General features: G+C 41.4%; 2 protein-coding genes across 9 annotated transcripts in view; one reads left to right on the top strand and one right to left on the bottom strand.

Annotated features, from left to right (window-relative positions):
• Nucleotides 1-4,766: 4,766 nt before the first annotated feature.
• Nucleotides 4,767-26,691, bottom strand: TIAL1 (TIA1 cytotoxic granule associated RNA binding protein like 1). Of its 7 annotated transcripts, none has more exons than XM_079137802.1 (13): nucleotides 26,203-26,691; nucleotides 23,549-23,610; nucleotides 19,408-19,504; nucleotides 14,084-14,233; nucleotides 13,798-13,852; nucleotides 13,553-13,640; nucleotides 11,579-11,654; nucleotides 9,934-10,042; nucleotides 9,429-9,524; nucleotides 9,245-9,329; nucleotides 8,877-9,000; nucleotides 8,410-8,549; nucleotides 4,767-7,580 (listed from the first exon to the last, which is right to left on the bottom strand). In XM_079137802.1, exons 3-13 carry the CDS (start codon nucleotides 19,417-19,419, stop codon nucleotides 7,454-7,456), a joined length of 1,062 nt encoding a protein of 353 aa, XP_078993928.1. In that variant the 5' UTR covers nucleotides 19,420-19,504; nucleotides 23,549-23,610; nucleotides 26,203-26,691; the 3' UTR covers nucleotides 4,767-7,453. The 7 variants fall into 7 exon arrangements, with proteins under 7 accessions (XP_078993928.1, XP_078993929.1, XP_078993926.1 ...); XM_079137803.1 differs by having other exon boundaries at nucleotides 14,084-14,182; XM_079137800.1 differs by lacking the exon at nucleotides 23,549-23,610.
• A 34,222-nt stretch (nucleotides 26,692-60,913) lies between these two features.
• BAG3 (BAG cochaperone 3) overlaps nucleotides 60,914-65,133 on the top strand; it is a 21,644-nt gene continuing 17,424 nt past the window's right edge. The window contains exon 1 of one of the 2 annotated variants that reach the window (XM_079137156.1): nucleotides 60,914-61,398. In XM_079137156.1, the coding sequence (XP_078993282.1) occupies nucleotides 61,213-61,398 (186 nt within the window). In that variant the 5' untranslated portion in view covers nucleotides 60,914-61,212. The remainder of the gene's footprint in view (nucleotides 61,399-65,133) is intronic. The other variant, XM_079137155.1, reaches the window with a different exon arrangement.

The raw sequence follows: 65,133 nt of genomic DNA, 5'->3' as shown, positions 1-65,133 counted from the left end.
GTCCTGTAACATCCCCCGAAGACATTTATGAACATGCCTAACAGCACTGGACATAACAGCCTCTAAATGGAAAGGCAGATGTTCAACTGAGTGGACAAGTTGTAGCACAAATAGAATGCAGCACTAAAACCATTATACACAACATGGAGATTCATAGTATTAAGTAGGCCAGATACAAAGAATATCTGCTAATTCCACTTACATAAATTAAAAATTAGGCAAACTAATCTGTGATCATGTAAGTCAGCCTAGCGGTTATCCCAGGGGAAAAGCATGAGAGGTTTCTGGGGTCCTGGCAGTCATATTTTCTGATCTGGGCGACATTCACATGAATATGTTCGTTTTGTGAAAATTCTGAGTTGTACACCTGATTGGACTTTTCAGTGTGACGTTTTATTTTTAAGGCACAGGTATGTGAAGGTAAGGTAAGCTACTGCACAATGAGCATGTAGCTCAGTGGTACAGCACTTGCCTAGCACGCACGAGGCCCTGATTTCAATCCCCAGCATGATAAATTAACAGGATACAATTTAAAGCCTATTTGGCACATGATTGGATCAAGGCACACAGTTAAGCCCCAACCAAACTAAGACTGTAGAACATAAAGCTTTCAAAAGATATTTATCCTTCGTGATAGAAAACCAAGTTTAAGACAAATACTGTTAATTACCTGTTTCCCAGAACTGCTACAAGTCTTTCTTGGCTGATCATCATTTTCACCTAATTCTCACAATTAAGAAACTTCCCTCCATGCTATCCAGTTTATCAGTAAAACACTAAACACACACTGAATTTAGATGTCTGTGCTATATATATAAGTGCCACTTCCCATGGCTAGTTCCATTTTTGTCTGTTATATTTAGATATTTCCCATGCAGAAACACAATTGTGCTGTGCTGGCAAGACCCTCTTCCCAAAAAGTAATCCTCCCCAAGCTTGGCTAGCACTGATGCCCAGCACCACCCAGTCTTAAACTCAAGAGTGTTATGCAGAGGCAGTTATGGCTGCTACCTGGTACATCCAGGTATTTCCATTAGAAGCGCAACCTACCTTTGAAAGATGCTTGGCAAACTATACTGGGTAGCAATCAGAGATCATTAACTCCAAAAAACTAGTTTTTCTGTGACCAAAAAACTTAGTTTTTCTAAGAAAAAAAAGGAACCTAGGCCAATTAATTGTATTTCAGACTACCTTCACCCACAACTCTGGAGCCCCAGAATCTGCATTTCAGTAAAGTAACTAACTGATTAAGCATACTCAAATAGAATACCAGGTGGTGTTCTGGTTTCATGTTCACTAAAATTCATGTTTACTCTCAGTTCCTCAGTGACATTCCCGCATTCAACATTTCCTGAACATCTACCACAAGCCAAGTGCTGTTATAGGCCCTAGGATTTGTGTATTTAACAAAGAGAAGGGGCAGGGGATGGAGAACCCAGTGTACCTGCTTCCTTGGCACTTACATTCTAATGGAGGTGCCAGATATAATCAAAGATATAAAAAAAGCAAAGCAATCGGGGCATGAGGTTATTGATTTTTTAAAATAAAATACATCCTTGGATGTGGATTAAATGTGGATTGTAAGGTTCTCCTAATCCTATAATTTTATTGCAAATGCTCAGTTATTTTAAAACAGTAACATTTGCCCAACTTTCTAATACAACACATGTAGAATACACATTACTAAGTAAAAGCACATCCTAATGAAAACTGAAAACTATCAAGGCCAACCACCAGCAAAGATGTTGGTAATATTTTATTCTTAATAACATAAATAAGTCTCCCAATCCTCTGAATAAAATATGTAGTTTTAAACCAGTTAATTTTGCATACCAACACCCAACTAGATAATTCATGAATAGCTTACTATCCCTGCCCAGGATTGTCCAGGTCAATGTCAGTGTACTCCTGAATCAAGGTTTTTCTTCTTCAGCATTCATTCTAATTACCACTCCATTCCTAGTTCAAATCTTCATTAAACACATACAAAGCATAAGCTATGCCATATGCTAAAATATAACTTAGCCAACGGAATCAGTTAAATGTTTTCAACTTTACTCCTTTTCTAAAGGAAGCAAGCTAAGATTTAAATGGGTATTCTCAAATTTTTTTAGCTACATTAAGACCTGCTTTATTTTTGTTAATCAAAAGCAATCATATATACCACATAAGGAACAATTCAGCTCATAACTCTTAACCAGTTAACTGAATGTGAAAATCTGGAAGGTATACAATATCAACCCTCAGACCATGCACATGGCTACATATTTCACACCCACTTTGCTAGTATGGTTATGAACTTTGTTTTAAAGAACATGGGAAAAAAATGTCATAGTTGAGCAAGTTAGGGTATACCAGTTATATATAGCAAAATCTGGTTTAATGTAAAAATGCTTCTTTTTTTTTTTTTTTTGATGTTGGGAATTTAACTCAGGGATGCTTTACCACTGAACAACATCCCCAGTTCTATTTTTTTTTTTTTTTTTTTTTTTTTTGGTGCTGGGGATTTGAACCCAGAGCCTTGTGCTTATGAGGCAAGCACTCTACCAACTGAGCTATATCCCCAGCCCGCCAGTTCTATTTTTGACACAGGGGCTCACCAAGTTGCTGAGGTCAGCTTGAACTTGGGATCCTCCTATCTCAGTCTCCTGTTTTGCTGGAATCACAAGCATGTGCCACCACACCTGGTCAAAATGCTACAATTCTACAGCATCACTCAATAACCAGGATTTTGCAAACTCTATCAGTTCACAAGAATGAAGAGCCAAAAGAGGTGCACTGACAAGTCAAACCCAGTTGCAAGTTCCACTGGACAGCTTAACCAGTAGACTGCTTTTCAGCATAAGCTCTTCAGTTTTATTTTGTGAACTTTCCAAGTTGGCTTCAGGACACTAGAAATGAAGACAGGTATGGGGTACACATCTGTAGTCCCAACTACTCTGGAGGCTGAGGCAGGAGGATCCTTCAAGCCTAGGAGTTCAAGGCCAACCTGGGCAACAGAGCAAGATCCTAATAATAGTGATAATAATAATAATAATAAAAGGAGGGGAGATGTTCAAACAGTATAGCTCAGGGGAAGAAGTATAGCACGTTCAAGGCCCTGAGTTTGATCCCTGGCTCATGTGCACACGCACATACAAATTAAATACAGATCATTTTTCCAAATGAACATCTGTGAATCAAAGTTCAGTGCATTTATTGTTGATTACTACCCTGATATTCCTGTTTAAAAATCAAACCATGAAAATCATGTATTCTCTCTCCCAAATAAAAGCATATATTAAAGGATCAATTACTACTGCTCTCCCATAAGGTAAAAAATACACAGTTCCCTCACCCCATATCCTAAATTGAACATCTTTTATATTTAAGCAATTCTAAAACCAAAAGCCATTCTTGTCCTATAAAAGGAGGTATTTGCACAGAGTACCTTATGAATTACAGTACCTCACCTGTCTATGCTTTCAAAACGAACCCAACTTCAGCAGAAAACAGGAGTCCAGATTTCATATTAATATAGCATTTAGACACCACACTAATTTGCCACTTTTTCTTGTACTGAACCCAAGGGTGCTTTACCATTGAGCTATATCCCCAGCCTTTTTATTTTGAGACAGGGTCTCACTAAGTTGCTTAGGGTCTTACTAAATTACTAAGGTTGGCCTTGAACTTGCAATCCTCCTATCTCAGCCTCCCCAGACCCTGAGTTTACAGGCATGTGCTAGGGCAACCAGCAGAACAATATATTTTTAAAGTCATAATTATTCACATTATTTGTCTATTTAAAAAATGGAATAAACAGCAATCTAAACTATACTAACCTATATGAACATAGTTGCTAGGATATTTTATCACTAAACACACACTTAAAATCTCACTCATTTGAACCACTTAAAGAGTAAATACAGGGGCTGGGGTTGTGGTTCAGTGGTAGAGTGCTTGACTAGCATGTGTGAGGCAGAGTTTGATCCTCAGCACCACATAAAAAATTAATAAAATGAAGTTTTAAAAAAGAAAATAAAGACTTTTAAAAACTAGTAAAAGGCTAAAAGTTTTTGCATCTTTCCGAACACCAAAAATGCAAGTTAATGTTTATAATGTATTAAGAAGAAGCCCACATGCTGGAAGACTTATTAGGCATACCTAATTCAAAAGTGTCTAACACAGCTAGGTAGGTTCAGTGGCACACACCTGTAATCCCAGCAACTCAGGAGGCTGAGGCGGGAGGACCACAAATTTGAGAATAGTCTCAGCAATTAAGACAGACCCTGTCTCAAAATAAAAAAAAATAATAAAAATAAAAATTTCTGGGGATGTAGCTCAGTGAGAAAGCTCCCCTGGTCAAAAAACAAAAAATCCCCAAACACAAAAAGTCACAAGTGTCTAGATCCTTTATATTCTTTTCCCACTTTTTTGTTGTTTTGTTTGCTTGTTTGTGAAGCATGATTTTTACATAGACACTACCAAGGATCAACCTAGTTAAGCTAAAATGTTTCCCTATTTATAGACCCCAAACTAGAGAAATTTTGCTATAATTTTCAACAGAAAACACATTTTAGAAGAATGCAAATTTCTATTCTCCCATATCGAGATTAAAATTTAATTCAACAAGGCTAATGGACTTTTAAATACATAAACAGAACGCAGAAATAAATCCTGAGTATATATGTACTTCTCATACCTTACTGAACTTAAAACAAAATTGCTTATTTCATGTTAGGCTGAAAGGTACAATTATGTAATAAACGACAATAAGAAAAAGCCACTTATCATGTAGTCTAGTCTTTATTGAAAGACTTACTTTAACTGTGGTTTACAGCTTTGGCTTTAGTTGGCCAATCATTTTAGCCTCTCACTGCCAGTAGACATGAAAATCAAATGGGAATGGCATAGGGGAAATACTGGTAGAGATGACTTGAGCAAAGAAGATGGCAGGCAGAAATACATCATTAAAATAAATCTTGAAATAATTAAGAAATAAACATTTCTTTGCATGCCAAAGAATCTCTGCTGGTTATAATGAACATGGGAAAGAAAAGACAACGATTCTTAGGCTCAAACTGGATCAAAATAGCGCTGACTTCAATTTGTTATAAAATCGTAAGCTTGACAATTGTATTTTCTAAATGGTGCATCTTTCAGACAAGTAGTTTTATGTTTTAAAATTGTTTAATATGAGATAACTTCAATTAACTGATCATGAAATCTTGTTCTCATCCAGATTAAGATGGAGGACAATTCAGTCAACATGCTTACCATGGCAATATAACTAGTCTGGATAATTTAGTTAAATCACAGAAAATACAATCAGGAAACACCACAGCGATACTTAGCTGTTTGTTATCTCAATAAGCCACTTAATTTACTGGCAGAGGGGAAAAAAAAAAAAAACCTGGAAGTTTAATAGGCTTTTACCAATTAAAAAGAGTCTTTAGTTGTTCAAGTTTCATAAATATTTATGAACATTTTAACTCAGGAACATAATTGATGTGTTCTCCCTAAAAATATAAAGTAACTTTTCAAAAAAAAAAAAAACAAAAAACATTCCCCCAAGATAGTATGAGCAAAAGAAATAAAGCTGTCTTTACTAATAAAAGAGTACAAGTGCAAAAGATGAGGATGGTGGTTAAAACTAAGGTACTTTAAAAAATTTGGCTCAAAGATGAACTTGAGAACCTGTGAATTTTTATCCTGAATATATACTTGGCTATATTTTTAAATGGGGAAAGGAAGAAAGTAATACCAAAATAATTGTGGTCATCAATATATAAAAATCATCATTATTTTAAAGTTAATTATAAGATCTCAAAGGTTTAAAAAATGGCAATTTGTGGATGCCAGTTGCATCATACTACTTAACCGTAAAAGGCTATTTTCTCATTTTGGTGCCCAGACCAACATTTTGAATACATTGCCAAAACATTTGCACCCCCTAGCTGTCACAATTTAAACACGCAGGATTTTGTCTTTTTACATTCCTGTTTTATAGAAATTTGAGGCAGATTTTATCCACATAGGATGAAAAATACCTTGGAAGCAAACCTCAATCTTCTGCATATTTCCAGTTGATTCATTTACAAACTGCACACATACAACTCAAGCCTCTGTTCAGGCTTGTCATCCCATGCACACTCCCCACAAGGAAAAAAATTAATTAAAAATAAAAGTCACAACTTTGTGTACTATTTAAACTGAATATCCAATTATAAATTGGTACATCAAACTGTCTAAATAAGATGTTTTAGCAATCTCATTAAAAAAATTCTTGGGCAAAATATATCTAATTTTTAAAAACACCCCAAGATTTTTAAAAAACACTTGTGCTATACAACTTATAGGAACCTTGAAATTGTTTTACAGGTTTTAATCAAGGTATTTACATACCCAATAATGTAAAGCAAAGAACAAAAATCTAATTTCCAATGACATTTTAGAATGTACTAATCCATCAAAGACTTGTATTGAATTTAAATTAAGGCCTTTTCTGTGTAGTGATTTGTGTCATTTTAATTTTACATAGATAGCCAACCTTGGAAATGTCAGTCTTTAACATTCTTATCAATTCACTGCATTCAATGCAGTGGAGTGTGTTAAGTGTTACTTCAAATAATTACATTGCTGCTACTTCTATGTTGAAGCATGCTTTTTAAACACTGTATTCAATATTTACAATGTATATCATTTAAACGTCATGTAAAAGCACAAGTATGACTGTCTGACTTTAATACAAACACCATACTTGGAATTTCTCCCCAAAATGAAATGTAATATACTACAGTTTTAATAACACTTTCTGAAGTTTTAAAAATATGTCTTAATGTGGACCAATGAACATTTTGCTCAAGTAACTCAGACAATGCTGTTCCTTATTTAGGTTGCAAAATTTCAGTCTGGCTTCAGTTTCTTTTAGGCATAAAGAAAGTAAATATTCCTCCAAAGCGACTCCAAAATCATGTATTTCTTCTGAATATCACTTTTTTTCTGCTGACTTCAAATGTGGTCCACCTCAGGGTAGGGGAGGGGAGTATCAGGATTCAGGATGAACTTATGTGATTCCCAGTTTTTCAAGATCCTCCCTTTTTTGCTCTTTTAAAAACACAGTGAGTTAAAATACTGAACAGTAAGATAAAAATGGAATAGTATCTAAGAATCAAAATGTATTTACCCATTTCTCTTATTATATCAAAATTTGTAGTCAGAATTGTCTTTATTGACTTTATTTTAGTTTTTGTACACAAAGAAAAATCATGTTCATATCCATCATGAACAAAAACTTAAAAAGGCAGAACTAGAAGACATGTGTCCTTCACCAAAGCAAAGCTGTGCTAAAGGTTCCAAACATTTCAATTTTTAAAATAAATATTTTCATTTTCCGATGTCTACTTTCATGTCTTCAGAGTGTCACAGGAAATCGAAGCCTATCATGAATTACAATTTTGTTTAGAGTCCCAGCTCACTGTGTTTGGTAACTTGCCATACCATATCCAGCTTGGTTAGGAGGAGGTATTACAGGGGGAGGAGCTTGTCCTTGGGGAGGCTGAGCACCAAATCCACCCATCCAAGCAGCAGAAGGTGATTGACTTGGAAGAAAAAAAAAAAATCTTCAGCAAACACAAGACAAAAAAAAAAAAAAAAAAAAAAAAAAAAAAAATCATCTATACATTTATAGAAAAATCAAGCAGTCCAATCACAGAATAAACAACTAGAAATTAAACTTACATCAAATAGATCAAAGAAATAAATGCTACAGTATAGAATACACATCTCACAACCATAGGACAATTAGGACAACCATAATTAAGCATATCTCTGAAGAGTATCAAAAATGATTTTAAAAAAATAAGGATTGGACACATCATCTATCCAGCACAATGCATACATGATCTATGAACTTATAAGAAATTTTAAGCACTCTCAAGTAGGAAAGATCTCAGAAGAAGGAACCAGTAAAAATAAAGGTCTAAGCTGGACTGGGGAAAAAACTTGGAAGTGACCAACCCACTCTGTCAACAACACTAAAAAGTAAGATATTTTATATCACATAATTTTAGGGATTTCTCACACATGCCAAAAGGCAAAAAATCATCAAATTTCCTAACATATCTAGACAAAAATCTTTTATATATACAAAATAAACAAACAAAAATATATTTAGAAAAGTAAGTCAAATTCTACCATCTGCTTACAAAGATAGGTCACACCAATTGTTACCCCAACTTCTCTTTCCATTTAGGTAAAGAGAAGTAATTTTTTAGCATCACAAATCACATTTCATTAGATTTGTTTCTATGTTTATAATCCAAGTACCTCAATGCACATAATTTCAATAGATTCTAAGAAAACACATTTTTAAATTTCTTTGGTCAGAACTATATCGGTGTCTACAATGGAAAAACCCAAATAACTTACTCTACTCCAAATCCTTGTTGATTCCATGGTTGTCCATATACTCCATAAGGCGGTACTTGCCACCCATTTGCCATATACTGTCCATACTGTTGTGGGTTTCCATATACTTGGCTCCACTGGCCCCACTGACTATAATCGACCTAGAAAAAAGCAAATTATTGTTTTAAGAAATAAATAAGAAACACCGTATTTGAAGAAAGAGTGGGAGACAAGGAAGAGAAAAACTAAGTAAGCACCCTTATGTGAATAGGACTCTGTTATTTATCATTGTCTAAGTTTATTGGGGTGGTGACACCTGTGAAAAGAAAGTATTAAGATTCAGTTAATACCGCAAAATCAATTTTGAAATAGCATTAATACAATCAACTGAAAGTAGATATATGCTTTATTTACTGTTTTAGTTTCCAAAGCTTGTATGTAGATATGTAAGATGGAACCTTAAAAAGTACTATGAAAAATCCAATTACCTGTTGGAAGTTTTTAGTCATATCAGGAGATTCTTTACCCCAATAGCATTTAACCACATGTCCTTCAATTGTAGTACCATTCACTGAAACAATGGCATGGGCTGCACTTTCATGGGTTGAAAATCTAAGAGAAAAAAATAACATTTGTCTTTATTTTTTAAGAACTTAACAACGTAAACAATACAGAAACTCATTGTTCATAACTACAAGTTGGTATTTTCCCTAAATTACATCATGTGGATAGTTAAAAGTCCTACATTGTAAAAAAGTACAAATATAAAAACTGATTCCTTGACAGGATGAAGTAACCCAAGTGAAGGAATGAATCAAATGCAAGAGTAATAATGATATTACAGGTAGACTATTACCTGACAAATGAATAGCCCTTCTCTGGAAAAACTCTTATTTCCATAATTTGTCCAAATGGTGAAAATGTCTGTCTCATAAGCTGATCTATAAAACATACAAATATTTAAGGTTCATGTATATCGTAAAATTAATATTAATGATGAAACCCCACAAAGAAAGTGACTAGGAAAGCAAACACTGTACCTGTTAACCCAGAAGCAATTCCTCCACAGTACACAGTACAATTTTTTGGACTTGACTGGTTTACTACATCTTCAAATCTCAACTGCTTAGTGTTGTCTGCATGCAGAAAGAAAAGAAAAATGCTGACTGCTATACAATGTTATAAAATATCTTCTGGTCTGTAAGTGTAGCTCAGAGCATTTGCCTAGCAGGTGCAAAGTCCTGGGTTCGATGCCTACTACCACACACAGTCTTATTAATTACTATATACTGTTAAGATATGCCTCCAGGAAGAAGAAAATATAATGTTTCCCTCAATACTATGATTTGATATAGATTTGATCATAAAAAATCAGGTGGTTCACATCTTCGAAAAAAAGAAAATCAAATCTCAATTGTTTTTGGATAATGAAATTCAAAACAAGTCTGCCACACTAATTTAAATATTAAGAAACTAAATCTTGTATAGAAATAAGTGATTTGTGAATAATCGATAATCTTAACATCTGTGGCAGACATAACTTACTTTCTTGTGTACTTTTAGGTGCAGGTGGTTTGCGTGTGGCCCAATTGGTTCTGATTTGTCGGCCACCCAACCACTGACCTCCCATATGAACAATTGCATTTTCTGCATCCTATGGAAAAAAGAGAGAGAGAAAGAGCAATCACAAATAAAAATGAATGGTATAAAAGGCCAATAATAAATAAAAGTCAGCACTGTTGGATCCAATAAATCTCATCAGTAAATGAACTCACAATTGAAAACAAATGATTAATGATTTGAACCTGAATTAATCAAAATGCTAATTTTAATTTGACTGTAAAATTCTAGAATAGCATTATAAGTTGATGTAAAGGAACATTTATCATAATTGAAATTGAAATATGGGAAAAAAAATCATAATCCTACTGATTACCCAAAATGCAGGTTTTAGTTTCTCAAATACACATATTTTAATAAAAAGGAAAACAGAAATCCCACAACACAAAGTAATCAAATATCTTAATTTTATAGCTGATTTATAATGTAATATTTACTGACGAAAAATTTAAAACAAAAACATTATGGTCTAAATTGCCTATCCTTCAAAATCTACACTGTTTTCTATTGGTCATAGAATTATGACTATGACATGAGATTTAAAACATTTTAACACAGAAGGCTTCTAAATTATTATTTGAAAAGGTGAAAAATGAATACCAATAAAAAATAAGTTTAAGGGCCAGGGATGTAGCTCAGGGGTGAGTTCAATTCCCAGCACCACAAAACAAAAAGGAAAAAGTTTAGATTATCCAAATCAATATGAACATGTGATTAGCTTATGCAAAGATAGAATATAACTTTGATAATTTTATTTTACCACTTCAATAAAATGTAGGTAATTTAAGTTGTTAAAACTGTTTCAAAACTATAGCCTACTTCATTATTGAATGTTACAATAGATACAAAAGCTTAGATATTTTGGTACCTCTTTCTTTAAAAAGTCACACAAAAATCAAGAGAAATTGCTTAAATCATTTATGTGACTGCTGTAGTCATTAACATACCAGTTTTAAAAGTATGGATAATTTCAGAGAAAGAATTAAAACTGAGATCATGATTTAGACTGAATATAAACTGGGCACAGTGGCACACACCTGGAATCCCTGGGACTTGGGAGGCTAAGGAAGGAGAATAACCAAATTTGAAGTCAGCCTCAGCAACTCAGTGAGACCCTCAGTAACAGTGACAGCCTGACCAAAATAAGAATTAAAAAGGACCTGGGTTCAATCCCTAGGAGCCCCCCCACCAAAAAAAAAAAAAAAAAAAAAAAAAAAAAAAAAAAAAAGACGACTCAATGTAACTTACTTTCCCCCTCCAAATTCTCAGATTAGTTCATTTGTCCTTAATCTTAGGCTTTATTTCTAACCCATTTTACCTTTACTAATGCACAAATGCAATCTTAATAACTGTTCTTAGAGTGTAATCACCCTCTCTCTTCTCAGCTATTTACTCTCAGATTTATGAAAAAATAAGTTATACTCTATTATTAACACATGCAAAAAATTTTTATATAAAAGTTGAATTTGTAGTTAATATCCAAGCACTTTCAAATTTCAGTTACTATATATTAATTAATGACTAAATTTGGATAAAGATTAAAGATTTTAACTGAGTTGAAAGAACGTACCAGTTTGTTATAAAAAGATACAAAACCATAGCCTTTGGATTTTCCAGTTGCCATGTCTTTAACTACCCGGGCATCCCTGTGAAAAGAAGCACAGCTAAATGAGGGAAGTAAGAGTCATCCTCAAAATAAAAACTAAAAGGAACCACACACACTGTATTGTGAGCATTTTTTAAAATAAAATTCCAGTTAGCCCTAATTAACTACAGCCATTCCTGAACTCTCCCTAATGCTTCTTTACCTGTTAGAAAAAAGCAGTAGGACAAAAACATGTAATAAACATGCAACCTAATCAAATAGCCTGTGCTTTCTAAACTAAATGCTCAAATTTGAAGCTTAATAGGAACAATAGTTTCCTTTTCTAATATTCTATTTGCTAGTGTCCTCTAAGATTTACTGATTCTATAAATTACTGTAACAATGCTAACTACTTTACCATGCAATCTCTAAATAGTTAAATGTCTTCTGCCTAGTGATACAAAATATATGAAATATTAAAAAATTGAAAAAGAGGAAAAAATAGGAATTAAAAAGGCATACATGGCCTGTTAACAGATTTCTTTATTTTTCTTGGTCAATTCTCTATCATCATTTTGGAGTTTGGGCAGCTGTAAATTTTGAAAAATTGACATTTTCAGAAATTTAAGAAAGGAGAATAAAAAACTAACAACAATGCTAAGCACACCAGTACGAAAACAACAAATTTACACAGAAATTTTAGTGAGTAAGTTAAAATGATTGGAAATATAGAACTCCACTGAATATAGAATGTTAAAATGTAAATACTAAAATATGTATATATAAATAATGTATAATAAGAATAAATAGAAATGAGAAAAAAAATCTACAACTGAGTTCCAGTGTGCACAGTTCCTTGCAGTTAGCCTTCAAGATCCTGTCCATTCTTATGAGCAATTCTGCAAAATAACCAGAATGCTATTACTTTTAATTGTGACTTGGACTTTAGAAAACTGCAGGTCTCAGGTATAAATAAAGATTGAAAAACAGCAACCTGTTATTTTTATACTGATTTTTAAAACAGTACTACTTACCACATTTAGATTAAAAAGCAAAGCAAATATTAAAATAGAAAATTAAGAATTAAATCTTTCCTTCAAATAAATTAAATCTACAGAACAACCAATTATAAGAGAAAAAAGTTGTTCTTAATTGAAACATTTCTGTAAAGTAGTACTAAAACGTTTAATTTACATCTACAGGAAATATATCAAATACACTGATTATAATTAGAAAGACAAACTGTGATAAATACTTTATAGAACTTGTAACCATTTTAAACTTTCCAATACAGTTGATCAAGTAACAGTAAAATTTGAGCATAAATTTTGTTAAATCAAACCATATTTGTCCCCTCACTAGCAGAATCAAATATCACTAACAAAAACCATCTATTTATTAATCCCACATTTATGATTCAGACATTAAACATTAATACTGTAATAGTACTACTTTTTACTTATAGCTTATTAAGATATCAAAACACATTTATTATTACATTTAAACATGAACATTTTCAATTTAACCACAATATACCCAAGGATTTACCTACTTCCCCCATTTATAAACTCCTCCAATGAAAGTTTAACACAGTATAATCACATTTGCTTTTTGTTAACCCATTTTTCTTAACCACCAAGTTGTGAAAACATTTGACAAAAAAGTTGAACTTTTTAAGTTTCACCACCTAAACATTTGCTTCAAAGATAACAAACAGAATCACTTAAATTTTTAAACATATTATACACAGGATTATATGAAAACAAGACCCCAAAACATTGAAATGACAGTAACATTTGCAACAACATCTACTCAAAAAACAAAACAAACCAAAAAAGAAAATCAAAAAACAAAAGAAAAATACACTAACTAGAGAAAGAAAATCTTAATTCCAATACAAGTTAATCATATACAATTTTGCCTATCACTGTTGAGTGTAGTACTGATTATGATACTTACGATATTTTACCAAAGGGGGCAAATGCTGATTTGATATCTTCTGTTGTAATTTCTGGACTCAAATCCCCAACAAACACATGGAAGTGATCTGAAATCAGAGTATTTGGTAATCAAATACTTAAGAAGTCAGCTACTAAACCTTTTTTAGGCAACACTAAGGAGGAAAAAAACCCTAGTTAAGCTGGTAATGCTGCCAGGAAAATTTCAGAACTCTTCCACAGTTAAAACGCAGCAGGAGTACTTACTGGAAGTATCTTTTTTCTGGCTACTTGGTGTTGTTGCCCAGTTTACTTTGACCTCCTAAAAATAAAGATTATATTTAATACAATTATTAGGCATGTCATTATGAATTTATAACACTTACCACTTAATAAACCATTTATCAAGCAGGATTATTTTTGTAAAAGCACTAGGCTGAATAAAGCAAAACCATCACTCAGCAGTTGAATATCTGTTTAACATCTTGCTAAGAAAGAATATAAACATGCAAATATTATGTATGCACAAGGTGTCACCGTTCTATTACCTTACCTTTCCCAAAATTTTTCTCCCATTCATAGCAGCTAATGCAGCAGCTGCATCTCTGTGTTCATAAAATTCCACAAAGCAATATGGGTCATTGCTTGTATGCTGCAAAACAGAAAATCCAACAGAAGAGTTGACCCTTCTGCTATCGGGTTGCTGAGAAGAAAATCCAGGAAAAAACATTACTGATAGCTAGGAATGTACAAGGTGAGATTGCAAAAGTTTATGAAAGCCTACAACTAAAAAAAAAAAAAAAAACAAAAAAACTTACAGCTAAACCTCATTTTGCATCTCACAAATCTCACAACACTGCTGTACTTAAACAGAAAGCAGTATGGAATCATAATCATGAGTATTAAACTGAAATACAGAATTCTAGTGAAGTATGTTAAACATAAAATAGATTAGGCCAAATCAAACCTCAAACTCAGATTTGATGAGGACCACTCTATCCCTGCTCTCCTCTTCCAGAGTTTTTTAAAAGGGATATATTCTATTCATGCATCATAATCCTTCATAAACTGTACTCCAGGAGTTTTATCTTTTTATAAAATATAGAATTGGCAGAGCATGGTGATGCACGCCTATAATTCCAGCAGCTCGGGAGGCCAAGGCAGAAGTATCTCAAGTTCAAAGCCAGCCTCAGTAAAAGTGAGGCACTAAGCAACTCAATGAGACCCTATGTCTACGTAAAATACAAAACAGGGCTGGGGATGTGGCTCAGTCACATGGGTCGAGTGCCCCTGAGTTCAATCCCCAGTACCAAAAAAAAACAAAACAAACAAACAAAACCATAATTGAATCAACTTTATAAACCTCTCCTCCTGATCAAAACTGGTATTACAAATAGTAAGTGTTTTAGTACTACTACTGGATTATATGTATTCCTTTTCTGGATAAGAATAACAACAGAAAAATGCAATCTTCCAAGCCAGTCTAAGGTACTGGAGAATTTACAAACTTTGAACATGGTCTTCTAAAGCCCAGAAAATACACTAGTGAACTTCGAAAATAACTGCCGAAAATGTGTCTGAATAAAATGTTCCAATATTACAGGACAGCGTGGGGGTACACACAGAAGTAGCACACTTGCCTGGCATGCACTAGGTCCTGCATTTGACCCCCCTCTGCCAAAACAAACAAACAAACAAACAAAACCAAGGGGGCGGGAGGAGGATCCAGGATAAAGCTATATTCTGTCATCACAAAAACACCAATATACAAAAAAATCTTTGTTAAATATATGCTCGGTAGTTGGCAAATACGTATTTGAAAAGAGGGTGAGAAAGCAGTGCTACCTAACAACAAAAATAAAAATACATGCAACCTATATTAGATAGCACAACTGTAGTACAAATACATTTTTTATGTAAGATTAAAAACATTCATTACTCTTCAGTATAAAATGCCCTAAAATATAACATTCAAAATGTGGAATTCTGGGCTGACCCTTAGGGGATAAAAATATCAGATAAAATAAAGACCTTTACAACAACCACTGTTTATCATTCCAGGAAAGTTTTAGAAGATCCAAAATAAGATGTCTAAACAACAGTGACAAAGCAACCAGAGGCAATTCCTTGAGGGGAAAAAAGTGGGATCATTAACACTGACAAGAAAACTATGGGCTTTCATACAAGATCCTACTGTCACAGTCACGTGAACACCGTTCTTAAGAGGTAGAGAAAAGAAATGGGGGGTAAGACTCCAAATAGAAATGCACACTTAAGTTCCTCTTGTGAAAGAGTTAACATTTATCAGAAACATTTTCTGATGGATTTAAAAGTAAATTACAAAATTAAAGTTGTGCTGGTCCATTTTTCCTTCTACTCCTCTCTCTTCGGCCCTGACAGTCTCTAAGGAAAACACTAGATATTTATGGCAAAATACATGGGGGTCCAATGGTAGAACTATGAAAATCACACAGGCTTTAAAAAACTAGTCTATTCATGCACACTGCTATCAAATTTATCTAACTAGTAGTAAGCCACATCCCCGTGTGAATACACTGCACAAGGAGTGGTTCATGTCCTGGTCAGGATAGCAAGAAACTTCATCATACTACTCAGAACTACATGCATTTAAAAACTTTAAAATTGTTTACTTCTGGAATTTTCCATTTAATATTTTTGGACCAAGTTTGACTACAGGTAGCTGAAACTAAGGAAAGCAAAATCACAGATAAGGAAAGAAAACTGTACACATGTATTTAAATATTTACAACACACATATGCTCATATCATGCTGCATTTCATCTAAAGCACTACTGATTTTTTTTTTTTTTTTTTTGTGGTGCTGGGGATTGAACCCAGGGCCTTGTGCTTGCAAGGCAAGCACTCTACCAACTGAGCTACATCCCCAGCCCACACTACTGATTTTTTAAGTCAAATCCTAAGTGTCTGAGATGGTGTTAAAATTATTTAATGTTTGCCTTAATATATTTTACTTTATTATATAGGAAAATCTAGAACCTATGATAATATCTAGAGTTAAAAAACCATAAAACTAAGGTGAAAAAAGATTTTTCATATATTGAAATAAAATCTATGAAAGGAAAATAAATGCCTACATGAAATATTCTGTATTGCCCATGTCCTTTATAAGCTTCCCATTTATACCACTACCAAGTGACACTCTAATCATCAGTTAGGTCCTTACCTTAATTAGTGTTATCATCTATTTTTGTTGGATGACATAAATGTCAAGACAGAAATATGAAGTTTTATATTTACAAGTTCAAATCTAGGAGTTCTAGAATATGGATAAGCTGTAAAAATTCATTTCAAGTCTCTCCAACCCTCAAATGGCTGTATGTACATATAGGATTTTTTTTAAATACTGTTAAAATATTTATCAAATGCTTCTCAAAAAATTTTTAGACTCTTTCTACTTTCTTATATGCCATTCTCCTAAACCCCCTCCTATAAGCTTCCAACCCAAGCACATCTCTGAGACTAGCTCACCAATGACTCTGGGTCACCTCTATGACCACTTTTCTATTTTCATCTTGACTTCCAGAAAGAATTCGAAATAGTTGACCACTACCTTCCTTCCTCTAAACATTCTCTTTTCTTCAACCTACCATATACTCAGTTTTCCTGTTTCCTCATGAGATCTTTCTGAAGGTAATTCTTCCTTAACTCAAAGTCAGAATGTAACTCTAAATTCTGAGCTGTTCCAGGCTCCAGGCCTCAGACCTTAATCCCTCTACTCTTCTCTGCTTTCACTCTCTCTAGATGATCTCCAGTGGTCCCATGGCTTCAAATACTGCTACAAGATTCAAGACTGGTCTCTCCAGAGTTTCAAATTAGTTTATCCAACTGCCCATAATAATGTTCATTTAGATAGCTGATACACAAATTTACCATTGCCAAAATAGAATGCTCAATTCTCACCAACCTCCATGCATCCTGTGCCCTGCTCAGTCATCCCCATTTTGGTAAATAGCATTACCACCCACATAATTGCACTAACGAGAACTTTAGGGTCTCTCCAAATTTCTTCCTTTCCCTTATATCCCACAGCCAATCCAGTTCTACCGATTCTACCTTCAAAATATATTACAAATTTTATCTACTCTTATTCTTATCGGCCACACTCTAAAGCACAAGAACCCATCACTTCTCACCTAGATTAGTAAACCCAGTTGCTTTCTCTCCTCCTTCTCTTGCCTCCTACAGTCCTTCTCTATACAACAATCATTCTTGACAGAGTAATCTTAAAAATGCAAATCAGAGCACTTGGTTCCCTTGCTAAAACCCTCCCCAGGTCTGCCACTGCAATCTACACTGTCATGGCCCATACCGCCCTGTGTGATTCTGAATCCTGCTTACCTTATTAGATTCGTTTCCCACCACTTATTCTCCATCACTCACCATACTGCAGCCATCCTGGTCTTTGGTTCCATAACACAACAAGCTCATTACCAACTCGAGGACTTTGTATTTGCTTTTCCTCTGCCTTCAGCTCTTACCGTGGACGGGTACCATCTTGTTTGTTATTCAGCTCAAAGAGGTGACATCTTCCCTCACCTAGCCTACATAACACCAACCCTCCAATCATCATAGAACTGTATCATTCTCATTATGGCTCTTATCCCTATTTGCCTGGAAACATCCTTTGTCTGGCTCTCCATTATATGACCAGGGTCTTGAAGAGTGCCTAGTGCAAAGTAGACTTTTGATTAATGAAAAGATGAGTGAATAAAGTCAGGAAGGAAAGAAGGAAAATATACCAGCACAGAACAATAACTGTAGTGAGTTAAGAAAGATCAAAAGGCCAACGTATTTCATAGGTTTTTAATAGTTCCCCAAGTCACGATAAAAGACCAACTCCTTAGCAGTTTCTGACATCTTAACAACTAATCCCATTTTAAACTCCAACTGTGCTACTACTGAATACAGGTTTCAAACAAAAAACAGACTTGTATTCCCTCTCCCACCACCACTGTTTTCTCTTATAAGCACTCATGCTCATCTACCTGGACCAACATTCTTCTAACTAGAATTGCTTCTTCCCCAAATTCCTTTCAGGTCAGCTCCTATGTTTTTTTAGGTTTCAGCCTATACATATCCTTGCTTCCAAAGCATTTATTATTTTATATTCTGAGTACCTGTTAAGTTCTCTGTTTCCCTACTAAGCTGTGAAATATTAAGGGGCTAAGAACTGTCTTATTCACTACTGTATCCCTAGCACTTACCGTAGAATCTGGTACATAGTAGTAAAAAAAAAAAAAAAAAGTAAATAAATAAACAGAAAGAAGAAAAGAAAAACTAAAATGTGAGTCATTGAGTATTACTACAGTCTTAACTGAATCCAGGGTCTGCACATGCCCCCCTCAACAAAATTATTATTCTAACAATTTAAATGCCTAGCTACATAAAGTTGTGTAATCATTAATATTTACTGAAGATGCACACGACACATGTTGCTTTACTATGTACACAATAACCTAATGTTCTTTCACATCACCAATTCCTGAAGTTTAAATGAATGCTATCTAAATTATTTACACTCTGATTGAAATTATTCAATATACCATCAAGTTCTTCACCATTCTGAGATAAGCTGCTTACAAGCAAAATCACCTGGAGATAACATCATAAAGTATGATTGTGTTAAAGTAACAAACACCACAGAAACTTTACCCTTTCAAGCAAGACTCCATTTTAAGCCTCATTTACCAGCCAAATCAAATAAGTCACTGATCTCTCTACCAGAATAACCTGAGGCTTAAAATAAAATTTAAAAAATGATACAAATCAGTCAACAAATCTCAAAATGTTGGACATTATGCCAACTGACAGCACATTTAACTGGGAAGATCTTACCTCTGTTATCATTTTACAGCTTTTACAGGGTCCGATCTGACTGAATAACTGAAGTATAAGGACTTCTGTCACATCTCTGGAGAGGTTACCTACGTATCTGAATGAGAAAAAAAACACATTATCAATTTACTTTTAGCTCTGGCTCTATGTGTTATTTAATTTATCACCTTTTATTTCAACTTAACTTCCTGTGTCTTCAATAAAAATTTTCAAAGTAACCTGACCCTTATTAAGGTAAGATTAACTCTTATTAAGGAAAGCAACAATTGTTCCTGCCCACTAAAATATCAATTCAAAAGACATTGTAAAGAACAAACCAATATGATCTTATACCCCAAATGTATATTATATTATATTCTATACCCTGTATCATTTTATCATCTTATTCTACTTGTCAAAAATTTAAACCAGTCTCATGATAACTACAATTTCTAATTCAAAGTAATTCATAGCATAGACACAAATATGACAAATACTAAAACACCTGATCATTAAAAAAGGTATTAGAGATATAGTGGATTCATTTTAAAGTGCCAACCAAGGCAATTACATGAACAAAGAACAGAGTTGAGTAAAGTTACAGCAAAACACAAAGAATGAAGGAGTTTTGTTTTGGTGTTGGCTAAATAAGACTATTTGCAAATGGTATGTCTTCATTGCTTTGTTTTAGGAGAACAGGGTAAACTAATAAGATTTTTCTGGTCAAAAATACATCTGAGATGGGTGTGGGGACACACTCCCATAAAACCAGCTGCTCAGGAGACTTAGGGAGGAAGATCACAAGTTCAAGGTCAGTCTGGGCAACTTAACAAGACCCTATGTCAAAATAAAATAAAAAGAACTGGGGGTATAGCTCAATGGTAGAGCTCTTGCCTAGCATGCACAAACCACTGGGTTTAATCCCCAGTACCTACACACACACACATACACACACACACACACAAATAAGTGAATAAAGCAGAATCAACAAAAAAATATATATCTATGCAGGTAATAAATAAAGCAAATTTCTTTAGAAATTCAGAGGAAAATTGAGAACAATTCAGATATACTGTTGACTATGGATATTTAAAGATATGGGTTTTTTTGCAGATTACAAATTGAACACACATATTTTATATAAATTTTTTAAATAAATAAAAATGACTACTTCACGACCAAGAGATAACCACTTTGACTTATATTTGGCACCACTGATTTAACTCTGTAAAGTGCCAAACTTTTTAAATATTTCTGGTACTCAGCAAATAGTTGCTGAAACTCATATCTGTCATGAACAACTTCATAAACTAAAAAGTACTTGTAAAATTTAACATAGTTTCTTCTGGAAAGTAAAAGGACAAGTAAGTTTTATTTTTCACCAATAATATATAACATCTGGAAACTGAGTACCAAGACCAAAAGAATCTTTGCAACATAGTTGCCACATTAAATACATAACTGCTTTAAGATGGAATACACTAAAAGGGAAAAACAGCCTGAGAAAGCTAAAGATAATTAAAAACAAAACAAAACAAACAAACAAAAAAATGCAATTAAGAACAAGCAGCAATTTTCCAGTTAAGAATTTCACTGCAATGGATACTAATAACCTTAGGACACATATTCTAAAACTGAAATATAAGTCCAATGTTACTTAAATAGAAGATCAAACCAGGTGACAAACTGGTTTAGGCCCAGGATGCCATTTTTTTTCCTTATAATTAAAGTGGAGTCAAGCCCTCCGTAGGCCAGCAGGACTTATTTTTTCCACCAGTAGTGAAAGGTTCTAGAATTATGAGTTAGCCATAGACAACTGCCTGCCTTTTTTTTTTTTCTTTTCTTTTGTAATTTGTAGGAGTTTGTGATTCTGTATCCATGGAATACTTTTTCTTTTCCTTTTTTTTTTTTTTTTTTTTAAACAAGAGAGATCTATCTATAAGAAAAATGAAGAAGTTATGTTAATATGTTCATCTAACTTAAAGAGCTAGTTAGCACATTTATAAAAGAAAAGAAGAGCTAGGCATGGTGGCACATGCCTGTGATCCCAGCAACTTGGAAGGCTGAGGCAGGAGGATCACAAGTTTGAGGAAGCCTCAGCAACTTAGCAAGGCCCTAAGCAACTTAATGAGACCCTGTCTCAAAATAAAAAATAAAAAAGGCTGGGGATGGGGCTCAGTGGTAAAGCACTCCTGGGTTAAATCCCCAGTACCAAAAGAAAAAAAACAAAGAATGTGTAAGACTGATTTGCACACATTGAAGGTAGCTACAAAATTAAAATAGAATTATCATTTTAATGTACTATATTTTAAATGATTTATATAATTTTTAATTTGCATTACTGTTTAAACATCCATTTTCTCAGAAAAACCGCATGAACATTAATTAATGTGCATTTCTTATACTGATATCAAACATTAAAACACTAACACCTAAGTTTAGAATGCCCTAAAATACTTTTCAAAAATCTAGTTTTTAGGTTTCCTATTTTTCAATGATCTCCACTATGAGTTAAGTGGTAAAGCAGAAAACTAAATTTCAAAAACTAACATGAAAGGCCTTCCATAACAACATGTAAAACATCTTATAATTCATGAATTTACATATGCCTTCATGCATTAATACTTAATGGAGGCACAGTTTATAGCTTTTAAAATACTGTACTACACTGCGTAAGTACCTTTACATTATTATAAAATAATCTGTCCTGAAATAAACACTAATAAGACAAATTTCAATCGTTGACCTAGTAAGATCATCTTTTGGGAGTTTATTAAAATATTTCTTTTCTTTTCAAATGACAGCTGCTACCCTTCACTTTCTGTTGTGATTGTGAAGTAGTCAACATATTCTAAAATTTCAAGTTTTTAAATATATAATTTCTACTTGAAGAACCTATACAAAACAACAACAACAAAAAATTGAGTTCTTATAGTGAGAGGTCAATTCAAAAGAGAGAACAATTAAGAAATTCCAAAAGGGTTTTTAACTCAATGAAAAAAATAAAAGGCATACCTTACACTCTATTTTGTCTTCTAAGAACAGGAACTGAAGTATTAAAAACTGAAAATGATACCTTTATCCCTAACATTAGGGTTAAAATCCAATTTGAGACTAGAGAGTTGGCAGTTTGACAGTGGACAGAAGTTCACATTGCCAAACTACTTCCTATGTCCAACTGGGCAGAATTTTAGGTGAAGAACATCATGGCCTTGCAGAAGACTAATGACAGTTTTTCAACACTGAATGTGCTCTCTCTGAAAAGAGTAACCCTACCAAGGCTAAAATTACCAGCAGTTTTACATAAAATACTATGGTTATATTTCCATAAAAGTAACATTTTTGCTTTTGTTCTTGACAAGTTCCTATAGAAGAGATTTTGCAACAATATCCTTTAAAAGTCCTCTAATGAACTGTTCAATTTGTCAGTATTTGGAAGGAGGTAGGAGGGAGGAAAGGTGCAGGTGGTACTGTTGAATTGACCATCTATTTATAAGGGACACACACACACACACTTTAAAAAAGAAAAAAAAAAGATTGATTAAATTGAATGAGGGGATTGATTACAGCTACAATTTAGCCAAATCCATGGTATAGCTACTCAATTTTATAACTAGATTTTATAGTAGTTTCTTTTGCTGTGTTCTTAGATGTTCATATTATACTCTAAATCATAGGCTTCCTCTTTTTGAATATCAGGAAGAACCAACAGTATCAAAGGATGACATTACATAACATGATTATTATTATCCCAGATCCACAATTCCTATTGATTTGGGTGCATCAAATAGCTGAGTAAAATAAACTATAATGGAACATTAATGTAATTTACTGTCATATTATAGATTCAGATATACCATGGATCAAATCAATGCACTATAAAAAAACGCACAAGCCTAAAAAGTGTCCTAAAATGTGTGTTCACTTTCAAACACCAGTATTACATAGCATGATCTTGTTTATTTTTTAAGATCACAAGTTATCCAATACATAATACCCCAAAATAAATGTTAATTGAGAATGAAAAACATCAAACAACAGTCCTTTAAAGCAACTATAAGACAAACAGAACTTTAAGCTCAACATCAAAGCAATTCTATACCATTTAAATACCATCAAATAAATTAGTAATACTGTAGGTAATGAATATTTAAAGACCTACCTAGGCTATAAACACCATATTGTTTTCTGAAGATAGAACCATATGTCTTAGCTTGTGTGTGTCTGCAGGAAAAAAACCTCACTAGTAACACACAGGCATTTTAAGGAAAACAGGTTAAGTTTTGTTAAGAGTACATTCTTTAAAAACATACTAGCCAATTGAAAAGCTCATCCATAGATCACAAGGCATCTCCATAACTAAAACCAAACCTTACTAGATAACAACCTCTAAAATGTTCAGTTTCCATCACATTACTTATATCTAATAGAGCCCTTTGAGGGGAAATATTTAAAACGTATACTTTTTCAAACTATTATGCATCATTTTTATTAAATGCTGGTAAAAATCTGAATTGTGAAACATTTGCTTTTATCTCAAGATTTTACATTTGAAGATTTAAATATATATATATATATAAATCAACTGCACAAGGTATGACAATACTCTGCCTATAATTTAAATCAATCAGGACTATTAAAAAAGGACTTAAACTAATTTAATGAAAAAAGTATAATCATTGTAAAATGTTTATGAAGTACCTCTTATGTTCCCGGCAGTGAACTAAGTGCTTGAAGGGTAAGACCTAGGAAGATGTAGCAGTCCTTGTCTTAAAAAACAACAAAAAGCCTTCCCATGGAGGAGAGTAGGAGAAGGAAAAAGGAATAAAAAAGAAGAGTAGTAAACATGTACTACATAAAGGAACAACAGAGCTTAAGATTTTTATTTACTCCTCTGCATATATCACATTTTTAGATAAATATAATTGACAACTTAAGTGTGTTTCAGAGAAAGAGCGAGAATAGAGAAGGTAGTGGTAGGAAATAAGTAACAAAAAATTAGCTTTTTGGTCTACTGGAGAAGGCTAATGGAGGTGAAAGTGAGGCAGATGCAAAGATAACTAGATGAATGAAAGACTGAAAAAGCACATTATTTAGCAGGACAAAACCAGGAATTCCTCTTCTAAGGAACAAATGATACAATTAATGAGACATTAACCATAAGAAATTACCAATTATTCAATAGCTATTATGATGCAATGATGACATTTTGGATATTTTAGATACAATGTAACTGTTACCTTCCTTAAATACATGATAGCTAGGCCCTAAATCTAACTTTCCCAAATGCTAACTACCAAGCTTTGGCTTTGACAGACGTTGAGAACAAATTTTAAGTTTGTCCCAATTCTCTTTTCTGAGAAGGCAAAAATGTAAAACAACACAAAACACAAAAAAGTTCTATGAATCAAGTTTTCCATTCAGGTATTGGATGTGTTTAAATTGGCCTTAAATTCCCAAAACAGGCTGGCAAGTACCTCAGAGTAAAATATTAAAAGAAATAGGAACAAAAAGAAAGTACAAGGTGGAAAAAATAATCTGTATCAAGATTGCATGGAGAAGTCTACCTTCTTTATGGAGCGTACTTTCTTTGGTAGGAGTCAAGTTCTGAGAAGCTAGTCAAACTCCCTGAGGGCCCATCCACCTTCATCTATTCCCCAAAAAGTACTTTCCCCAACAGATAACCCAGCCAAGTGAACTCTGATCATATCAATACCAGCAGAGGCAAGAGAAGCAAAAGAGGGACTGGACTCCTCGTAACTCAAGGAGAACTGGGCCTCAGAGGCTGGCAACGCCAAAGGTGATCAATTTAAACACTGAATTAGAAATAACTGAGAGAGAGAGAGAAGAGAAGAAAGAGTGCCACATTATTCGAAAAGAAATGTAATTGCTGAGTCATCACTCTTCATTGGAAAAGGAAGGAAACTCGAATTAGGAGGTTGGAAAATGGAATTCATTCATTAGGGTGGGCTTGAGCAAAATGCAACAGCAAGACCGAAGCAGCGCCCCAAAACACGCATCATCGTGTAGCGAAGAAGACATTATTTTATCCGATTCTGGACTCGACAACACAAATTAGGAAGCGGCAACACCAAACAGCAAAAGGAGCGTGACAACTGGTTGTCAGTTTGGCGGAGGGCGCGCTCAAAGTAAACTTCGCTATCCGAGAAGGGAGCGACGCTCAGGCGGCAAGAGGCATTCCTTTTGCACTTCAAAAGTAGCGGGCGCTGGGCGGGTGTTTCTGACAGCGTGGGCGGGGGCACGTGGGGCAGAAAGAGACAAGGGGCTCCAGTGGCTGAAGAGTGTCTGGCTTCCTCCGAGAGCTCAGTTCGGGAGAAGAGCCGGGAGCGACTCAAGCTGGGGACGTGGAGGGCGTGAGTGCTAATTCCTCGCGGCCCGCCAGGGATGCAGCGACGGTCCCACCCCCAGTCCCACCCCCACCAGGCCCAGCCCCCGTGGGGACCGGCAGCTCCCGGCCCAGCCCAGGGCCCCCAAGCACAGGGGGAGCAGAAGCTCTCCCGGGCCTGACAGCCTCAGCGGGCGCAGAAGCCAGGCCTAGGGAAGGTGCGCGAAGAAGGGCGCGAGAGGAAAAGGTCGGGACAAGCCTCGGACCCCAGGAAGTGACCGTGTTTGGGGGAAGGGAGGGCTTCCTTCCCTAGGAAAGGGACAGATGAGGAATGCACTTCGCGTCCACGCCGCCCCGGCCAGGGAGCCGCCAGAGTCCCGGCTGCGGCCCCCTGTCTCCTGCTCCCTCCCTTAGCGTCCCGCGGTGCCCGGGCCTCTTGGCTCCCGGCACCCCCGGTCTCGGGTACTCACAGAGTCCGGGGCTGTCCGTCGTCTTCCATCATGGTGGGTGCGACGGAGCGATCCCGGGACAAGGGGGAGGGCAGGGCTGGGGAGGGGAGGGGGTGGGGAGGAAGGGGAGGGGGGCTCCGGGCACCGGCTGGGGACAGAGGAAAAGGCACCGAACCCTGCTCTCGGGCTTTCTCCCCCCAGCCCGCTCCGGACACTGCGCTCCAACCAGGAGGAGCAGGAGGAGGAGGAGGATGAACAAAATGGCCGCCGCCACCAGCCAGGCAGGAAACGGGGCAGGGCGCAGGCGCGGCCCGCCAGGTCACCGCTCAGGCCAGCCGCGACGGCCTGCCCCGGAGAGCTGAGGGGACAGAAAGCCAGGCCGCGGAGCAAGCCCTGTGCCCGGTCGCGGCGGACCCCGTCGTCGCCGAGGGCCTGCCTGCCGTCCGTCCGGCGGAACCCCAGCCAGCTCCAGCAGAGATCTGGCAAAAAGAGAAACGCCGTGAAGTGAAGTCTCTGGGAATCGCGGTCCTGGGAAGGAGCGAGGGAAGCACTTTCCAGGAGACTTCTGGGAACTGTAGTCCGAAGGAGACCCCGCGCCGCGCCGGGACGCGCAGGAGAGACTTCTGGGTAGTGTAGTCGTACGTGAGGGCGTGCGGCCACCAGGAAGTCGGCGTGCCGGGAGGGGAGGGAAGAGAACAAGCGACGGCAAAAGGCGGGCCGGCCGAGTGGGAGAGGCGTTGTCCGGGAAGTGAACTACAAGTCCCATCGTGCCTCGCGCTGGGGGCGGCTTCGGGACGGCTCCAGGCATCTTAAGGCCCATCTGTTGGCCGGGCGTGAGCGTGGGCTCCGCCTCCGTCCTGGCCGAGAGCGGTTTCTTCAACTGCGGCTCAGGCGCTGCGCTGTCTCCGCGTGGTGTCGGAGCCAGCAGGCCCTGCTGGCCCTCTTCTGGCAGTCAGAACGGCTGGCCCGCGGTCATCAACCGCCAACTCGCGCCGGCCCGAGAGAGGCGGGCCTGGCGGGGACCCGGCGGGGATCGGCGGACCGCGGGCTCCCCTGGGGCCAGTCGCGTCCTTGAGGCACCTTTTCCCGCAAATAGGAACTCCTAGCCTAGGTAGGCTGGTGGGTTGCTTTATGTTTCAGAGGTCTCGCTACCTTCCGTGCCTCATCGGATTAGGGGTGAGAAGAGCAGCGGTCCATTTAAATGACTTGCCCTCCGACCGCCTTATTTCATTGTTGAAGTAAAAGTCCTTTAACAAATGCATAGACTTAAGGTTGTGTTTACACACATCGGCCATGTGGGGGAAGAAAGTGTTGCATGAAGAACTGGAAAGCCACGTTCAAACTAGCTCTGCAGCACACGCGCGCGCGCGCGCACACGTTCCCAGTGAGATTTTACCCCTCAGCACCGTCAGGGAAAAAGCACACAATTTGTACCTGCTCTTGTGGACTAGTGAAGGATGGTAGTGAAGAAAGGACTTTCGGAATTTCGCTTGACCTGAACGTTCCCAGTTAACAGGGTTGGTTCTGAGGACCTCTGCACAAGGCTGTGCTGCAAATGATACAAATCTTGTAGGCACCGTCAGCCATGCAGCAACACATGATTGGGGAGGGCTATTTTAACCTGGAGGACTTCATAGAACCATTAACAGAGGAGTCGAGCCCCCTAAGAGTCAATGGGTATAGCTAAAGGATTCAGAGGTCAACATCCTTGGCTAAAACGTCTGGGTCTGGGAATGGGAGTGTTGGCAGCAGCGTGGAGTTGGTATTTAGAGCTAGAGATGTAGACGTGACCTGTAGAACCATGTTGTCAAGGATCTATTCCGTGTTGAGGAGCTGAAGCTTTATCTTCCAAGCAGTAAGGAACTATTCAAAAGTTGCAGCTATTTATTTTTTAACTTGGATCTATGTATATAATCCAATTCATTGACCAATGCCTAGGCCAATGTATTAGTTTTCTGTTGCCATATTTCGAGACTTTGAAACAACATGAATTTATGACCTGATAATTCTGGAGGTTAGAAAGTCCAAATTCAGTTTCATTGGGTTAAAATGAAGGTGTTGACAGGGCTGGTTGTCTTTTCCAGTTTCTAAAGGCTTCTTGATTGACTCCTAGTCCCTTTCTCCATCTTCAAAAACTAGCATATGTTCTCTCCTTCATTGCTCTTTTTCTGGCTGGTCCTCCTGCCTCCCTTTATTATTTACAATGATCTTAGGTGATTTTTTTGTTGTTGTTTTTTGGTACTGGGGATTGAACTCAGGGGCACTTTACCACTTTACCACTGAGCCACATCCCCAGTCCTATTGTTGTATTTTATTTAGAGACAGGGTTTCACTGAGTTGCTTACCACCTCACCATTGCTGAGGCTAGCTTTGAACTCACAATCCTCCTATCTTGGCCTCCCGAGCTGCTGAGATTACAGGCGAGTACCACCACGCCCGGTTTAGGTGATTATTTTGGACCAGGATAATCTCTCCATCTGAAGGACCTCAATCGAATCTGCAAAGTTCCCTTTTATATACAAAACATTCAGCTGAGAGCAGTGGCACATGTCTTCGATCCCAGTGACTCAGGAGGCTAAGCAGGAGGGTTCCAAGTTTGAGGCCAGCCTCAGCAACTTTTTTAAAAAAATGTTATCCTTTATATATCTATTTATACATTTTGCGGTACTGGGTGCCAAATCCAGGGCCTTGCACATGCTAGGCAAGTGCTGTATCACTAAGCTACATTCTAGCCCAAGATAGCAACTTGGTGAGACCCCCACCAATTTATCCAGACCCTGTCTCAAAAAGGGCTGGGAATGAGATCAGTGATAAAGCATCTCTAGGCTTAATCCTCATTACCAAAAAAAAAAAAAAAAAATTCACATGTTCTGGGGATTAGGACACACATCTTCAAGGGACCATTATCAGTTTACCTCACCTCACTCTTATTAATTTAGGAACTTAATGTAATAGCTGCAAACCTTTAAAAACTTATGACAGCAATTTACATCTAAGTGTATGGTATGTGTCACACACACACACTACTTACTAATTTATGCCCCTCACCTGGGGTAACCATCATCCTGCATACTTGTTTATTTATTTATTGCAGTACTGGGGATTTCACCCATAGGCACTCTACCACTAAGCTATATTCCCAGCCTTTTTTTCTTTTTTTTTAATTTTGAGACAAGATCTCTCTAAATGTTGAGACTGGCCTTGAACTTGAAATCCTCCTGTCTCAGCCTCCTGAATTACTGGAATTATAGGTATGTACCACTGTGCGTGGCTCTTTGTCTTGTCTTTACTATTTCTTGCTTTCCTTTCACAGAATTGTGTTACATTTACATATAGTCTTTTAAAAAGTTGTATGCACATGTATATTTAAATCATTTTTAACTTAATAAAAACATTATGCCCACCACACATCTATTAGAATGTCTAAAAATCTAAACACTGAAAACATCAAATACTGGTGAGGACTAAAAGCAGCAGGAACTCTCATTCATGCAGGTGGAAACCACTTTGGAAGTTTGTCATTTTCTTACAAGCTAAATGTAAGTCCTAGGTATTTACCAAATGACTTTATCTTAGTTTTCTGTTGCTTTAACAAAATACCTGACACTGGGTACTTGTTAAAAACAGATGTCAATTTAGCTTACAATTTGGAAGCTGAAAGTTCAAGATAGAGTAGCCTTGTCTGTTTGGCCTCTGATGGGTCCCTGGTGACTGTAGTACAACATGGCAGACTGGATCACAATGGAAGTACATAAGAGTAAATAATTTCATGGTTAAGATAGGAAGTCAGGGATTCATTGGCCAGGTTCACTCTTTTTATAACAATCTACTTTCATAGAAACTAGGTAGGAACCCAAGAGTACTACATTAATTCTTTCCAAGAGCAGTGCCTCCAGTAACCTAAATGCCTTCCAGTAGGTCTGACTTCTTAAGATCACCACCTTTTAAGATCACCACATTGAGGACAGCACATGACCCTTTTGGGAGACACCCTCAAGCCATAGCAGGGCTGAAAATATGTCCACATAAAACCCTGCACACAAATGTTTATAGTGGCTTTATTTGGAATTGCCCAAAGTTGGAAATAATCACAATGTCCTTGGATGAATGAATGAACTCTGGTACGATGTGGTACATCCATATAGCAGAACACTGTTCAGTGATAAAAAGATATAAACTATCAAACTACAAAATGACATGGAGGAATCTTAAATGCATATTGTTAAGTGGGGAAAAAAATCTGAAAAGGCCATTAATCATGTGACATTCTGAAAAATGCAATACTACAGACAATAAAAAAAAAGATCAGTAGATGCCAAGGGTTTAGGGGGAACGGAGGATAATCAGATCACTGAATTTTTAAGGTGGTAAAATTTCTGAGTGATACTGTAATGGCAGATACATGCTTCTGTCAAAACCCAAAAAACTGCATAAGGAAGAGTGTGGATCCTAATGTAAACAAAGACATAATAAAAATGTATCAATATGGGTTCATCAATTGTAACAAATGTGCCACACTAATATAAAATGATAATAGGGAAACTGCATGATTGTGGTGTAGGGGTAGAACAGAGGGTTGTCCCTTCCCACACATCATAACATGTCATGGAAGACACCCCTAAACCAGAGATGGTTAATAAGAGGCAAGAATAATAAATTAACTGGCATAAGTATGAGAGTCATGCAAAATAGAAAACTGAAAAGTAGCGGCCAGATGGTTGGAATTTATATAGTGTAGAGGCTTAGAGCTTCTTGCCACTGGTCTTAAGGCAAGTAATGAAAGAGCGAGGGAAGGAAACTGGACCTCAGAGAAAGGTTGTCAACTTATGCAGGTAGTCTTCCAGGTAGCAGCCATCCGAAGACCACCTATGGTAATCTCTGCCTGCACCAGGTGTCAGACCCCAATCCCTTTGTCATGTCCAGGGGACATGGCCAGGTGGGAGGTGGTAATCAGAAAAGCCTCTATTTGCATCTCCTGTTTACCAATGTAGATATAAATTTCTTTTTGCAAAGGGACAGCTTTTTAGGGCCTTTCATGTGTCTGTATAGACTGGCAAGCAATTTAAAACTTATGAATTGTTTATTTCTGAAAATTTCTATGTGATATTTTCAGTCCATGGTTGACTGTTACTAAAACTACAGAAAGCAAAACTGTGGATGAAGGGGATTATGAATTTAAAAATACATAATGCTGTATACACACTCTAAGGATGCTCAAGTCCCTTATGTAAAATGGCATAGTATTTACATAGAACCCATGCACATCCTCATATACATATGTTAAGTCATCTCCAGATTACTTATAATATCCAATACCATGTCAATTCTATGCACATAGTTGTTATACTGTGTTGTTTAGGGAATAGACATGAAAGAGTCTGTACATATGAGCACTTAACCACTGAGCCACATCCCCAGCCCTTTTTATATTTTATTTAGAAACAGTCTCACTAAGTTGGTTAGGGTCTCACCAAGTTGCCGATGCTGGCTTTGAACTGGTGATCCTCCTGCCTCAGCCACCTGAGCCACTGGGATTACTGGTGTGTACCACCACACCCACCAGATCAGTACAGTTTTTTACAAATGTTTTCAATCAATGGTTGAATCCTCAGATATAGAACCTACAAATACAGAGGGTCAACTCTACTGGGTTAGGAAAAACCTCAGTTATCTCCAGATTTTATCCCACCTCATGTTACCTACATAGTGAGAGTTCGATAAGATTGTGCTTAAGATTACGAGAGTTAGCTTCTTATAAACAATTGTCCTTACTTGACATTTCAATAGGCTAAGAACTGTACAATCAATACCAGTCTTCACAACAACCCTGCACAATTTGAAGGTTTGTTTCAGTTCCTGCCATTCTCTACTCTGTGGCCCAGGGCTAAAAGTCTGCAAACTACATCTCCTTCGTGAGCAGGCATCCTAATAAGTTCTGCTAATACAGGGCCACCAGAGGGCGTTTGGAAAGCAGCTAGAGGAAAGAAGGGGCTTGTTTGTCCCTGTTTGCCAGTCCTTCTAGGCATCAGCTGGTTCCAATTTCCAACTTCCACATTCCCAGCATAGCCTGGTGGGGGCCCATTCTTCAAATGTCCCAGTTCTAGCTCCACAAAAACCCTTCTCCAAGCTCCTAAGGTAGCAGCAGCCCCGGAAGCCTTCTGTGCTCAACTTTCAGGTTCTTAGGATAGTTTGTTATACCATTGACCTCTGATGGATCATGCCTCCTGATATCTGTGCCCTCCTACTGTCCCCTCCACGAGCATCCTGGACTAGGCCAGGAAACTGCTTTGCTTGTGGGACAGATGCAAACGAGCAAGCATAGTCTTCCTGGGTACTTGTTTTCTTGGATTGTTGATGCCATCATGTGAGGATAAAAGAAAAACAGAGGCCAAGTCAACCAGATGTCCCAGCTGACCTTCCATAAGAGGGCAGCATGAATGAGCCCGAGGGAGCCAGCCCTGAGAAGAGGAGGCCTCTGAGATCGGGGGAGATTTGTCACATGGAAGTTGAACAGTTCTGACAATCACAGCCTCTTCCCTCTAACAAAGAGATGGCAGCTGCTTCCTGCAGTGTTTACTTGTGCTCTCCAAGTACCTACTGTGCTTTGTTAGCCCTCCAACATGTGCTTAGTGATTTCCCCCATATTCTGTCTGTTTAGATCAGCGAGTGTAATTTCTGTCTTCCTCACTGGATCCTGACTGATCCTGCAATTTTAAATCCACTTTAAAGATAAAACAAAAGCTCAGAGAGATTAAGTACCCCAAAGGTCCATGGGGAGTTCAATGGACTCCAGAGCCCCTGCCATATTTCATATTAATACTATTAACTACAGCAACTGATAATCTATAGCAGATTATTAAGATGGCAGTTATTTGAAATTGATATCACCATTGGAAGGGCCTGTCCAACGTCTTGAAGGCTCCTGCTTATGAACCAGCAGAGGGAGCTCTGTCCCTGAGGAGCTGGCCACCTTCCATTGACCCAGTAGGGAATAAGGACAAGGAATATCCATCATGGTGGATGAAGGAAAGCTTTGGGCAAATATGTCATCATAGGAAATGGCAGGTTCCTTCAGGGAAAGGGATAAGAAGCCAGGTAACATGTGCTAAGCTCCAGAAAATGTGTCAACTTAATTTTAAAATAAACTGGATCCACCTCTTGGGAGCAGGTTGTCCCTCAGCAGGAATTCAGGATCCCTTCCCGTCCTCCTCCCACTCTATTCCTGATGCCACCCCATGTTTAATGGGATTTTTCTGTGGAGTGGGTCACACTTTTCAGAGGACAGAATTACTGTGTAAAGGGGACCTGGGACATGGGTGTGGCTCTGCTGCCAAACTCCTGGCAGGAGTGTTGGAGGGCAGGCCTGTCCTCTCTCAGGAGAACAATGGATCACCCTGCCCTTCCCCTTCACTCCCCTCTCAGGCCTGCACCAACTCTGCACTAGGCTGTAGGCACTGTCTCACTGGGGAGCAGGTGCTGGGGGTGGAGCCAGGGCCTCCTGCGTGCTAGGCAGCGCTCTTCTGCTGAGCCGCGCCCCAGTCCTCTAGAAGCTGTCATGCTCTTACTCCTGTGGACATTCTCACTGAGGACATCAGGTCTGTGCAAAAGGACACCTGCTCCTCTATCATGGTGGCAAAATCAGAAACCCAAGTCCCAGGACCAGGAGAGTAAACACTGGGCCCTGGAACTATGCAGGCCTGGAGCCCAACTCAGGTATAAAGAGCACCCACTGGACCAGCCCGGCTTCCCACTCTCCGTGTGCCAGGTTTGGAGGGAATCATCAGTGACCTCCTGATCTTCCATTTGTTACAGGTCTGGGGACTTCTGGGAAACTGAGGCAGCATGAAGACCTCCCCCCTTCAAACTTAGATTCTTGCTATCAAGTCAGATTTCAGACCTGTCACTCTGAGTAACAAGCATGAGTTTCTTAAAGGGATAGGAAAAGGGAAAGGGGTCACGCTCAAGGGAGACAATGGAGTCCTCTCAGAGAGGAGAGGGACAGCATGCCTCTCATACACTCTAGTTTTATTGGGGATCCCAGAGAAGTTTCTGGAAAGTCTCAGGTTCACCTTTTGACTTTTGACCTACAGCAGGATGACATCAGACTTTGAATCCGCACTGCCATGACAACTCTAGGTCACTTTGGCCCATGCTAACTGGTTCTAATTGTATTCGTAACCATAAATTCTTGCAGATTTTGGGGTTAGAAGGAATTATCCTTATCTCCTTGAGTTTCAGGATCAGGTTTGTAAAAGGAGCACAAAACTCTGTCCCTTCAGGTAACTTAGCTTCCTCTTGTTAACATTATTTTGGGCCTGCATTTCTCCTGCAGGTAACAGGCTGTTTGCTGAGGAATCCTGTCCACTTAAGCCAGGCAGCAGCAAGAAAATTGCTTCTTAAAAAAGGAAGCGTGTGAGGGTCAGCACAGTGAGCCCATTTTATGGAATTACTCCCTTAACCTCTTGTCCCCACCACTCATATCTGTCTGTCCCTTATCAGTTACCTACCCTAGGCTCCTTTGTACCGGTACCTGTCACAGGAGAAGTGATGTTTCTGAAGAAGCATCCAAGGAGTTTCAGGAGAGAAGAGGGAACTTGACTCAGGACCAGTGGGGTTCTTGGCATATGTGAAAAGAAAGCATTTTGGCACATGCCAATCAAAGGAACAGACAGAGGTTTATTTAGGAAAGTAGATACACATTCAAAGGAGAATGGGGGCAATCTGAAGAACGCCTTTGGGGTAAAGCAAGGAATACTCATTCAAGAGAGAATAAGGGCCATCTCCAGAGGGAGAGCTAGCAGCCCGTTGGTGAGTGGGGTTAATACTTATAGAGGAACAGTTGCCAGGGGCCGGACTAGAGCAGGAGCCAGGGCGGAGTTATACGATCTCATGCCAGCTTCCCTGCCCTTGCTCATTGCCTTCAGGTTGCTTTTGCACACAAGGGCATGTCACTCAGGAAATGAAATCGCCCTTGGGTGCTTTCTGCGTTTTTGATGGTTCACGTGTATTTCCTGCATTTCAATAATTCATGGGCACTCCCTCTGAGATTCAGTGTCTCCCTTTATTCCCAAAGTCCTACCTCATACCTGCTTTGAATCTAGGTCCAGGGAGAATTAACAGGCCAAAGGTAGAATTTGAACATTTCTGATTTCTCCAGCCAAAGTGCATTTTAAAGTACGTAACGTATAACTCATACTAAAGAATGTATATAAAAAAATGTCAAAAATAATGAAATGGATACTTAGGAAAACTACACCCAACCTAAGAATGTGTGCATCACCCACACCTGGATTTGCATCTCCACATATTACCAGCAGCCAAACCAGGATCCCGCTGGCCAGGACTCAGCACCCTGCCCTGCCAACATGCAAGGGATATAAAAAGGAAAAAATGAACTTTGCGCAGTTTGATCAGACTGGTGAGAAGCAGCTAGATTGTTTCTCCACCCCATTGATAGAAGCCAGAGCCAGATGATAGACATATATGTAGATGTAGCCAGGCTGTGGTAGCCAGAAAACATGTCCATTTCAGCTTCCTTGGTGCCACGGGGCCCCAGGGGTGTTTTCTGGGTTTTCATTCTCAGTGTGAGGAAATTTGGGATGAAGAAAAGCACTGTTATGGTTTGGATATGAGGTGTCCCCCCAAATCTCCTGTGTTAATGCAGGAAAGTTCAGAGGTAAAGCGATCGAACTGTGAGAGCTGAAACCGAAGCAGCCCCTCCTAGTTTGAATGATTGGGTGGTGACTGCAGGCAGGTAGGCTGTGGCTAGAGGAAGTGGGGGGTTCGGTGCTCTGAAAGGTGCATCTGCCCTGAGGGCACAAGTCTCCTTTCCTGACCCCTCCGTCAGCCCAGTTGAGCCCAGTAGGCTGAGCAGCTTTCCTCGACCATGCTGGGTTGCCCCACCTCGGGCCTAGATCAATGGAGTCAGCCAGTTGTCTATGGACTGAAACCTCCAAAACCACGAGTCCCAAATAAACTTTTCATTCTCTAAGTTGTTCTCGTTGGGTATTTTGGTCACAGTGGTGCAAAAGCTGACTTACACAAGCACTTTTGAGAAAGTTGCTTTGAGTTTTAAAGGAACTCTGATTCATGGGCACCTTGTCCTCCCATTTGTTTCCCCTGGGGAGGAGAGAGTTACATGAGGCTGAATTTGTGGTTCTATTCTCTCATTTAAAATACTAATTTTAAAAAGGGTCTCTGTCCTGAGTGGCACATAGGGCAACTCAATTGTTTTTCATGTGGAATCCTCCTAAAAAGTTTTCAGAAGTATAATTCTTTAGTTGTTCGGCATCTGGTGATGATTGGTCTGGCACCCTTTAAAAAATAATAAGAGACAAATTTATCCCAACTGTATTTATCCTGTCACATGAACACTTTTTAAAAGTTCAGGCCCTCAGTTTGAATTTGTCACAATCATATTCGGGTTAAATATTTTTGGTAGGACTAATGAATAGGGGCTGTTGTGTCCTCAACATGTCACATCAGACCTGGTATTGGACTGTCCCATTGCTGGTGTTAAGACTGACCACTAGGTTAAAATAATGTTGCCCGGGTTTCTCTTTTAGAAAGTTACCCTTTACCCTTTGCAATTAATAAGTGATCTCTGACGTAATCATTCCAGTCCATTTAAAAGACTTTTATACAACATTCTTTCACTGATGGTAATCCCAGCGTCTTAGGGTGGCAAGTTCAAGGTCAGCCTCAGCAATTTAGCAAGGCCCTGAGCAACTTAGTGAGACCCTATCTCAAAACAAAATGTAAAAATGACTGGGGATAGCTCTGTGGTAAATTGCCCCTGGGTTAAGTGCCCAGTACTCCCCCCTAAAAAAAATTATCCTACTAACTTCATTTAAGGCAATCATCTCTGTAAAGACTGTATCTCCAAATACAGTCACATTCAGAGGCATTGGGGGTTAGGGCTTTGACATGAATTGGTGGAGAAACTCAATGACCCAAACAATAGAAATCACAATATATATGATAGGTATGATAGAAAGAAATCCACAACTCAACACCAGTAGTGAAATTGCAAGCAATGGAGACAAAAGAGAAGCTCTTAAAAGCAACCAGAGGGAAACACCACAGCCCTGTTAACACACTACCCACTCTTACCACCTGTATTTCAGATGTGCAGGCTGGCATTAGCAGAACACAGCCTTTCACTCCATCCAGGTTGAGCCAGTACTGCTCCTGGACCCTCCTGGGTCTTTTCTCATGTGTTGAATGCCATCCACCCTCAGCCAGCCTTGAAAAGCTGTCCAAGCTCAGCTCTAGGCCATCTCTCCAAGAGGTCTTGCTGTCTCTAAACATACTTAGCACTTTTCTGTTCACCACCAGCAGAGAGTTGCTGGCCAAGGTTATTAGTCAGAGCCAGCCCTTAAATACCCCTTCCACACAGACCCCAAACTAAGAATCCATTTGAGTTATAGCAACTAAAGCAGATATGGGGGCTGGGGATGGAGCTCAGTGGTAAAGTGTGACCTTGCCTGCGTGAGGCCCGGTGTTTAACCCCCACTCCTTGGGGAAAAAAAAAAAAAAAGCAGATGTGTGTTTGCTGGTTGGTTGGTGGTAGGAACTCTGCGAAAGGGGTCTGGGTAGAGTGTTTGCATGGGAGATGGGATCAGCCTGAATTCCTGGCAGGAGAAAGGACCGGTGGCATAGACAGTGTGCATTCACAACTGTGTCTAGGGTCCCGAAGGCTGGCGTCTGGCGTGCTAACAAAGCTGTCCTGCTTCTTCTGGCTCCAGTGCCCACACTCACCATTGCCTGAAGCCTGGCATCTTACAATCTTTTTTGTCGGGGGGAGGTACTGGGGATTGAACTCAAGGGCACTCCACCTCTGAGCCACATCCCCAGCCCTATTTTGTATTTTATTTAGAGACAGGGTCTCACTGAGTTGCTTAGTGCCTTGCCATTGCTGAGGCTGGCTTTGAACTCATGATCCTCCTGTCTCAGCCTCCTGAGCTGCTGGGATTATAGGTGTGTGCCACTGTGCCCGGCCACCTTACAATTTAGTTTGTCAAGTGGGGGTGTTCGAGTGTCCCCATGAGGCAAGTGTCTTAATGTGGCCTCTGCCTCCTACTACACCAGAGGCTTGTCCCTGTGCTGGGCAGGTGCCCAGTAGATACCTGAGCATCAGTGGGAATCCCTGGAGATCTTCGTGCTCTGAAGCCTACGGTGGGCTCTGACCTGCGGGAGGGGATCTATAGCCATGCTGTACATCTGCTTCTATGGCTGCCGCCTCCACCAGCATCTCCTTTTCATCATTGGTCTCCTTTAATGTATTCTGCTCACAGCAGTCAAGGAGTCTTTTTGAAAAGATAGGAATCAGACTATTGCATTGTGTCCTCACAATCTTCTGTGACCTTCCAAAGCACTTAAAATAAAATCCAAACTCCTCATGGTGGTCTACGCACACTGCAAGGTACGGCCCCACTGGCTGAGATTCCTTTCCTCCTGTCCTCACTTTGATCCACTGGGTGTTTTCCATTTCATCAAGTATGCATGACTCATCCCCACCTAGGCTTTGCCCTTGTTCTTTTTTTATTTTTATTTATTTATTTTTTTGCCTAAAATGGTCTTTTTCAGCTCTTCCCAGAGCTGAGTCCTTCTCATCTACCACTTTGCTCAGGTCCTACCCTCAGATTGAAAACTGATGCTACCATTTGGAAGTGGCTTGAGTGTGTCCCCTGAAGGCTCATGTGCTGGAAGCTTGGTCCTCAGTGTAGCGGTGTTGAGGAGGTGCAACCTTTAAGAGGTGGGGCTTAGTGGAAGGTAATCATGTCACTGGGCCTCCATCTTCTGAAGGGACTATTGCAGGTCTTGTGGGACTGGATTAGTTCCCGAAAGAATGGATTGTGATGAAAAAAGAAGGAGCCTGATCTCTCACCAGCTCTTGCTTTCTGTCTAACTATGTAAACTCTTCCTCTTGCACACACTCCCACCATGAAGCCTTCACCATATGCCAATACCATGTTGTTGAATCTCCAGAGTTGTGAGTCAAATAAAACTTTTTTCTCCATAAAGTACCCAACCTCGGGTATTTTGTTATAGCAACAGAAAATGGACTAACGCGGTAGATCCCCCTCGTTATTCTCTATGTCATCACTCCGTTAATTTCTTTCATTGTGTTAATTAAAAGCTTCATTTTGTTTACTTACTTATGTCAGCCCCCCCTCATCTAGAATGTAAACTCACTAAGGGCAGAGATTCAATCTCATTCGTTTGTCCACTGTATCTCTAGCTCTTGGAAGAGTATCTGAAGTATTCATTAGGCTTCATAATTAGTGGTGGAAGACATGCCAGGTGCTCTCTGGACCCTATTGTAGCACAACTGGTTTCTTATATTCCAAGGGATCCCAAAGCTCTGCAGAATGACCAGAAGTGCATCTCTTATGTGATCCAGCTCAGTATCCAACCATCTACTCTACAATCAGAATTTCAATTGGCCCCAGGAGCCAAAAGGAATTGAAATGCAGAGCTAGCAACAGTTTACCTCCATAAATTTGACTTCCTGTTGCTACTGATATTAACTCTGGTTTCAGGCGCTTCCACTTCAATTAAGACTAGGCACATTTGAAAATACCTCTGAACAGCAGGACACTGATTGAATTTGAGGTGCTGGGAAGCCAAATGGAAAATAAAATAGTAAAACCACTGGTCCTTTTATAGTGTAGTTAAAAGCTTGAACAAATGACTGTCACACCTGCTTTTATGCTCCGTTCTCTTCCAAATAAATCTGGAGTAAGTATAGCAACCTACACTGTTTTTACCTTGTTCCATTAGGCACGTCCATTCTGGCCTATAGTGCTCCTGATTTGGGGGTTCCAGTTTGTCTCTCAGCAGCATTGTTTGTACATAACGTGGGTCAAATTTATAGGATTTGCCAATGTTGAAAATGCGTTTAAAAAAAAAGAAAATGTGTTTGAATTATTCAAATGGTTGTTTGCATGCCTTTCCAAGTATAAAATCTCTGAATAAATATGTAATTATATATTCAAAATATTCCCCTGTGGTCACATAAGTTATGGTATACCATTCAATGAAATACTGCCCCGTTATTCAAAAAGAGTTTGGGTAATAAATATGCATTAATTTGAAAACATGCCCAAGATTATTACAAAGTGAAAATCGCAAGTTGAAGAGCATTCGCCATAACATCTCTCTGTGTGCCTGTGTGTAAGTGCTTTTCTTATTGTAAGCATGGAATATTTCTGCAAAGAGACACTTGGTCATCTCTGGAAGTTGAATTGCTACAATACATCAGGAACTTGTTTTCTGCCAAGCTTACATCAAACACTTCTATGCCTCCATTTAATCTCCACAACTCTAAGAGGAAGGGGCTACCATTATCTCTCATTTACAGATTAGGACACTGAGGCCAGGAGAAGCAAAGTAACTTAACTTCAGTGTCCTCTACTCTTCAAGATGTTTTGTGGTTTTTTGTTCTTGTTTTTCCACTAGTGGGAATTGAACTCAGGAGCCTTCTACCATTGATCTATATCCCCAGGCCTTCTTATTTTGAAACAGGGTCTCTCTAACTTGTCAAGATTGGCCTCAAACTTGTGATCCTCCCTTCTTAGCCTCCTAGAGTAACTGGGATTACAGGTATGCACCACCATGCCCAACTTGTGGGGGTTTTTTTAACCTCATTAAAAAAAAAAAAAAAAAAAAAAAAAAGAGCTGCCAGATCTGGTGGTTCACACCTGTAATTCCAGCTACTCAGGAGGCTATGGAAGAGGATCCACAAGTTGCAGACCAGTCTTGGCAACTTAGGTAGACCCTGTCTCAAAAATTTTAAAAAAAGGGGGCTGGGGATGTAGCTCAGTGGTAGAGTGCCCCTGAATCCAATCCCCAGCACCACATGCATACACAGACACAAATAAAAAACCCAAACTAAACACAAACACACACAAATAAGAAACCCAAACCAAATCTTTTACTCTTTTGGAATTTAAAAACCAAAAGCGTTCTGCTGTCATGGGGGTGAAGGAAAACCCAGGCTGCGCATCCCTTCTCGCTGGGTGCCCTTTTCCCACGGCCTTGCACGGCGCAGGTGGTCAGCGGGCCACAGGGCTCATTTGCGGAGCTCAGCAGAAGCACAGGGAGGAGGAAAGGCCAGTGAGAGACCCTTGGAAATAGCCAACTTGGGCTTCCTAATGATGCTCACCACGGAGACATCGCAGGCCTCCAAACTGACCCCTGATGCAGCCTGAAAATGTCAAGAGCAGGCCCTAGCTGCTGCATGTTGTCCAGCAGCACCTGGGTGAAACCTGTCATTAAACACTCACTGTGATGCCAGGCCTCCCATGAACGAATAATCATGCGGCACCCACAACAACCTGTGAGCTCCATGGTCCCCGTGATAACAGTGAAGAACTTGGCATTCGGTGAAATGAACTCCCACAGACACCTGCAAGACTGGACTTATTTGAACTCAGGTCTGTCTGTCTCTCTACTAGTGCCCACCCAGGGTGGGCTGATGGCGGTTGGGTGGTGCAGGTTGGGCATTCAACCCTCCCCTGCTAAACATCCCTCACCCCAAACGTGCAGCATAGAAAAAAGGAACCAGTACAGGCTTCTGAATTAGCCTTAAGAAGAGCCTCCTCTTGGCTCCCAAGGCATTCCCACTGTGGAGGAACTCTCAGCAAAGGATCTGCTATCAGGTTGCCCTGTGGTCTCTTCTCTAGATGACCTCTGAAACTCATCCCTGTGGCCTGTAGCTGAGACCTTCTAAGAGTGATTGCTGTGTCCTGAGGCCTCCCCAGGGATCTGGTTCCTCCACCTCTCTTGGACTCGCTGTTCTGCTGCCCACTGAAGCCTACTTCTAATACCAGGGCTCTGCTACACTCTAGATATGGAGCGTGGAAATGCCAAGACGTGTCCTCTGCAAATCTTGGGAGGGCTGGTGGAACTCCTCCCTCTCACACCCTAGAAATCTGATGTCTTGAAGGCAAGATCCTAGAGCAACAACTAAAGAACTTTCTGATGCTGAAAATGACAGAGGAGGGCAGAGGCGAGCGAAGCCAGGCTCCCAGCACCCCCCTCCTCCCACCTGGATCCCAGGCTGGCCGAAGTCCTCTTCCTGCGTGCACACACCACACCCTGTTGCACCGGGAGGTCTGCACCCGCTCTTTCCTCTGCCTGAAATACCCTTCTCTCCTTTCTTCACATAGGTGAACATTGTTTAATCATGGACATTCGGCATTAGCTGAGCTGAAGTTTAATGCCATCTATTACCTGGAAGTGACCTGGCAATGCCTCTCCCCCATGGGCCTGCAAGTCTTTAAGAAGGAGGCCCGAGGCTGGCTGCTTTGTGGTGTCTGAATCTCCAGGTGCTCAGGGCAGGCACATCCCTCCGTCTCAGCCTCCAGGTGGCGTCTTCCTTGTGTCAAGGCCAGGTTCCCATTGTGCAGGCTCATTACGTAAGTGCCAGAGCTTGTAAGTTTGCCTCTTACCTGAGGTTCATCTGCAAGGAGCTGTAATTGAAACAGCTTCCAGAATAGGAAAACCGCTTCTAGAATTTAATTTCCAAGCTTGCAGCCTGGATCATTCAAGCTGATTACAGGAAACGGTTGGAGTGCTAATGCTCCCTGTGTTGGGTCCAGATGGGTGTGTTTACTAGGCTGAGAAATGTTAATCCTGTCTTTGGCCCCAGAAATGCCTGGCATTCGCTTTGGAGGAAAATTTAAAAATAGGGTAGTACAGCCAACGAGGCTCAATTATATGTCCCTTAAAGAAGGTTTTGTTTTGTTTTATTTTGTTTTCAAAACAAGGTAGGGAAGTGGTCTAACAAGTCAAAACAGGGGCTGTTGGAGACCACGGCAAGCAGGAGATAGTGTGCTACCATTCTTGGTTTTAAAGGTTCAGAGAAGGAATTTTGAGTAGTTGTTGTTGACTACCAAGACTGGCCATCCGAGCCTGTGGCCTGACCGCTGGCAGAACTGCCTCGCAGGGAGCCGGGGCAGAGCCTGAGTCCCTTCTCTCTTAAAGGACATGGAAACACGAGTGTGAAGGCAGATGACAACAAGAATAGCTCCCACATTGAGATGGCTTGTTGCCAAGCATTATGCTAAAAACTGGTCGGCCCTTATGTCGTCTGATCCAAGAACTCCTTGATGTAGACATCACCATCACCCACCCCACTTGCAGTTGAAAAAAACCAAGATTCAAAGAGTGACTTGTCCAAAGTGGCAGGATTCCTACCTGCTCTGCAAAGGCGCCTGCATCTAACACCTCTCATAATCCCTGTGCGACCCCCCTCAATCCACACAGGGATGACTCACGCCCCCCAGCAGGTGCTCCCCAGGCAGCAGGGCAGTGGGGCAGCGGGGCCCTTTTATCCCTAGTAAATACTTCTCTCTTGTTGTGCTCAACCTCTGGACACTAAATGAGTGAGCTGTCCAAGCTCTCGGAGACACTGTCTTGGCTTACAAATGCCGTGAGCCATGGTGGGAGGAGTTGACTTTTTTGATGCCAAGTGACCATGGCATGGAAGTATTTCGGGGTTTCCCATAGCCCTTCCCACGGATGCTACAGACAGCAAGGGAGGGAAGAGTCTCTCTCTTGTCAGTCAAGAGTGCCACCTCCTGATGATACTGGCGCCAGAACAGAGAATTGAACACCCGCTTGCCCCTAAGCTCAGCCCTGTGAGTCATCCCACAGCCTCTGCCTGGCAGCCAGCTCTGTCTGTGGTGCTCTGTAATTAGTTAATGAACTATCTGAATGATATTTCTGCAGTCATTCAACCAGCACCATCCTCAGGATGATAATTGGATTGTAGGTTATTTTAAAGCATTATTGTGTCCAAATGGAGTTTACATCAGCAGACAGCGTGGTTAGTAATCCTGCTATCCCTGGTGTCTCTAAGTTGTGCTATAAACTGCCCGGTGAGTTGTGCAAAAATGATGCGCGACAGATCGTCCCTCTCCTCGCTCCAGGCAGACTTCTCTGTCAGAAACAATCAACCCTCTAAGAGGAAAGGGAGTGAGAGCAACTCGTGGCTAGGGTCCAGCTGACCTTGGTTTGGAACACTGCTTTCAAGAGTCCCATCATCATCTTTGGATGGAACCTTCTCTTCTTTCTCTTTACAAGAATATACTTTGACACAGATCTTGATCTGCCTTCCTTTACCACCTTTTTTGGAGATGTTAGAGGGATACAGTTAAAAGTACAGGCATAGAGGCTGGGGGTGCAGCTCAGTGGTACAGCACTTGCCTGGCATGCACACGGCCTTGTGTTTGATCCCCAACATGAACAAAATCCAAAACAAACAAATAATTTTAAAAACCCACACACAGTCATGGCTTTATGAACATCTCCAAGCCTCTGTTTCTTTGTCTGCAAAATGGGGACCATCGTAGTAACAGTAATGACTTGACACTTTTAGTGTCTATCATGTCCAGCACTGTTCCAAGGGTTGTACATGAATTATCTCCTGACATCCTCCTGATAACTCTAGGAGCACGATTATGTGGTACTGTAATTGGGTATTATTGTTATTCATACTTTTCATGCCAGAAACCTGAGTCACAGAGACAGCCAGTAACTTCTCTATGATCAGTCGGCAGCAAGTACTGGAACTAGGATTCAAATCCAGGAGACTGATTCTAGAACTGAAACACTAACCACTCTGTTTTTCTCGTAAGGTTGTTGTGAGGACACAATGAAATTCATGAAATAAATATTTACTGTGTGCCAAATGTAATAAAATGTGCCAAGCACAGCTCTGGGTGTGGGAGGTAAGGACAAATCTCTGGTCTTATGGGGATCATATCTGAGCAGAGAAGATGAACCACTTAAAGTTAGAAGTTTCCGTATAGCCTCTTAGCTCTTTGTATACAAATCTGAATGCTCTTACTTGGTTAAAAAGTCTCTGAAGGCAACATAATTTCTGCTTCTTTTCTGTCTTCTAGCTTCATAAATACAGTAGGAGTCAGTAAATATTTGTTGAATAAATGAAACTTTTGGTCCTATACTCAAGGGAAAGAACTGCAAAATATGCTTGATTCAGATTCATGCCAAAGTTTTCAACATAACGTTAATCTCTAGTTGTAAATATATCTGAGATCTAGGACTACGTATTTAAGTCAGTTGCCAAGACGGTCAAGGGGATGTATGTAAAAATCTCTTTGAAAAGAGTATCACAGGGCTGGGGTTGTAGCTCAGTGGTAGTGTGTTTGCCTAGCACCTGTGAGACCCTGGATTCAATCCTCAGCACCACATAAAAATAAATAAATAAAATGAAGATATTGTGTCCATCTACAATTAGGAAGAAAAAAACCAGCATCACAGCAAACATATACAAGGTGTTATTGATCTATGAAATGCAGAGCAGGGGTGATTTATTCCTCTTCTATCCTTCCAATGGAGCAAGTGCTGTTCCCAGGGCGTAAACTGCCCTTGTATGTAAATAGGAACCCACCAATCATATGAAGCAGCTGTGCGTAAATAGCAAGAATAGTCATGCACCATTAAAGATGGGGACATTTTCTGGAAAATGAGTTGTGAGGTCACTAGTGATAGAATGTTATGGAACCATTGTTGTACATGCAATCCAAAACGTTGTTATGCAACACTTGACTATATTTACACAGGAGCTGATACAAGGAATTTAAAAAATATAACATTTTACCCCAATGTCTAATAGCATACAACAGCAGCAAATATTTATCAGCTCACACAGTTCCTATGTGTCAGGAATTTGGAAGCTGCTCAGTATATCAAGCAATCAAAATGTCATCAAAGACTTGACTGGGGAAGTGGGATCCTCTTCCAAGGCGGGTCACTCATGGGTTTGGCGAGTTGGTGCTGGTTCTTGGCAGCGGACCTCTCCAAGGGTGGATGAGATTATGTGAACATCTTCAGAAGATGGCGACTGGCTTTCCCCAGATGCAGTGTTTCAAGAGAAGAAGACGGAATGTGCAATGTCTTTTATGATCTACCTTGGGAGTCACAGCCGTCACTTCTGTCACATCAGCTTTATTCAGTATGGAAGGGAATACACAAGGACAAATACCAGGAAGTGATGATCATGGGGCCATCTTGGAGGCGGCGTCTACTAAGGGAAACTGGATTTCAGCAGTCAAGAACTGTGGCTGCAACTCAGCCAGGCCTATGAGACACAAGAGGGAATTGTGGGAGGCAAGGCAGCTTTGGGCACTTCAGTGGTGGGGCTTCAGTCCATTCTCTCCCCTTATGAGGTGGCCACAGCCTTCCCTCTCCTCCTGCCTGCTCTCCTGTGTCTCTTAGTTCACTTTCTTAAAAGCAGAGCCTGATAGGTCAGTTCACTGTTTCCCTTGGGTCATCACAGGTCACACACCAGCCTACAGGGTGACTTCTTAGGACCTATTCCTAGTACAAACGTTGGGGAGGTGAACAGAAGCACCTTAGCCCCAGGCTATGGCCAGGACATTTTTGCTAAGATGGGATGCTGGGCAGAAAAGATCTCAGGACAGGTGTCCTGCCCAATATAGTTACTGTTCCCCAGGCCTTGTGTCCGATGCAGGGACCACAGGAAGGGACGAGGAAGAAATGAAGACAAACTGATCTCCAGACTCTATGTTTAGACAGGAAGACACTCATAACCAAATACCCCATGGCACTAGGGTGGGGATGATGCCTGTAACTGGGGCTGATGTGAAAGACTCCCCAGGAAGACTGACAGGGTCTTGAAGGATGAGATAGAATTTACCAGACAGAGAAGGATGAACCACATTTCTGGCTGAAATGAACCTGCAAATGATATTTTGGGGGAAGGTGAGATGCTATAGGTAGGATTAGAAGGCAGGGGGGATAGAAGGAAAGCTGGAGAGGGCAGTTGGGGTGACTCTGATGGACTTGGTAGACTTAACCCGTGCTTGGGCTCTGCCAAGCAGTGGGGAGCCCTTGAAGGATTTGGAACAGGAGTGAGCACTACAGGTAGCTCCAGGGGTTTACCTGGTGGCAACCAAGGAGGAGAGACTGGGCCCAAGGCTCCTTGGACCAAAGATGCACCTGAGTAACCGTGCTGTTCTGCATCTGGTTCACAAGGCACCGGTAAGATTTTTTTGGAAAGCTGTATTCTCCATTACCAAAAAGACATCCTGGTTAACTAGTGACTGCTCCTCCCCTCGTTTCCATTAATAGCAATCCCTCCAAATACAATCCCACCGACATCTGAATTAAGCAAAGCTTTATTAAGCACCAAGAAGGCCACATCTGCATAATGAAAAAATTTAACCAGAAGCCTGCCAAAAGACTCTCTGTGGGCTCCTTATCAGGTAATTCCTCTTCCTCCTATAAACAACCTCCCAGCACATTCAGAAAAGAATGTCTGGATGGGGAGACCCTTTCCACAGCCCAGGCCAGACGAATAAGCAGCTCACCGTGGCCAGCTCACTGTGGCCTCCCGGTTCTCACAGCAGGAGGTGCGGGTTGAGTGGACTCTGTTATTTAAGTGCCTAGGGCTACTTTTATGATTCATGGACCGTGTTTATAGGGTGGCTTAAGGCAAAAGCAAGCTCCTGGACTTGGACTCAGGGAAATGGGCTGCTCTGGTGAGGTTAGCCTCATGTACGGGGACCTTCATGTTGCAGAAGCCCCTGGAAGCCGCATGACCTGTGACCTGTGGTTCAAAGCCCACCCTCTATTGTCAGTCCGCCTGACTCACAGCCCCCTTTGACACATTCTACTGTGTGACTGTTGGAAGAGTCCCTGCGCTATCTGTTCATGAGTTTAACTATCTGAGAAATGGAGATGATAAAAACAGCCCCTCTTTCTTAGGCTTCTTGTGAGGGTGCAGTGAATCCTCTAAGGAGCTCTTGGAGGAGCTTTAGATGGCACGTAGAAAATTCTGTGTTTGCTATTGTTATTTTTACTTTGGTATAAATTAATCGATCTGCAACTTTTCTTTCATTAATCCATACCGTCGACAAAATTTCTTTTTCTTTTTCTTTTTTTGGTACTGGGGATTGAACCCTGGGGCATTGTATCACTGATCAGCAACCTTTTTTTTTTTTTTAGATCTCACTAAGGGCCTACTAAGGATCTACTTAGGGTCTCACTAAGTTGCTGAGACTGGCCTTGAATTTGGGATCCTCCTGCATTAGCCTTCAGATCCCCTGGGATTATAGGCGAACACCACCACACCCTACCAAATTTTCATTTAGCGTTAGCTGTCTGAATGATAACAAATGGGACTAATTATCTAGTTGGGCTCATGGAAGAAATCATCCCACCCATCACCAAGTTCTGTTGCTTCTTACTCTGAAATATACTTTGATTCCATCTAGTTCTTTCTACTATAGGTGGGGATTAAGCCCCCAGGTTGGAATGCTGGCTCTCCACACTGACTGTGTGACCTGGGGCAAGTTCCTAACTTCTCTGAACTTTGGTGTTCTCTTCATGATGGTATCTATTTCATTAGCATTTGTGGGAATTAGATGAGATTGTTCAGGTAAAATGCTGAGAACAGCATCTGGTACTTAGTCTCATATTCAATCAAACTTAGGTGTGTGGTACAGGTGTGGTGGTACATATCTGTAATCCCAGTGATTTGGGAGGTTAAGGTAGGAGGATCGCAAGTTCAAAGCCAGTTTTAGCAATTTAGTGAAACCCTAAGCAACACAGAGCCAGTCTCAAAATGAAAAATAAAAAGGGGTATGTCTCAGGGATAAAGTGCTTCTGGGCTCAATCCTCAGTACTAAAAAAAAAAAAACAAACAAAAAACAAAAAACCCAAACAAACGCATAGCCTGGCTTTCATTACTACTACCCCCATTCTTGTCCCAGCTATATCACCTTTTCACTTAAACATTCACAGTCAGCCTCTTATCTAGTCTCTCAACTAACATCCACCTCTAATCCACTTCTTCTTACCCTCCTGTTGGCATCAGATCTGCTATTTGGCTGGCATGTATGAGGCCCTGGGTTCAATCCTTAGCACCAGTACTGAGAAGCAGAAATCCAAACATAAATGGGGAGATAGTGCTAAATGTTTCTTTCTTCTAACAAAGAACAGTACCTGTTTATGTTAGCAAAAATGATCAAACAGGACCAGTTTGACCTTTCAGGGTGAATAGCTGCTCCCCTGTAGAAGAATGGGATCTTCAGATACAAATCACCACCAAAAAACCCATTAAACTAAGGAGGGCAAGTTTCCAGAGGGATCTAAGGGAAGTCATGAAAAGGGCCCTTCAACACTGAACAACCCATTCTTCTAGGAAATGGAAATGGTTTTGGAGAAATGTCCTGAGAGGTTTGTTCACAACCGTTTGGGGGGAAAAGTGCCTTTTAAAAAATAAGTGTTTTCAAGCACAAAAACAAGAGTGTGTGTCCAGCAGCCAAGAAATAGCACAGAAAAACCAGAGCCATAAAAGCTTTGGTTCTAGAAAAACTCTCTCGCGTCAGTGAGCCACTCCTGGAGGGCAGGGATGCTGTATGCCTGTCTTGTTTATCTTTGCATTTCAGACTCCACACCCTGGCTAACACACAGTAGGTGCTTAATAAATACAAGGGTCTTGGATCAAGAACAAGAAAGTGTCTGACAAGGTGGCAATAAAAATTTGTCACATTTTACAATCAATGGTGATGGAACATTATTTTCATTTGCATCTCACCTCTGGGCATTAGGACTACAGATGTTCTATTTTACAGTTTTATTCATTGTATGAATTGTTTACAAGTATGTGTTTTGAAATAGAAAGTAATAAGATTCTCTCCCCTTTGGAAAAAGCAATTCTCATGACATTCATTGCCAAGTTCTCGTCACCTCTTGGAACAGGGTAGGGAACTCATTCCGTCCTTGATTGTGATTCACTAGGAGAACAAAGTTAATTCATTAATTCCACAACATGTATTCAACATCAACCGGGCCAAGAATGGAACTAAGGAGGCAGAGAGAACACACATGGGAAACGAAGACCAGCTACAGAGGGAAATGGGTGTTACACACACACTCCCACTAACAAGTGTCCAGTGGTACCTGTGACAGCAGCCATGAGGGAGGTACTGCTGCTAGAAGCACCAGGCCCCACCCTGCTCTCCTCCTTAGGACTGCTCTACAATCCTGTGCAAGTCTCCTGCTCCCATTCAAGGTATCCCAGACTGGCAGTATCCATCTCCCTGCCCAGCTTGACATCTCTCTCCTCCTGACCCTGTCAGACATGACCTTAAGGATCATGCAACTCGTTAACAGGGTTGTATTGACTAAGGTTCTCTAGAGAAACAGAAACAACAGGATTGTGTGTATTACATAAATAGATTAAGTTTAAGAGATGAACTCATGAGATTGTGGAAATGCAAGTCCAAAATCTGCAGGGTAAGGAGGCAGGCTGGAGACCCAGGGAAAAGAATCCAAAGGTGGAATTCCTTCCTTCTCAGGGGAGGAGAGGCTTTGTTCTATGAAAGGCCTTCATGGGCCAGGCACGATGGTGCATGCCTGTAATCCCAGCAACTTGGGAGGCTGAGGGAGGAGGATTGCAAATTCAAAGCCAGTTTCAGCAATTTAGAGAGAACTTGAACTTGTCTAAAAACAAAAAAGAATGGGACTGAAGATGTAGCTTAGTGGCAAAGTGCCTTGGTTCAATCCCCAGTATTAAAAAAAAAAAAAAATCCTTTAACTGACTCAGTGAGACCTACCCATACAATGGCTATGGAAGGCAATTTGCTTTACTCAAGACTTCACAGATTTAAATGTTAATCTCATCCAAAAAATACCTTTACAGAAACATCCAGAATAAGGGAATTCTTAGTGTAGTTGGTGCCAATATCCAGGAGAGACACATCTCTGAGTTCAAGCAAAGGTTGATTGACAGAGCGAGTCTTACCAGGCTGCCCCTCTGCTAGGCGCAGCAGCCTGCTGGGAAAAACTTCTTAACTATATAGTCATGTACAATGGAGTAGTTAAAAAATAACCTGTTTGGTCCTATGATTGTTACTTGACGTCTTTGCTGTGGTTTCATTAGTTAGGGACTCTTTTGGGGTGGGCCTACCAGGAAGTCATGCCTGGGCGGACAGGTGCTGATTTTCAAAAGGGAGTAACTTTGGCCTAAGGACCTAACAGGAAAAATGTTTGACTGAATATCTGGGCACTGTGGGGTGGCCATGTTGACACATGAAACTAACCCTCATGTTATGTTCCCAACTGGAGCCTAGCAGGTGGAAGGCATGGATCAACTCTTACAAGCCCTCAAAATCTTCCACAGGGCCTAGCTCAAGGACTACTGTCAGGAGGTGTTCAATCAATCCTTGAAGAGTAGCGGAATAGAACCTGAGGTTTGGTAGACCTTGTGGCAGGATCTCTGTGTACCTTCTGGAAACCATAGAGGATGTGTCAACAATCCTGCTGAAAACCCATCACGCAACCCCTGTGGCAGCAGAGACCCCAAAAGCACAACCCTGGTTCTTTCTCCATCCTGAAAACGACTCTTTGATCTTACTTAGTCATACCCGCTTACGATAATAACAAACTCAGACAGAAATGACTGTCCATTTGGGTTTGAACTTTGCACAGCCCTAGCCAGTGAAGAAAAGACCAAAGAACAACATAAAGGAATGTTGTGGCCTGCGGGGAAGTACCTGACTCTGGTCTCTGATGTCACTTTATGACATATGTACTTGTTTCAGTCTTCAACTTTCTCCCAAGCCTATTATTAATTCATTCAACAAACTCCTACATCTCATTTCCCTTTATCTCCAACAACTCATTTCTCTTTATCTCCAATAACTCATTTCCCTTTATCTCCAACAAAGCTTACCTCACCCCTTAGAGATAATCAGACCCAGAGGAAGGGCCTAGTGGTTTCTCAGACAATTCACATTCCGAGCTCAAATTTGCAATTCTAAACCCAGCATTTAATTTCCAGGCTTTCCTCTTGGTTCCAGAGCTGACTGCAGAGGGGACACCTGGGTGAGAAACACCAAGTGACTGGCACAGCGGTAAAATGCCTCGGGCCATTTTTCAATGCCAGTCCACATCTTTGTGTACCCCACAATTATCTGGTGGCCTTGTTTTGTTCTGTGTTCTGCCTCTATAAAAATCCTTTTAATTCCTCCTCTGTCCCAACAGAAAAATGGGCAAAGGATAGGTACAGACTGTTCACAGCAAAGGAATTCCAAATGTCTTTTGAACACATTGAAAAGATGCTCAATTACCCTCTTACTAATGGAAATGCAAATTAAAAGCACCAGGGGAAGATATGAGATTGGCAAAGATCAGAACATGAGCCAGCACAGTCCAGTAAAATGTGGGGGCGAGGAGGGGCGCAGGCACTCTGAACACTGTTGGTGCAAAGCTGACCTTTTCTGACCTCCTTGGAGAAGGATTTGGCAAAATATTTCAAATTTTAAAATGTATTGGCCTGATGAATAAGCACTTCCTCTTCCAGGTATTAACAAATCTACTTGTATATTCACAGCAAAGTGATGTTTGCATAAGAATATACATTTTAGCATGGTTTGTAAGAGCAGAAGCCTGGAACTATCCAAAGAGAGGAACAATTTGGGCTGGCAATGTGGTTCAGTGGTAGAGTGCTTGCCCTAACATACATGGGCCCTAGGTTTGATATCTAACTTATCAAAAAATAAATAAATAAATAAAGGCAGGGGGGTTGAGAGAACCAGTTAAAATACAGATTTTTATATACTATACAGTAAGGAAGTCCTGGCACGGTGGTGCACACCTGTAATCCCAGTGGCTTGGGAGGCCGAGGCAGGAGGATCACAAGTTCAAGGCCAACCTCAGAAACTTAGTGAGGCTCTAAGCAACTCAGCAAGACCCTGTCTCTAAATAAAATATGTTTTAAAAAGGTTGGAGATGTGGTTCAGTGGTTAAGCGCCCCTGTGTTCAATCCCCAGTACCAAATAATAATAATAATAATAATAATAATAATAATAATAATAAAGAAGGTCTATGGACAGATGGAAAATTTCACAGGGATACAGTTAAGTAAAAAGAGCAAGGTGGATGCCAGAGCACAAGATGTGCTGGAAAAAAGGCACAGAGTCGTTGATAAATGGATGGAGGACCCCTGGAAGAATGCCCAGTAACCTGGGGACATTGGTTGCACCAACAACAGGGAGCTGGGAGGCTGAGGAACATCTGAGGAAGAGACTTTGGTTTCTTTACAGCACCTGTTCTGAGTTGAATTGTGTCCTCTAAATTCATACTTTGAAGTTCTAACCCCCCATACCTCCAAATGTGACCTTATTTGGAAATAGGGTCACTGCAGACCTAATTAGTTAAGTTAAAGTCATACTGGAGTAGAGTGAACCCCTTTAAAAAGGTGGGGGGACTTGGACACAGACAAGGAGACAGGGAGAATGTCACGGTAGGCTGAAGGCAGAGACCAGGGATACCCAGTGAAGCAGCAGAAACTGGCAGGCAGGTGTGCAGTAGATTTTTCCCTCTTGACCCAACCCTGATGATACCTTGATCATAGACTTCTGGCCTCTTCTTCCAAGATGCCCAGCTTGTGGTGCTCTGTTAAACTGATACAGTATTCCTTGGTCCCTTTTGAGTTCTGTATTCATGTACATGTGTTCCTGATTGTATTAGTCAGCATTCACTAGAGGAACAGAATCAACAGGAAGTATGATATAAAAGGGGGATTTATTAGATTGACTTACATGACCAGAAGCTGGATAGTTCACAATGGCCGTCTGCAGCTGGACAGCTGGAAGAAACAGCAGCTGTGCAGACCAAGACACAGAAGTTCCAGGACAAGAAAGATCAAGATTGCTACCCTAGTCTGAGACCAAGGCTTCTGGAAACTACCTGGAGAATCAGTGGCAGAGTCTGCTTTGGAAGAGTGAAGAAGTGAGAGTCTGATATCCTCAGATGATCAAGCAGTGATCAAAAGCCTGTTCAAGAAGAGCCGAGCTTGCAGCTGCATCTGCTTCCTTGTTCTTCTACCTTTTATTCCATCCTGTTGGGCAGTGGTGCCCATGCTTAGGAAGGGTCTTCACTTCAGTTCACTATCCCACATGCCAATCATTCCTACACACGCCTTCATTGACATACCCAGAAACCTCTTAATCATTGACATCTCTTAATTTGATCGAGTCAACATTTCAAATAAGCCATTACGCTGATTAAAAAAAAAAATGTTTTTTGTTTTTTTTTGTACTGGGGATTGAATTCAGGGATGCTTTACTAATTTTACCCTTTTGATTTTGATACAGGTTCTCACTAAGTTGCTCAGATTGGTCTTGAACTTGGAATCCTCCTGCCTCAGCCTCCTAGTTGCTGGGATTACAGGTGTGTACCGCTGCACCCCACTAAATTTTCTTTCAACACAGATGCTTCCTTTTTATGGAAACCTTCCTGGATTCACCAGGCTGAACCAGTATTAGCTGCAATAGCTAAAATGTTGCTCAGGCTGGCCTCAAACTTTAAATCCTCCTGCCTCAGCCTCCAAGTGGCTGGGATTACAGGTGTGCACCACTGCACCTGGCTTAAATGATGTAGCTTATTGATAAAGCATCCCTGGATTCAATCTCTAATACCATTTTAACTGCAACAGCTAAAATCCCCGCAATAGCGTTACCCAATGGTAAATGTAATTTAACTATTCATAAGAGTCTTGCCTCTGTAAAGTCATAAACTCCTGGAGGGCGGGGACTGAGCCCTCCATTTATCCATTATAGTCTCAGAGCCAGGCATTCCTCCAGTGTTTGCTGGAGGAAATGAATAAATAAGTAACTAGACAAGTTTACTTGAGGATTCCAAGTTCATTTTTACTTCCTTCCTTCTTTTCTATCATGATTTTTTGGTTTGGGGCTTCATAAACTGTCAGTGTGTTTATGTTTAGCCAAGGTGACATTTGAAACCTAGCCCTGAGATTTGGAGGATCCTGATAGGTAGAAAAAAAAATTATTTATAAGCACATTTAAGAGTTGCACTTTAAACGAGTTAAGAGCTTAGTACAATTCAGGGAGACACTCCTCAAACAGAGGAGTTCATTTTTGCTCAGAAAGGAGATGATAATCAAGAAAATCTTCCTCTCTGGAGTGCCACGTTAGATGAGGGACAAATGAGCCACACTCCAAAGGGGCACTGTGGCTGTTGTCTTCCTTTCCCAGGGCTACCCTAACAAAATACCACAAACCGGGCAGCTTAAAGCAGTAGAAATGTATTATCTCACTGTCCTGGAGACCAGAAGTCAGGGGGCTCTAGGGGAGGAGACTACTCATCTCTTCTATCTTCTGGTGATTGCCAGCAATCCTTGATCTTCACTGGCGTGTCGATGAATCACTCTGATCTCTGCCTCCATTGTCACATGGCCTTCTCCCTGTGTGTCCGCTAGTCTTTGTGACACATTCCTGTCTGTCTTATAAGGATATCAGTCATTGAATAAGGGCCCACCCAAATCCAGTATCGCCTGGTCTCAATTTGGTCACATCTGCAAAGTAAGGTGACATTCTAAGGTTCCAAGTGGGCATGAATTGGTGTGTGTGTGTGGGGTGGCGGGGATACTATTCAACCCAGTGCACTCCCCAGCTGGGATTTGCATAGGAAGGAGCAGCAAAAACCAGAGCTGTTTGACCTTGTTAGGTGTAGACTGTGGCAGGGGTGGGGCTGGGGGCTGGGGTATTGCTCAGTGGTAGAGTGCTTGCTAAGTGTGCTGGAGGCCCTGGTTGGATCCACAGCACGTGGACATGCGCGCACACACACAAAATTAGCACAAATACCTCTTTTAAATCCTGGCTCTGCCTGCCAGTCTGCTAGGGTACTCCAGCAAGTTACTCAACATCTCTAAGCCTGCTCCTCATCCCCACAGTGAATGGGTTTTACTAAAAGTCTGTGCTTCACTTATTGCCAGGCAGTTAAATGAGACCCTTTCCTGATGATCTAACCAGGAATGCCTGATTTTTTTTAGGCGGGGGGATAGGAGTGAGGAAACAGGTTGGGGTGGTTGAGTCTGAGGCCCTGTGGGGTGGGGGGCAGTTATTCCCCCAGGATGTTTTGTCTTTTTTTTTTTTTAGTTGTAGATGAACACTTCATCTTTATTTATTTTTATGTGTTGCTGAGGATTGAACCCAGTGCCTCACACGTGGTAGGCAAGCACTCTGCCACTGAGCCATGACCCCAGCCCCAGATGTGCTGTCTTTTAAAGCCCAGTGGCCATCCTCCACCTGTCCTCCAGCTCCTGTCTCTGAAGGTCTTGAAAGAGTCTGAGGTGGGGGTGGGGGAGACAGGACAGTGCCTACGTGTCCAAAGGCTGCTAACCACACCTGAACAAGCCTTTACTTCCCTGCCAACTAAAGTCAGACCTAATGAAATCTGTCCATCCTGCCCCTGAAAGTTCTGTCCCGCCAGCTCCAACCAGGCCTGGAGATGGCCCCACCCTGTGTGATTCCCCACCTGACCTCTATTCATCTAACCCCCACACTTGCCCAGCCCTCTCCTGGCTGTCATCTCAGGGATTCTACTGCCCCTTGTCCCTCACCCCTGCCTTTCCCCCTTTCCCTTTTCCCTCTCAAAAAAAAAAAAAAAAAAAAAATTTTTTTTTTTTTAAAATGCAGGAGCGCCCTGTCCCAGGGCTCCTGCCATCCTTTCAGGGAAGAATGCAGACAGTTAATCAGCAAAATAGGATAGTTTATAATTAAAGGCACAGATGCCTATTACAGGATGTACCTGCCTCATGAGGTCAGAGAGCATGGGGCAGCTGGGCTGAAGCACACACAGACTTTAACTTTTAATGGCAAACAGATGCAAAGTCAGAGCTGCAATCTGAAACGCTGCAGCTAAGCCATATTGATTTCTCCCCTCCACCTCCACCATGGTGTATTTATAGAACTTATCATTGGAGTCCCCATAGCATAGCCAGACCAGACATGTCCTCTCCAGCTCTGAGCTAACACCTTTCTCCGATTCACCTGTCCATCCAGACACTCCCTCCATGTCCTTGTCTAGGTTGCCCATTGAGGAAGAGCCCCCCTGGGAGGGGATGGCTGGGGAAGGTGTGCAAGGTTGAGTGGGCAAATCTCTGATAACATTTCAAAAGCAAACAAAAACAATTTGGGATGATCAGTGTTTTGCACAGATCAGGGAGACCTGGCTGCTCTCCTGTGCCGGTTCTTGTTCCATTAGAACTGGATTAAATCATCCAGACACTGAAATCTTTTGGGTGATATTTTCATTTAAAACTTGCCATCATAGCTGGGCTTGAGGCCCCTGTCTGTGACCTGTGCTGAGTCAACCAGGTTCAGACACATCATTGCTAGGGCTGATTTGTAATCTTCCATAGCAGCTGGCTGTAGCTCTGCATTGAGAAAAACCATGTGCACACGCTTTGTTTCTCAATTGTAGCTTTTAATAATTTTACTTGGTGACTGGGGACTAAGTCATTGATTTACTTATCTTATGCATTGAGTGCAAAGTTGATAGTATAGACTGTGGAGTCAATTGCCTCAATTCAAATCCCACCTCCACCAATTAAAGCTTTATGTCAGCAACTCTAAATCTCTGTTGCTTCATCTGTAAAAGGAAAATCATAACCATCCCTGACCCAAAAGCTGCTCAGAGGATTTTTCCAGTTCAGGTTTCTGGAAGCAAACTATGAGATCAAAGTTAGCAAGAAGGACTTGCTCTTGCTTGGGGAATTCTCTAAAGAGCAGCACAGTTGGCTTGAGCAGAGTCAAGCTGTGATGAACTCCCAAAGACAACAACAGCCAAACCCAGAGGGCACTCTGGACCCAGGATGGCCCCTTGGCCCTGTGTTGAGCTGGACCAAAGGAACTGGGCTTGGTACACCTCTTAGTAGCTCAGCCTTGGACACAGGTTGCCTCCAAGGAAGTGTGACCATGAGCCAGGTAGTTTTCTTCAGCTGAGTCAGCTCCTGAAGGATAGCTGAGATTGTTTCATGTAAAATTTGAAAAGTTACTGGACATCTCTAAGCTGGTTTCTTCATCCACTCAATGGGTTTAAGAAAAGCCTGTGCATACTAGGGCTGATGGGCAGATAAATGAGATTGTGTCTTGCCCTCTTCCTGCAGCATGGGTAGAATAAGTCCCTCATTCCTGAAAAGAGAGCTGGGCAGCACATAACAGCTTCCACCACAAAGATTAAATGTGATAATCCACATAGAGCCTTCAACACAGTACGTGGCATGCAGTAATTGCTCCATAAATGGTAGACATTGCTATTGTTGTTGCTTTAACAATATTATTTGTCAGGCACTGTGCTAGAGGCTGGGGACACAGTGGTGATCAAGATTCTGTTCCTGTCCTCGAGAAACTCAATCCATGAGCAAATCAAGCAATGAAACAAGCGATTACAACACAGTGCAATTGACAAGGTGGCAGAGGATGTGGATGGAAGCACCTCGAAGGGCACATGACCTAGACTAGGAGGAGGAGGAGGGAAAGCAATGCTACAGGTGATACCTGAGGATGAAAAGGGGCCAGCCGGTCAAGCAAAGGGAGCAGCAGGTGGGGCAAGATGGGATGGGGTGGGGCAGAGAGAGGTCTGTCCAGCGGGAGGAAGCAGCGTGTGCCCTGAGTGTGCAAGACACAGTTCAGCAGGGCCAGCCAGAGTGTGTACCAGGATTGGGGAGGAAGGGCCTTGTGCATACAGGACGAGGAGCGTGGACTTGCATTCAAGGAGGGCAGTGGGAGGCATGAATGGATTTTAACTGTAGAAAGGACAAGGTCCATTCTGTGTTTGAAAAGATCACACTGGCTGGCACATGGGCAAACAAATAGAGACAGATAAAAAATTGAGAGCTGGGAGACCCAACAGGAGGTTGTGGCAGGATCCAGATGAGCGGCAAAGGTCACATGGACAAGTTGATAGCACTGAAGAAAGATAAGAGTATACAGAGTTATGGAATATTTAGGAAGTGGTAATGACTGAATGGTGAGAGAGAAAGGGAATTCAAGGTTAGACTTGAACTTCTGACCTGGGCAAGAGGTCTTCAAGAGGCCATGAAAAGAGTGTCCTAAGACCAGAAAGAAAAAAAGTCATTGAAGTCAGACATGCCACTCGTTATTAAGAATGGCTCGAAGGAGCGTCTTCCAGCCAGCTCTCTGAGCATATGACTCTGTTTTAAAGAAGTCCATTTTAAGTCCCAGTAGAGTACAGTACAATCATCAGAAGTAGCTTTGTTAATCCCAGAGGTACCTGTTTCCTCCCCCTTCTATCTAGGGACTGGTTAGCAAAGTGCAATCTTAGTATTTAATTGTAGTTGTGGTGGGAAGCAAATCAGGCAAAGGAAGAAGACAAAGAATAATTCACTGTGGATTCAATCTTCAATGAACATCAACAATGTATATTGGTAGGGACTCTGGGTCCAGCCCTGTGCATAGGGCTTCAAATACAAGGAAGCATAAGATGAACTTGAAGGTCCAGTTCCTTCAACAGGTAATCTTTTTTTTTTTTTAATGGTGCTGGGAATGGTGGAGATGAAACCCAGAGCTATACCACCAGACCTTAATTGTGAGATTTCTGGTGGTAAATTAGTGCAAGCATCCAGGTTTATACATCGGTCCTTGGTATGTTTCATGGTGTGGGTCAGCCCCTGAGGCCTGATCACCTCTGTACTTTTACAGTACGGAGTTTTCAGATTCCAAAGCAAGTAAGATCTTTGCAAGTGGGAATAATCCCACTAGAAGGATTGGCAGAACTCTCTAGCATTTGCTCCAGAAGAAATAAATTGAGGGCAGAAAAAGACCTGAAGCATCGTCTCTGAAGGTTCCAGAATATCCTGGGGTTTTTAATTTTTTTTTTTTTTTTTTTTTTTTTTTTGAGACAGGATCTGCATTAGTTGCCCTGGCAGCCCTCCAACTCATGCTGTCCTGCCTCAGTCTCTCAAACAGCTAGGATTAGAGGCCCGCCGCCACACCCAGCCCCGGAATATTCTCTGAATTTGAGTTGGGAAATGAGGCCCAATATTAGTTCAAGGCATTTCTGAGGAAAGAAAATGAGTATGTATGCCTAAGAATATAAATTGGCACCTCCCAAAATTCTTTCTGGAATACATTTGAGAATCAGGGTGCTCATGAGGTTACAAGTATAATGGCCACTGAATCAATCAAAATATTTTCATGGTTCGGTTTGGTGCCTACTTTCCAAACAAGTTAAGACAGCAAGAACCAACCTCTACTATAAAAAAGATCCAAACCCCCAAGACGTGATTTTTCTTTAAAATCGCTTCCTGCAGTGTAAGTTCCTCTATTACAGATATGAGAATTAAGAATAAAAGCATCGGTCGATGTAATCGTTTCTTTCTCCTTTAGGTTTCCAAAGACAGGCAGGTTCATTTCCACTGCACTTCCGTTTTCTCCCAGGCTGGTTATGGGGTCAGGTGAGTGTTCCAGAGCTCCTCCTGGACAGCAAGCACTGAGCCCTTGGAAGAAAGTGATTAAAACGTTACCAAGGGACGCCAGGGTCCCCGAGTATCACTGTACGAGGGTTTGGAGGTGGGCGCGACTCCCCTAGCTTTGAAGACGACTGCGATCTCATTCAGAGGAGGGGCAGCGCGCGGACCGCGAGCCCCGGGAACACCCGCGCGGTGCGAAGGAGGCAACGAGGCTGAAGACCGAAACCCTACCGGGCGCACAGAGGACGCCCGGGGCCGCCAGGCGCCCAGGTCCACCTCGGGGCGATCGCGGTCCGCAGACGCGCTCAGGACGGCTCCGGGAGGGCGGGAGGATCCGGAAGCGGTGGAGGGGGGAGGCGAGCCCCGCCCCGGCCCCGCCCCCGGCTCGGCCCCGCCCCGCCGCGCCACGATTATAGCCGATGACTCAGGGCGGAGCTCCGCATCCAACCCGCACGGCCGCCAACTTCTCTGGATGGGACCAGAAGTTTCTAGCCGGCCAGTTGCTACCTCCCTTTATCTCCTCCTTCCCCTTTGGCAGCGAGGAGGCTATTTCCAGACACTTCCACCCCTCTCCGGCCACGTCACCCCGTCCTTTAATTCATAAAGGTGCCCGGCGCCGGCTTCCCGGACACGTCGGCGGCCCGCAGACCTCTCGCTCCACCGGCGGCGGCCAAGTGTCCGCACCCGCGACCCCGCGTCCCGCGGCCGCTGCGGCCCGACCCCAACCCAGCATGAGCGCTGCCACCCACTCGCCCATGGTGCAGATGGCGTCCGGCAACGGCGCCGGTGACCGCGACCCCCTGCCCCCCGGCTGGGAGATCAAGATCGACCCGCAGACCGGCTGGCCCTTTTTCGTGGACCACAACAGTCGCACCACGACGTGGAACGACCCGCGCGTGCCCCCCGAGGGTCCCAAGGTGAGCCGAGCCCGCGGCCCCACCTCGACGGCGAGCAGGCCGGGCCCGGGGCCGGGGGACTGGGCGCGCGGGGTACGCCAGGGCTCCCGAGCGCCGGAGGTCGGCCAAGGCCACCGCGGACGCTCGGCCCTCGGGGCGGACAGCGGCCCCGCGCGGGGGTGGGTCGCCGCTCCCCTTGCGTCCTGCTGCGCGCGGGCCAGTGCCCTCTGCAGACCCGCCCTTGACAGGCGTCCGGCCCCGGGAAGCACCCGAGGGCTGGCCTGGGGAGTGCGACCCGCGCGGGGGCGCCGGGTCTCGTCCACTCGCTGGGTTCGAGGGGCCGAGGGCCAGGTGGCTGGAGCTGCCCGCGCTCCTGGGCTCCGGGAGGGGCGGCCGGCCTGGTCAGCAGCCCAGGCCCTGGGCAGGCCCCGGCCAGGCCTCTCTCCCCGCCCGGGCTGGCGTCCTGAGATCGCGGTTCCCTCTGCGGTTCGCGCACCGTCCCTCTGGGCGGACGCCAGAACCCCTCGCAGGCAAGGGTAGGGGGCCTCGGGGAGATTTCACCTCCCAGTCCCTCAACTTGGTGGAGGGTTGTGTCGACTTTTCTCTCGAGTCTCAGGTAGAGTGACTCAGGACGCTGGCGTACATACATTTCACTAGCCTTTTTCTTTCTGCGTTTGGAATTACGACTGTATTATTGTTTGAAACTGCTTTCAATAAGGTGTCCTAGTGTGACTTGTTAAAAAAAACCACAAGGTACTTTTCTCCCGGGCAGTTTCTGTGCTACAGATCCCTGACTGCCTCATAGTTGGCCCCTGCCTGGCCACATTGCCTCACACTGGAGAGAAAGAGAATTTTTTTTTTTTTTTTTTTTTTAAACGGCATACATTCCCATCCTTGTTATGGTATTAAAATACTTAGGATTTGTTCCCAGTACACAAATAACTGAAGAGCGATACTCTTGTGAATGCAGCAGATATATACCCCAGTTTCAAATACGCAGAGATGCCTTCAAGAGCATGAAAAATTGAAAATACAGATTTACAATGAAGACCATTTGAAACTTGAAAATAGACATTTGGATTGAATCTGCTCATTTAAAAATATAATTAAAATCTTATAATTAACATTGATGTATTAATAATTCTATAAATTCGAGCTTTTTCAAAGTAAAACATTTGGAAAAGTACACCTAAAGACTAATTTTTACTGCTGTCTGGAAACAATTAAAAGCAGTAAAGAGCTGATAACCACTATTTTAGAAAAAAAGATTTGTATTATCCACCTTCACTTTTAGACACTTTTTTTTTTTTTTTTTTTTGGTGGTGCAACAGACAGAACTTGGGGCCTCACAAATGCTCAAATAACAAATACAGGGCCCCCAGCTCACATTTATTTTTTCTTAAAGATACTGATAAAACTCAGGTATCTAAGAGCGAAGCATTGTACATTCAGCAGTTCACATTTACAAGAAATTAATAGTGTATTCCTAAAAATCAGTATAAGAGACTGTAATTAGCTGGGATGGTCATAATTATATATACACACACACACTGTGTGAAGTTTGTACTCCATCCCTCTTACTACAGAGTTCATGGGTGTAGATCTCTACTTTGAGGCCTCTTTCCAGTAGACACAGGGACAGTCAGGATCTGCCTGTACCCTTTGTTAGGAAGGAAGATTAAGTTTGAGCACATACATTGGTGGTACTTTGTTTCCAACATGAAATTTACCTAGCAAGTTGGGATCTTCCTATGGATGGATTAGACTGGAATTTCACAAGCCTTTTTAAGGGAAAAAAATCCAAGTTGAGTTACTATTACTGTTCTCAACAAACAGAAACTATGAACTACTAAAGTAGCAGTGCTGGGTTGAAAGAGTTGATTTGAAATTTTCACGGTCAGAATTTCATTTTTTAAATCTTAATTTTGTTTATTTATTTATTTTTGGTACCAGGGTTTGACCCAGAAGCCCTTAACCACTGAACCACATCCCTAGTCCCCCTTTTTAAAAAAATTTTTGAGGTAGGGTCTTGCTAAGTTGCTTAGGGACTCCCTAAATTGCTGAGACTGGCTTTGAACTTGCAATCCTCTTGCCTCAGTCTCCTCAGCTGCTGGAATTACAGGCATTTGCCACTGCACCCAGCATGGTAAAATTTTCAAGTTGAAAGTTCTTAAAGCCCCTGGGCTAGGTGGCGCATGCCTGTAATCCCAGTGATTTAGCAAGACCCTCAGCAAGTTGGTGAGACCCTGCCTCAAAATAAGAAATAAAAAAGGGCTGAGTATGTAACTCAGAGATAAAGCACTCCTGGGTTAAATCCCCAGTACCAAAAGAAAAAAAGAAATATCCTTAAAGATCTTTTGGTTCAGTCTGTTTATTTTATTGATAAAGAAATGCAGAGAGTTCAAGTGTGTTTCTGAAGGTCATAGAGCTAGCATCAATAGCAAGGACAGAACAGTATGGAGTGTGCTAATAACAGGCAGTGTTTGTTCAGAAGTTAGAAGTGGCTCGAATTCTTATGAGACTAAAGCATGCGGGATGACGTTCTTGAGCATCTCTAAGTCTTCCCCACCACATTGGGTCACTCAACTCTGCTATAGTTGCTTGGATTTTGGTGAGTAGATGTGATCAGCTCAAGAAGAGTTTTCTTTATCAAATTGACTACCTGGGATTTGTCGGTGTGGTACCAAAACACAAGGAGAAAACTAACATCAGTCTAGAATCCAGATCCTTTCAACTGCTTCCTGCTTCATGTCTGGGTTTCATTGCTTTCAAAACAGTGCTTTGATAGTCACAGAATATCTGGGCGACGGGTGCAGTTTCACTTACATGAATCACACCTTACCCCAGACTAAATGCAGTGGAAAATCCTTCAGTGTTGTTTTATATTAGAAGTTGGTTTCCTAATGCATAATGAGAAAAGTGCTGGTTCCTAAAAGAAAGGGCTTTTTTGGAGAGGCTGAACTAGAGACCCCTGTAAGCATCCTCACCTGGAGAAGATGCTGCCAGTCAGTAAAAAACATTCATTGAGCATGGAAAGCTCTCTTGGGGGAGGATTCTGTTTCAGGATGTTTACAGTCTAACCACGTTGGTAAAGAAATGGCTTTCATGGAAAGAAGAATAAGACTAGCACTTTGTCCTCTTGAGGTTGATCCTCTACCTTTCCCTGAAGTGTTTAAAGCAAGTCTTTTACCCACCCCCCCCACCTTTTTTTTTTTTTTTTTTAATTTTAATAACAAGGAGTCTGGTGAACACATGTCAATGCGGCAAAGACACTGGCTTCATCTAGCACCTTTCTTTTTATTTGGTACTGAGAATTGAACCCAGGAGCACTTTACCACTGAGCCATATCCCCAGCCCTTCTTATTTGTTATTTTGAGACAGGGTCTCACTAAGTTGCCAAGCTTGGCCATGAACTTTCGATTCTCCTGCCTCAGTCTCTAGAGTTGCTGGATTATAGGTGTGAGCTACTGTGCCTGGTCTGTCCAGGACCTTTGTAGGCAGTTGAACCTCCCACATGCAGTCTCCCTGGATTTCGATTTTCAGCACTCTTGGCCTTCCCATTTATTTATTTATGTCAGCCCAGGCCCCTTTCCTGCCAGATGTCAGTGATCACTTTGGACTCTGGAGATGCGCAGTTACCTGTAGACACTCCCCAGTTCTCCCTGAGGAAACAGAGCCCAGGTATTCTGAGTTCTGGTCACTCTAACACCTTCCTGGATGGAAAGCAGACACTTCCCTCGCAGAGTGAGGCTGTTC

Source organism: Sciurus vulgaris (genome assembly GCF_902686455.1).
Source record: "Sciurus vulgaris genome assembly, chromosome: 4".
Classification (NCBI taxonomy): Eukaryota; Metazoa; Chordata; class Mammalia; order Rodentia; family Sciuridae; genus Sciurus; species Sciurus vulgaris.
This window is presented reverse-complemented; position numbering and strand designations above follow the sequence as displayed.

Coding starts and splice junctions, on each gene's coding strand:
- TIAL1 (XM_079137800.1), bottom strand. CDS start 26,234: ATGATGGAAGACGACGGACAGCCCCGGACTCT. Junction 19,505..26,202: donor GACGGACAGCCCCGGACTCT/GTGAGTACCCGA, acceptor TTTCTCATTCAG/ATACGTAGGTAACCTCTCCA. Junction 7,581..8,409: donor CAACAAGGATTTGGAGTAGA/GTAAGTTATTTG, acceptor TTTTCTTCCAAG/TCAATCACCTTCTGCTGCTT.